Source organism: Lactuca sativa, chromosome 8 (genome assembly GCF_002870075.4).
Source record: "Lactuca sativa cultivar Salinas chromosome 8, Lsat_Salinas_v11, whole genome shotgun sequence".
NCBI classification, from domain to species: Eukaryota; Viridiplantae; Streptophyta; class Magnoliopsida; order Asterales; family Asteraceae; genus Lactuca; species Lactuca sativa.
The window spans coordinates 110,259,297-110,319,189 of record NC_056630.2 but is presented as its reverse complement, the minus strand read 5'-3'; the positions used below and the strand labels follow the sequence as shown (position 1 = coordinate 110,319,189).

General features: G+C 34.1%; 5 protein-coding genes and 1 pseudogene across 7 annotated transcripts; 3 read left to right on the top strand and 3 right to left on the bottom strand.

The window, feature by feature from the left end:
• The first annotated feature begins 9,996 nt into the window (after nt 1-9,996).
• LOC111893207 (phosphoinositide phospholipase C 4) lies at nt 9,997-13,048 on the top strand. The gene is made up of 7 exons (XM_023889277.3): nt 9,997-10,714; nt 10,849-11,045; nt 11,129-11,662; nt 11,830-11,947; nt 12,306-12,458; nt 12,551-12,637; nt 12,753-13,048. Exons 1-7 carry the CDS (start codon nt 10,406-10,408, stop codon nt 13,044-13,046), a joined length of 1,692 nt encoding a protein of 563 aa, XP_023745045.1. The 5' UTR covers nt 9,997-10,405; the 3' UTR covers nt 13,047-13,048.
• Nucleotides 13,049-31,016: 17,968 nt separating this feature from the next.
• Nucleotides 31,017-36,217, top strand: LOC111893156 (phosphoinositide phospholipase C 4). Of its 2 annotated transcripts, XM_042897874.2 has the most exons (10): nt 31,017-31,568; nt 31,870-32,202; nt 32,294-32,551; nt 32,640-32,854; nt 33,388-33,505; nt 33,611-33,763; nt 33,843-33,929; nt 34,047-34,257; nt 35,906-35,961; nt 36,136-36,217. In XM_042897874.2, exons 1-9 carry the CDS (start codon nt 31,245-31,247, stop codon nt 35,956-35,958), a joined length of 1,752 nt encoding a protein of 583 aa, XP_042753808.1. In that variant the 5' UTR covers nt 31,017-31,244; the 3' UTR covers nt 35,959-35,961; nt 36,136-36,217. The 2 variants fall into 2 exon arrangements, with proteins under 2 accessions (XP_042753808.1, XP_023744988.1); XM_023889220.3 differs by lacking the exons at nt 35,906-35,961; nt 36,136-36,217 and having other exon boundaries at nt 31,018-31,568; nt 34,047-34,521.
• On the top strand, nt 36,139-38,890 carry LOC111893157 (phosphoinositide phospholipase C 2). The gene is made up of 9 exons (XM_023889221.3): nt 36,139-36,408; nt 36,503-36,702; nt 36,785-36,920; nt 37,011-37,175; nt 37,250-37,500; nt 37,616-37,733; nt 37,808-37,942; nt 38,045-38,131; nt 38,205-38,890. Exons 1-9 carry the CDS (start codon nt 36,139-36,141, stop codon nt 38,523-38,525), a joined length of 1,683 nt encoding a protein of 560 aa, XP_023744989.1. The 3' UTR covers nt 38,526-38,890.
• Nucleotides 38,891-39,943: 1,053 nt separating this feature from the next.
• Nucleotides 39,944-41,211, bottom strand: LOC111893205 (uncharacterized). The gene is made up of 2 exons (XM_023889275.3): nt 40,478-41,211; nt 39,944-40,395 (listed from the first exon to the last, which is right to left on the bottom strand). The coding sequence occupies exons 1-2, from the start codon at nt 41,157-41,159 to the stop codon at nt 40,055-40,057; spliced, it is 1,023 nt and encodes a 340-aa protein (XP_023745043.1). The 5' UTR covers nt 41,160-41,211; the 3' UTR covers nt 39,944-40,054.
• A 178-nt stretch (nt 41,212-41,389) lies between these two features.
• LOC111893204 (omega-3 fatty acid desaturase, endoplasmic reticulum) lies at nt 41,390-49,341 on the bottom strand. 2 transcript variants are annotated; one of them, XM_052767109.1, is made up of 9 exons: nt 48,816-49,341; nt 48,398-48,487; nt 48,241-48,307; nt 48,030-48,122; nt 47,664-47,849; nt 46,958-47,038; nt 46,726-46,863; nt 46,479-46,636; nt 41,390-41,485 (listed from the first exon to the last, which is right to left on the bottom strand). In XM_052767109.1, exons 1-9 carry the CDS (start codon nt 49,157-49,159, stop codon nt 41,434-41,436), a joined length of 1,209 nt encoding a protein of 402 aa, XP_052623069.1. In that variant the 5' UTR covers nt 49,160-49,341; the 3' UTR covers nt 41,390-41,433. The 2 variants fall into 2 exon arrangements, with proteins under 2 accessions (XP_052623069.1, XP_023745042.1); XM_023889274.3 differs by lacking the exon at nt 41,390-41,485 and having other exon boundaries at nt 46,243-46,636.
• LOC122195394 (leucine-rich repeat receptor-like serine/threonine-protein kinase BAM1) lies at nt 42,792-43,755 on the bottom strand (annotated as a pseudogene).
• Nucleotides 49,342-59,893: the final 10,552 nt, after the last annotated feature.

The following is a 59,893-nucleotide window of genomic DNA, read 5'->3' as shown; positions in this document are numbered from 1 at the left end:
AATCCAGTGATTCCTGAGTCCAGAGACTTTATTTGAGGTAACCATTCGTTCCTTTCTCAACCCTTGGTGTAAATCTTAGAGTTAGGGCTTCTTTGTGGAATGATTCATGGAGTAATTGGCCTTTTTTGTGTTGATGCTTTAGATTTGGACCCAAAGAGGTCCAAAGACTCTTTTCCCTCAAGCTTTATGAGTGTTAATGGAGGCCATGAGCTTAGAATAGCATTCTAGGGACCATATCATCAAATAAAGCCTTTGGACCTTTGCATGAGCACCAAGATTGTAACTTTACGTGATAAATGTGCTTGGAAGGACTGGATCTATGAGTTACTAGAATGGATCTGACCTCAGGAGTGAGTTTGAGTTCATGCATGGCTTAGACTCGCCGAGTCCGAAGAACAGACTCGACGAGTAGCATGAAGATTGTCCATAACCACTCAGTGAGTAGTCTTACCGAGTTAAGGGTTGACTCAGTGAGTCAGGGAGAGTCAGAGAGGGTTGACAGGTGGACTGAGTCAAGCTGGAACTCGCCGAGTTGTTCTTGAGACTCGGCGAGTCGAGTCGTGGTGGCCCCGCGATTCATGCCAGGTGGAACTCGTCGAGTCAGGGAAGTACTCGACGTGTCAAGAGAGGATCCTAGGGAGTCAGTGAACACGTATAGACTCGCCGAGTCGCTCTAGTGCACTCGCCGAGTCCGGTCAAAGTTGACCGTTGACCAGTGTTGACTTGATAGGGGTAGTCAACCTTAGTTGTGAAAATGTTAATTAGAGATATATTGTGTTATAGGAGGATTATATCTCGGAGGATCGAGCGCGAGTGATTTCCGGGATTTGCGAGTTATCGAGATACGCGAGGTGAGTCTTCTCACTATACTTTACCTTGAGTAGGTAACCAAAGTTATGTGACAGAGTATTTGTATGCTATGTGTTGTACTGCATTATTTCTATGTGATTTATGTTGTGCATGTTTACAGAGTTAGAACCGGAAGGTTCCCAGAGTTAGAACCAGAGGGTTCATAGAGTAGGGTCCACGAACCCACAGAGTTATAGCATTGAGTGGCTAATATGTGTATGTGTGGTATTTTGGGGAACTCACTAAGCTTCGTGCTTACAGTGTTTTGTGTTATGTGTTTCAGGTTTCTCTCAGGATCACGAGACGGCACCGGCTCGATTGTACACACCAGAGAAAGAGTCATGTTTTGAGGATCCTGGTTTATTATGCAAGTGAAAATGGAGTTACGTTTTGTAATTCGATTATGAATGAGATTTTAAGCAAAGTATTTTAAGTATTAAACGATTGTTTTTAAATGAAAATTGTTTTGAAATTTTCGGCGTTACACATGTGTGTGTGTGTTTTTTTTTTTTGTAACGCAATGTACTGTTTTTTTTTTTTATTTTCAAGTAATGAAGAATTATGTTTTTTTTTTATTAAAATAGAAGTTATATTAAATTAAAATAGTTAAAAAAAAAGTTTTATTATATTAAAATACTTAAAAAAAACAAAAAAATAAAAGAAATGAAAAGTGTGGCATACCCTTGGTATGGCAAGAAACCACACTTGAGTGGTAAAAAATGACATGGCGTTGATGTGGCGGGGGAGGGAGTGCGGTTTCGGTGGCACCACTCCCTCCAGCCTTAGACAACCCAAAAATCTTCGTGTGGTCAATACTGTTGTTAGATATGTCATGTGTCAAGGTAGATGAAAGTATGTCAGGACTCGTTAGGGGATACCAAATGGTGAGTAAAACTCATGCTTATGTTGACTTGGAAGCCTAAGATGTTTGTTTTTTCGAAACAAAAACGTATGAAGTCTGCGAACCACATCTGCAACCCTCTGCAACATAAGAGATGAACCAAACGGCTGCAACCTGTAATAAGAAGTTTGTTTGTTTCGTAATGTCTGCAAGTTTCTGTAATAAACTGAAATTTAAATAAACTGATTTTATAAACTTAAAATAGTTTAATATTACAATAATTGTGCTAAGAATACACATCCTAGACCATATATTACAAATGAATTTTTTTGTTAAACATATTATATTTATTCTAGTTAAATTATATTTAATTTTGTGGTCGTTAACCAAATTGTTCTTTAACATATAAGATATGTCACGCATTTAGAGCAAATATAGAAGTCACTTTACTGATACTATTTATCTACACAACATCGAATAAAACCGATTCAGATGTTTCTTAATTGAATTTTTAATTTTCAATCATTGACTTTTAAATCTGATACCAAAATAAAATTCGATTAAAAATATTCTTTTGTTAAAAATAATTCTAAATCAAAATTTTATTTAGTTTTAATCATATGTAAATCGAATATAAAGATCGTTATGATGATATGATTACTAAAAACATTCATATAAAATAATTAAATATAAGAATTGCTAAATAATAACAAATAAAATTGTTAATTTAGCAAACAATATATTTATTTTGTTAAATTTTCCAATGGGATAGTTATTTTTTCTATTAGCTTCAATAGATTTAGTAATTTTAGTGATTAACTTTATAATTTTTTAATATTTGATTATAGATAATATAACATAAAAATATATTTATATGAAATTTACCAAAATGTTTTGAAATTATGTTAAAATATTATTGAAATGATATTCGACTGATATGGCTAGCTCTTATGTATGATAAGTTGAAGATACACTCTCTATAGCCTTACAGCGTGATTTCTTTTCAATGTTTATTCTTTTTATCGGGTATGAAAATTTTGAATTTTTGTTAACTTTTTTTTATCAGTGGTACTAACACTTTTAATAAGGTATATTAAATAATTAATATATATGCATAATTATTATATTATGAGTGTTGATGAGACATATATAATGTTATTTCTAATATTTTTTTCTTATCTTTTTATGTTAAATATGGACATTATATTTGGACAAAACTTCAAAAATGGTCCCTATGGTTTCCGAAAATATCAAGTTTAATCTCTAAGTTCAAAAAACCTCACGGATCGTCCCTGTGGTTTCAAAACTTTTAACAAATGGTCCTTTTCGCTAACTCCGTTAGTGTTTGGCCGTTAAGTGAAGGGTATTTCTGTCTTTTCATTACCACGGGGACCATTTATGAAGTTTTGCCTTATTTAAAAAAAATATATATTATTTAATATTAAAGGTCTCTCTCTCTCTCTCTCTCTCTCTCTCTCTCTCTCTCTCTCTCTCTCTCTCTCTCTCTCTCTCTCTCTCTCTCTCTCTCTCCAAACCCTAATTCTTCATTCAATTTTTAAATCAATTTCTTGATTTTCCATTTCAACCTTTCTCCCCTATATATCACATCCACCTCAACCCTTCTTTCCTTTCTTCTTCGTCATCCTCTGCTTTTCTTCCGTCTTTTTTTTTGCTTTTTCTAATTACCCAGGCCACAGGATCCCCTGTTTCAACGTCCCAGTTCTTGAGAGGGATTCACATAGATTTCCTTCAATTTCTTCTTTTTCTGTTTAAAAGTGTTTCAGATATAGGGTTTTGTTAGTTTGATCTATGGGGATGTTGTGGGTTTCTAAGTTTTTTTGACTGGTTTTTTCGGAACTGAAGGCTACCGATCTTAGTGTAATTTTTTTTGTTGGAAATGGTTTGAAGTGGATAGCTTGGCTTTTACAATTGATTATATCAGAAAATTTGTTTTATTTTATGTCTGATAAATTTGATTACATATAATAAGCACAAACTCATATTTCAAGGAAGGCAGCGATTCACAGTACCTTCTTGAAATCGAGATACCCACTGGTGTTCGTCGTCGTTTCAAGCGGTGTTCTTTAGATTATGATTTTTTGACCAAGTTTTCGTTTCAGATATACCCTTTGACTTCTGGTTTTTGGTTTCTTTTTAAAACTGAGACTAAGAACAAGATGGGTATTTTGCAAAGAACCTACTTGTCCTTGATAATGATGATGAAGACGAGCTCTTAGCATTCTTAATATTGTATCTGAAGCAATCTGTAAGTGCATTTTTGGGGATAGTCTCTGCAAATCAAAACCTACAACTTTTTAGCGAAACTGAGAGATTTATAGTTACTTTTTAATACCTCAAAAACTTGCAGAGGATCAAGAGATTCTCCATGGTTATGGAGAAGCCGAACGGTAGCTTTGAACATGGGTTTCTTGTCATCTTTTGGGTTTAGATAAATATCAAGCAACCTGAAATCATAAATCCAGAAAAAAAAATATAAAAATGAAAGTTTTTCAACTTAAGAGAGAGACCTTTAATATTAAATAATATATTTTTTTTTAAATAAGGCAAAACTTCATAAATGGTCCCAATGATAGTGAAAAGACAGAAATACCCTTCACTTAACGGCAAACACTAACGGAGTTAGCGAAAATGACCATTTGTTAAAAGTTTTGAAACCACAAGGACGATCCGTGAGGTTTTTTGAACTTAGGGACTAAACTTGATATTTTCGGAAACCACAGGGACCATTTTTGAAGTTTTGTCTTATATTTGAAAAATGTATATATACAAAAAAAAAATATATGTGTATAAATATGTATTAAAAGTATATTTTTAAATAAACATAAAGGTGTTAATGAAATCTTTCGGTGATGTACGAATAAATGGAATTATTTTAATCGGGACAATTTAAAAGTCAAAATATGTTACATATGGTAGTAATCGTGTACATTGAGAACTAACAAATGAAAGGGTGTTAATTAAAATGAAAGGGAGAATTCGGCTTGACAATTGTGTCGTGTTCAGGTTGACGTGTCGCGGGTTGGTGGGTCAAATATGCCAACCTAAACACGACCCATTTAAATATAGAACTCACGGGTTGGCATATATGACCCAGTAACCCATTTATTTATACGGGTTCATAGGTTGACGGGTTCATGGGTCAGATTTGGGTTTGTGGGTCAGATTCCATAATAAAATTGACAATTAAACATGAATAAATTCTTGATGGTTGATGCAAACATATCCGAATTTTAAACACTTAAGTCTTAAGCATCCAAATGAAAATTAAAAACATTTATAGAAACATGTTCAAACTAAGCATTAACACAAACATAGATAATTCAAGTGCTAAAGTAATAGCCACAATTTCTATTTTTTTTCTCTCAAAAAAACAAAATCAATTCTCCAACACCATTTCGATACCTGATCTTGATTTCGATCACAGAGTAATAGAGGGGAGAGTAGGACTGTGGGAGACCGGGAGACTGGAAGAGGAAGATACGCTCATACACGATTTGATTTTGAGATTATTATTTAGGGCAAATGGGCAAAATGGTTACAGACTTAGCCTTACAGGTTACGACTTACGACCTTAGGTCATCTACCACGAGTCAAAATGTCAAAACAGTCAAATGGTCTATGAATCAATGGTATATATTATATAATACTTGTTAAATATTAGTATTTTATACATAAATACATTTAAAAATAAAATATTTTTTTTATTAAAAATATAAACGGGTTGGTGGCTTGGCAGGTTAGCGGGTTGGCGGGTTGAAAAACTCAACTCAAACCCATTTATTTCGTGTCGTGTCGAGAATTGTCAGCCCTAGTGGGAATCGTAATTTACAAAAAAAAAAAAAAAAAAAAAAAAAAAAAGGCGCTTTAACTTATTCATTGTGAGTTCAACATCATGAAGTTTAATAAATAGATATACCTACTTAATGTTTTATTGTGTAAAAATGATAAAAGCAGTATAGCATGAAGTGTCTGAACCCAAAATCCGACTGAACATGTCGGAAATATTTTTTATGGTGTCTAGAGAACGTATATTCATCATATATCTAACGATAAGGTAAATAAACTTAATGAGACAAAAATAGATTCCAATAAAGTGTCATAAAAGAATGTCATTTTAAAAAAATTGGTGATAACCAAAAAGCATAAATTACATGAATGGTCCTTATGGTTTAGGATAATTTATATGTTTGATTCCTAACTTATTTTTTTAACCTGGAAGGTCCTTACTGTTTGTTTTTGTTACACACTTGATCTCTATCTTACCTAAAAAGTCTATTTTACAATTGATTTTTTAATTTATTTAAAATAAACACACCCCCAACCCCACCATTCTCGCCTTACCTTACCTACCCCACTATTTTTCACTATTTAAATAATAGTTTTTTTTGGTAATAGAGAGACCAAACACGTAACAAAAACAAACAGTATGGACCACACGCGTAAAAAAACAAACGATAAAGACTTTCAGAGTTAAAAAAATAAATTAGGGACCAAATGTACAAATTATACCAAACCATAAGGACCATTCATGTAATTTACTGTAAATGAAATTCAAAGTTATTGAAACAAATCAAAGATTTTCACTTGATATGCATAGTTGGTGTCAGTTTTAGATTTAAGGGTTATTACAGTAAATCAAAAAATGTTAGTGTTAACAATAATTATCAAAGAAAATGCAATCATTTAGGTTATGTTTGTAAGATTATCTGAAAAAATAACTGGTAACTGATAAAAATAATATTTAATAAAAACTTGTTGAAAAATATAAAATGACATAAAATGATTTATAAAAAATGATTCAATATTATAAAACAAATCATATAACATTTTATAAAATTAAAGTTATTACTAAAATCCAATTTCTTTGCTGCATCTATTGTCATATTTGTAAGATGTCTATGCCCCAAAGTCAGATGGTCGTCGAAAGAGGGAAGGGTATTTGATAAATTCAGGAGGCTCTAATAGTTATTTGATATATTTCTTACTAACATATAATTTATTGATATGTGTTAAAACCGTGGTCGTACACGATTTAAACAAATAAAAATATAAAATAAACTGTTTTATTGCACTAACAGGTAGTACAGGTAAGCAGGGTCGGATCCTCAGGGACACGTCCTAATGTCTACACCTCTTTACGTAAGGTGTGATCCAATTCTTGATGAATACAATAAACATAAAAAGGGGGAGATTTATTTCTGAAAATTAAACTAATAGAAATTGAAGATGACAAGGAAATGACTAAAATTAAAGTGATGAAAATTCAATTAAGAGAAAGCAATTCCAGTTTCGCGGTAACTCCCCTAATCATATAATTAAACTTCAACATAATATTTGACTATGCACTTGTTTAAACTGGTACTAAGGTTCATTAACAAGCTCTAATGACCTTTATTACAAAAATCATTTAATCAAAATAAGTTCTCTGAATTAAATCTAACTTTTTACTAAATTAACCAAACAAACTCTTGACTAATAAAGAAAAGTTGCATTAGACACAGTGTAATTCCCAGTAAAGTTCAATACCTCTCATAAGCTCGGACGCGTTAAAACTTGTTTGATCATTTCATATTAGAGTTAACCCTAAACTCATAATTAATCTAATATATGTCACTTTTTACTAATTAATCTAGACAATTACGGATATAAACAATTAGATGACTAGAATGATTCACAAACAATTTAAGTGGCCAACAAAAATTGAAATCAAAATCAAACACTCAATTTAACACATAATTGATCAAACTAAACAGTAATCATAGTCAAACATAGTGCCTAATGATTAATCATACGAAAAAGGTTACGTCTTGCGAAACTGAACTCTGAGTTTTTAGCCTAACATGGCTAAAAACGGATTACAAACAGTGGAAATAGAATATATACAATAAATCTTACTAAACTATGAATTGGATTCGAATCGTCTCCTTTAGATCTGCGTTCTTCACTTGAAAACCTCTGAAAATAGCCTCTGAATCGCCAATTAGGGTTACTGGAAGAGTATGGGGCTGTATTTATACGTCTAGCTGTCAAAACGCCGTACCTGCGATCGCAAAGGGACAACCTGCGATCGCATGTATCATACAAAACGAGTCACGGGACTTTTAATGAAGTACGTTGCCATTTAGACACAAATTGACCAACCTGTGATCGCATGTTTTTTTCTAAGCTGATGAATTTTTTGGCTCGACAAAACCTCGAAAGCAACCTGCGATTGCAAAAGGGGAACCTGCGATCGCAAGGAGACAAGATACGATCGCATGTTAGTTTTTTTGGCTCTTTTAATCGTCGTTCCTCCTTCCAAGCAGTTTTTGATCATTTCCCGACATCCCTCCTTGATCTAGACTCCAGTTAAGCTCCAAAGCATCTACAAACGCATCCCGAACTTGCGCAATCATCAATGTGCTCCAAATGGTCCTGAAAAGTCATAACAAACGGGCATTCTTCAAAATAATCATGAAACACGAAATACATAAAAATAATCGGGAACTAGTTAGCTTTCTATAATGAAATACGCAGGAAATTATGCTAAAAGATGCATATAAAATGCATCTAACAATATGGTAATATATAAAGAAACCAAACCAAAATAAACCGTAAAGCTATGTTGTATGCCTAAACTAATCAAAATAATAAGCATATATACAATTATACACAATAATAAAAAGATATATTTTAATCGTTTTGTATTGTTATAAAAAGATTAGAATATATTTAAAAATTTATTGTAGGTTTATCTTATTTTATCATCTACTTGCTGAAACCATAAAATAATCATATTGTTTGTTTTTTTCTAGCCATCTAGAAAACAAAAATATAATATAGTATCTTATTTGTTGAATTGTTGTTGAAGTCATAAAATATGATCATTACTTAAGTACTTAACTAACGTCCCTTGTAGAACATAAATGTCTAAGTATTTTATTTATGATTTTAAAAATACGAACTAACATAAGAATAATAATCAAAGGGTTTCTAGCCCAGCGGTATCAGACGGTGTCTTCCTTTTTTGAGGTTGAGGGTGCAAGTCCCCTAGTGGACATAGGTAGAATTAAGTGTTAGTTTATGAGTAGATTATAATATTTGTATTTATCGATATATATATATATATATATATATATATATATATATATATATATATATATATATATATATATATATGTTCAGGTTCATTTGAGATCATTCTAATTTTGTGAGACTGTGAGATCAAATCTAAAAATAATTTTAAAATGCAAAATAAATGGAAAAATTCAAAAAAAAAAATTTTAAATATTATTTTCGGAACTTAAATTAACTAAAATAAATAAAATAATAAAATAAATCCGTTTTTTTTAAAAATACGTGAAATATTCTAATAGAATATGACACTGACATATTCTAAAAAATTATTTTAAAATGCAGAATAAATGAAAAAATCTAAAAATTCTTTTTTAAATATTATTTTTGGAACTTGAATTAACTAAAAATAAATAAAAATAAAATAAAAATAAATTCCATTTTTTTTGAAAAATACGTGAAATATTCTAATAGAATATTACACTGACATATTCTAAAAAATAATTTTAAAATGCAGAATAAATGGAAAAATCTAAAAATTCTTTTTTTAAATATTATTTTCGGAACTTGAATTAACTAAAAATAAATAAAAATAAAATAAAAATAAATTCCATTTTTTTTGAAAAATACGTGAAATATTCTAATAGAATATTACACTGACATATTCTAAAAAATAATTTTAAAATGCAGAATAAATGGAAAAATCTAAAAATTCTTTTTTTAAATATTATTTTCGGAACTTGAATTAACTAAAAAAAATAAATAAATAAAAATAAATTCCATTTTTTTTTAAAAAATACGTGAAATATTCTAATAGAATATTACACTGTACATATTCTAAAAAATAATTTTAAAATGCAAAATAAATGGAAAAAATCAAAAATTCTTTTTTTAAATATTATTTGCGGAACTTGAATTAATTAAAAAAAATAAATAAAAAATAAAAAAATACGTCTCACGGTCTCACAAAATATAGATGGTCTCAAATGAACCTAACCCTATATATATATATATATATATATATATATATATATATATATATATATATATATATATATATATATATATATATATATATATATATATATATATAGGGTTAGGTTCATTTGAGACCATCTATATTTTTGAGACCATATATATATATATATATATATATATATATATATATATATATATATATATATATATATATATATATATATATATATATATATATATATATATAATCGGATAGTTTTTCAAAGAAGCAACTAACATTACAAGAGTTTCATTTTGCAAGACATGAACCAGTCTCCTTATTTATTAGACGGATAATATTTAAATAAGGCGGGAAGCGAATACTTCAACCATTCCATTTGACTGATTGATTCTGTGTGTTCGTATGACGATCGACGACACCAAATCAAGCAGAAGATCAACATTCCTCACACACAAACACACTCTCTCTCTCTCATCGCTCCATTTGGGAATCTACAAAGAGAAGCACATCGCGGAAAGTCAGTTTGTGTTGCGTAATCCTCAATCGCCCATCACCTTTAGCCACACTCTATATATACTTACTCGCCCAAATTCCAAATTCCCATCACCCACATTTCTTACCCTAAATAGCCGGAGAGAATCTACACACAGAGTGAAAGGGTAATGGGGAATTACAGTGTATGCTGGTGTTTTACTAGGAAGTTTAAGAGATCGGAGGCAGAGCCACCCACTGACGTCAAAGAAGCATTCAAGAAATACTCCGGAGATGGGATCCACATGACGGCAGATCAGTTCCGGCGGTTTTTGGAGGAATACCAGGCCGACGATGGACAGGAAGCTGAGCGTATAGTGGAGCAGATACTTCACAAGCGGCATCATCTTGCCAAGTTTGTAAACAGGAAGTCTCTTTCTCTAGAGGATTTCCATCACTTTCTCTTCAACACCGACCTTAATCCCCCAATTAGATCACAGGTATCTTCGATTTGATCCAATATTCATTCTATTTCTTCCGTTAATTGAGAATTCTAACAAGTCCATACTGGATTTGATTCGTATAAGTACTATTTCATTGATGAGAATGGTTGCTTATTTCGCCCAAATTTTAGGTTCACCAAGACATGACTGCTCCCTTATCCCATTACTTCATATACACTGGCCACAACTCGTACTTGACTGGGAACCAGTTAAGCAGCAATTGCAGTGAAGTTCCAATCATCAAAGCACTCAAACGAGGTGTAAGAGCCATAGAACTTGATCTATGGCCAAACTCATCAAAAACTAATGTGCATGTTCTTCATGGAAGGTATGCAATTAACTTACTTCCATACTTGAAACCAATCAAAGAGTATGCCATCATATTCACAGGCATCATCATGCTGCATGCAGGACCCTGACGAGTCCTGTAGAACTCATGAGGTGTTTGAAAGCAATCAAAGAGTACGCCTTCACAGCTTCTCCTTATCCAGTCATCATAACACTTGAAGACCACCTTACCCCTGATCTTCAAGCAAAAGTAGCTCAAATGGTAACTGAAACATTTGGGTCAATGCTATTTTTCCCTGAATCAGAGAAGTTGAAAGAACTTCTAACACCTGAGAGCTTAAAGTATCGAATCTTGATTTCAACCAAACCTCCAAAAGAGTACCTTACAGCTGAAGATGACAAGCAAAGTAGGTCAAGAAAGTGCCAGGTTTCTGATGATGATGGTGTGTGTTATATGTTGCAGTCAGAAAATGACATTGAAGGAAAAACATCACCTTCATCTCCTGTTTACAAGCAGCTAATTGCAATTCATGCTGGCAAACCTAAAGGTGGATTGAAGCATGCATTGAAAGTTGAAAATGATGAAGTTAGACGCCTAAGTTTGGTTGAACAAGCACTCGAAAAGGCTGTAGAAAATCATGGCCATGATGTAGTAAGGTATAAATTATATAAAGTTTGATAACAAAACATTCCATTAATTTGATACATAGGTTACTTTGCTTGTCTATAACTTATGGTTTAAGGTGTTACAGATTAATAATACGAATTTTATGATCATATCTGTATTTCTTATATGTATTGTGAATGTTTTTTTTTTTTGCCAGGTTCAGCCAGAAGAATATTCTTAGGATTTATCCAAAAGGAACTCGTATTACCTCTTCCAATTACAAACCATTAATTGGTTGGCTGCATGGAGCTCAAATGGTTGCATTTAATATGCAGGTTAGCTACTTTTCTATACCTATAACTTCTTAAACAACAAAAAATATTAATGCTAAATAACAAAGTATGGTTTAATGGTAAATAACAAAGTATTAAGAGCATCCACAATGCATGGTTTAATAAGGTGAAATGCTTAGTTGGCTTTCAATGGATTAAACCCATGCCAAGCTGGCATTCAATGGGTTTGGAACTCACTGGAAAAAAAAAAAAGTTTTTTTCTTTTAAAATATGTTGGAGTTCAATGCATTGTATGCAATAAATGGTAAAGGTGTATGTAAAGTGGAGTTCCTTAAACTTTATAGAGTTGGATGTCTTAGTAACCAATTAATGTCTATAATTAATATTATATTTAATGCAGGGATATGGTAGATCACTGTGGTTAATGCATGGAATGTTCAGATCTAATGGAGGTTGTGGTTATGTGAAAAAACCAGATTTTTTAATGGGATATGGGCCCAAGAATGAGGTGCTTAATCTTAAAGCAAAGATTCCAGCTAAAACATCTTTAAAGGTCAATTAATAGTTAATACCCTTATTAGCAAAATATTCTAGCTGCTTAAACTAGGAATAATTCTTCTTACATTGTGATATTTTATTTAACAGGTGAATATTTATATGGGAGATGGATGGCATTTGGATTTTAAGAAAACTCATTTCGATAAATACTCCCCACCAGATTTCTACACCAGGGTAATTAACTATCTTTACTCTCTCAGCTTAACAATCAAAGTTGTACTATTAAAATATATATGTTTAAATGAAATGGTAATTAAATAGTATATGAAATGGTGGATTAATGAGACAGGTGGGTATAGCTGGAGCACCTGTTGATAAGAAAATGAAAAAGACAAAGATCAAAGAGGACAACTGGACACCTGTTTGGAATGAAGAGTTTACATTTCCATTAGCAGTTCCTGAATTAGCTTTACTTCGTATTGAAGTACATGGTTACAACATGTCAGAAAAAGATAATTTTGCTGGACAAATTTGTTTGCCTGTTTCTGAGTTGAGGCCAGGGATTCGTGCAATCCCACTATGTAACCGTAAAGGAGATCAATATACATCCGCCAGGTTACTCATGCGGTTCGAGTTCATCTAAAATATGGACCAACCATCTCATTTTCTAGTTTATGTTAACTTAGATTAGCTTATTTTTCAATTTTAGAGGTGGGCTTGGCATGCTAGTTCGTGTCTATCGTTTTCTTTTGTAGAGATTGTGTCATTTGTTGTAGGAAAGAGTTGTTGTCTTTCAATATTGAAATAAAACCTTGTATACATGTTTATGAAAGGAAAAGCTATTACTAACCTTTTGAAAAAATTGAACTTGTCGCTTGAAGACTTGGTGATTTCGATCTCCTTGTTGCTCTTGGAAAGTTTAGCACCCAAAGTAGAATACCTCTAATGGGTCACACCCAAAAGAGTAAAAACCCTAGAACTTTAAGATTTGAATCAATTAAATAATCAAATTTAATCATGATTTAAATCTTTTCCTTATCTATTATCTAGATTGATTCTAGAAGTTGTCTGTAAGCTACTCAAAACCATCCACTTGCAGGGAATTCCAAAATATTGATGTCGCTCAACTATTAAACAATTACTATTCACCCAATGTACCTTTAGATTAAATGTAACTAATTCCAAATTAATTCTAATTAATTTATTGACCTGTAATAAATTAATAAACTATTTATCTCAATCTCTCTAATTAGTTGTAGCTATTTTAGCTCTTGAGGGCAACATAAAAGAGACTTTGCTATTATTTTCAACGTTATACCAATTAGTTATGATATTAGAAACCTATTTCCAACACGATCTTCCTTTCTCGTTATCCCCTCTACTTTATTTCTAATTCCTTTCTTTTGTACTCAACGAAATGCTAGAACATTCCCCTTGCAGATATCCTCATCTAGGATCAAATCGTGAATGCCTTCAAATGTAAGGTTAGTAGTTCTTGATGAACTGCTATTGTACCTGTTCCAGAACAACTCTCGAAAAATGAATATAATAACACTAACGCGTGGATTTTATCATCAAATTTAATTTCAACTGATACTAACCTAGATAGTATCGAATTAAACTGTATGTGAGCTGTCATCGGAATTCCTTCCTTCATCTTCATATTCACTAAGTATCTAATTAAGAAAACATTATTCCCAACCGTTGTTTTATCATACATGTTAGATAATGCCTAGAATTAACCTAACAAATGTCATCTTGTTGACAATTGCATACACGTCATTCTATGAGAATGAGAATTTGACAACTCCAAGAGGCCACCAATTCAACATGGTTCAATCCTCCTGATTCGTCGCTTCAAGTATCTTTCGAGACAATGGGTACATGTAATTTATTCCAATAGAGATAATCTACGATCGACATCTTCCAAAAGTCAAAGACCTTCAAATTTATTGATCTTAACCTCCATGTCTTCAGCCATAACTCTGATACAAGTGTTATGATTAAAGATGTGATAAACACACAAAACAAAGATGCGAAGTAAAAAACAAGAAAACAAGGATTTACGTGGTTCGCACAGTCACAGTAAGCATGCTAATCTACCATTGAACTATAAGGAGATTTTATTATATTGTAGAATGTACAACCATCACAAATGTTTTCAGCTTTTTGTTACAAATATACATGGATATTTATTTGTAATGAAAAATGTTAACCTAGGACAGCTTGTGAGTCGGGGCCTAAAATCCCAAGACATCACCATTAAGCACCACAACTTTGGTACTCGGAATTGTAGCTTCTTAGAACTGAGCATCACATACCGTATAACAACGGGAAAATGAATTATAAGCCCAACTAAGTTTTCAAACCGTTCAAAAAACCCAATTATGTTTTTTCGATTCAAGAAAACCCAACGAATTTAACCTTTTGTCTAAAAAAGCCCAACTAACTTACACTTTCGTTCACTTCTCATTTAGGGTCAACCGGCTAATGAAAGTCAACGAATGACATGACTTATGACGTGTAATTAAATATCAGAAAATGACTTGTAAGACCAACGAAGTTTCAAAACCGTTCAAAAAACCCCAATCATGTTTTGTTCGTTGAAAAAAACCTAACGAACTTACGCTTTTGTTCAATTCTCATTAAATGCAACCAGATTCATCACGTATACAACTAGTTGAAAATAACATGACATTATATTTAATGAAATGGAATAAACAGATTAGAATTGTCCTTTATATATCGATTTAGGGCTTGGAGAAGAGAACAACGAACGACGTCTGTGTTCGATCTCTTGTAATAGCTACTTCTTATTCTTCCTCTCAATCGTTGATGTCCGACTCAAGATCCACAAAGAAAATATTTGATGATGAAAACCCTTGTGGATGTGGACGCCCTTCTTGGATTTGGACATTTAGAACGGAGGATCATCCAGAGAAAAAAGTTCAAGGCTTGTTCAAACGGTAGCTATTACAAGAGATCAAACACTGACGTTGTTCATTTTTCTCTTCTCCAAGCCCTAAATCAATATAAAGGGCAATTCTAATTTGTTTATTCCATTTCATTAAATATAATTTCATGTCATTTCCAACTAGTTGTATACCTAATGAATCTGGTTGCCTCTAATGAGGATTGAACAAAAGCGTAAGTTCGTTGGATTTTTTTCAACAAACAAAACATGATCGGGGCTTTTGTGAACAGTTTAGAAACTTCGTTGGTCTTACAAGTCATTTTCCGATATTTAATTACACGTCATAAGCCATGTCATTCGTTGACTTTCATTAGCCGATTGACCCTAAATGAGAACTGTAAGTTAGTTGGGCTTTTTTAGACAAAATGTTAAGTTCGTTGGATTTTCTTGAATAGACAAAACATAATTGGGGTTTTTTGAACGGTTTGAAAACTTCGTTGGACTTATAATTCATTTCCCCTGTAACAACTACTACCATCAACCACAACACACCACAACTGCGATGTAAGCTACATCGCAACTCTCTTAGTCAAATATCATATTAGTCTCCACAAGTCAACATACGATTGACCTCGGGTTTTCAGTAATGCTTCTTCAAAGCAATTGATGGATCCAAATCCTTTGACACTAATCAACACCTCGTTTGAATTTACATAACATCATTGCAAGACTTGAATTATTGTAACTTGTTGGAGAAGGGTGTGAAAGTACAAATAGTTTACTAGCTAGAGGGGAATATTGACAAGAAGATGTCATGGAGTGGGTATGGGAGTGGTTGGTATCATAGCTTTATGGAAAAAGTCACACTCTTAAACAATATCTTGCACAATAGATATCCTCCATAGTTAGAGATTTTCCTTAAAATATGATTAAAATATGAATATATGGGGTCTTATATGTCAAAATATGAGTTTGGGTGAAAATCTCACATTAAAATCATGAAAAACGGGCCTAAAACACAAAACTACTTGAAAACCGGAAGTGAGGATCGAACATGTGAGGGTTCGGTTCATGAAGCTGAGGACCGAAAGTGGGTTCTGTCTGAGGGATCTCGCAAGCGAAGTTGGCCAAGGAGGAAACCGAATGCGAAATGGACCGAACCGAAGTGATGGACCGAATCGAAGTGCAAAGAACCGAAGTGCAAGGAACCGAACTGAAGGTGGATTCAGTCTTTAATAGTAGTTTCGGTTCTAATGGAGAGGCTTCGGTTCTATAAGAGGTTTCGGTTCTATAAGAGGCTTCGGTCCTTTAAGGCTGTTTTTAAAATAAACTTCCCGATTCGAGTGGTTTTTGACTAAGTTAAGGGTCAGGATGACCCGAGTGACTATAAAAAGTTGAAAGAGGTTTTGAGAGAGAATTGGGAGAGAGAGAGAGAGAGAGATTTGGGAGAGAGAGAGAGATGGAGTGAGAGAGATTGAGAGAGACTTTGTTTGCGACCTTTTTGAGTGTTTAGCTTCGAAATGCAAGGTTTATAAACCCCATTAAGCCTCGTTATGAGTGTTATACGTCCCCGGAGGGTATGTAAAAATGTTTTATCGAGTAGTTCCATCACTTACCCTGATTAGGGTTTAGATTTTCTGAACACATGAGAACTCTAAGTGATACTTTGCATTAAGATGGTGTGTTGTACAATAGTAAGCATAATTTAAACCCTAATATACAAGGGTTAATTGAGTTAACCGATTTGACTTGTTGACTTTATTTGACTTTGACTTAACCAGAAAGTGACGGTTGTCACAGATAAATATGCCTAAAAGACTAGGAATTATAGATAATGATTTGAAATCAATTAATTAAAAGTATAGTTAACGATAACTTGTTTAAATCATATAATTTTAAACTGTTTAAACTTAACCTTACATATAATTATAAAATATTATAAAAGAATATGTAAAGACTAAAAAAATTATATATGTAATACAATTACTATATTGTAACATCCCAAAAATCATAGAAATTTAAAATTTTCAAAACAACTCATTTCATCCATAAAGTGTTTACAAATCCGTTGTTTCAAAAGTATTATTCAAAATCGAAGTTTTACCAAGACCCAATACCATAAAAACAGGAAGATGTGCACGATTACGCTTTCGCCTTGCCATAGTCATCTGAAATACCTGAAACAATAAATTGAAATTGTAAGCCAAAGCTTAGCGAGTTCCCCTAAAGTACCAGCACACAAACATATAACAACATATGTTGGGTCCATATCTAACATACTGGATTACTCCTGAGCCCACAATATGAGTATAGCTTACCCTTCAGGCCCATAGCTCATATCTGGCTTGCTCCCGAACCTACAACATAAGTCTAGCTTGACCTACAGGCCCACAACTTATGTTTGGCTTGCTCCCAGGTTTGTTGGCTACCGCACAAAGCAATACTTCCTCATCCCAACCATACTATGTCGACATATACATAACATATAACTTGATAGATCTTGAAGTAGACTTTGAGTCAATGGTGAATCTAGACTAATAATTAGTGGCAATAAATATTAGACTAAGACTTAGTGATAACTGTTGGGTTTTGAGCATTTTAACACTCTTATTGTGTACATGCAACCCTATAAACCTTGGATCTATGTTTTCTCTAAAATACATGCAAATAAGAAATTCCAAGGTTTACATCCTAACTAGCATGGCATGGGGAACTTGAATCATAAAAGTACTAGTAGAATGACATACCTTTTAGTAGTGGTTGATTCCTTGGAGTTTGAGAGCCTAGCACCAATAGTGTGGATGCCTCAAATGGAAATCACAAATCACCAAAAATTTTGGAAAACTCTTGAGAGAATAATGTACACTCTTGAATTTGGCCACCACTCTTGTACACACACAACTAGTCCCAAATCAAGTGCCAAGGACTCCTTTATATAGTGTGGAGGATTAGGGTTACATCCATGTAAACCCTAATACCCATGACTCTTCCTTTCAAAGGATCCATGGGTTAAAAGCTCCATGGACCATCCATGGACTCCCATGCAAGCCTAGCCCATTCCAAATGAGTATTAGCCCACACTATATAAATACAAGAGCCCATATTTAATTAGTCACCCTTTTTATCACTAAATTAATTCTAAATTAATTTATGATCAATACTAATTAAATAATATGATTTCATATTAATATATTATAACTTATAATATATTAACAAATCATAAACATATTATTCTCAAAAGGTTATCCAAATCGTTTGGGTGAAGTGCAACCCAAATGGATCATGCCGGGTCGGGTCAAGTGCATCTCAAATACTGTTATGGACTTAGACACCTTATCAAATATTGTCAGGGCAGCTTTGATTCCAGTGTCCCTTTCCTATGCAATAAAAACACACAGGCTCATCTGAGCCAGCACTTAGAGCAGTCTCAGAAAATGGCCTTTCTATTATGATCATCACTTTTGACCATGGCCAATTCCTTCCCTTTATGAGAAGGAATCATTTCTGGGATGTCCATGTCAGCTTGGGAGGCAGACCTTCCAATCAAATTTGCTTGACCATTGCGCCAAATCATTGCTGATTCAGCAGCAATTAGCATATAGGTAAGATCTATTAGGGTCATGTCGAGACCTGTTACATAGTAGTCTTTAACAAACTCACTATATGACTAAGGAAGTGACTGAAGAACCCAGTCAATAGCCAACTTCATTGGGAACCCGACACCCATCATCCTTAGTCTGTCAATGTGTGCCTTCATCTTCAAGACATGTGCACACACTGGCTTTCCATCCTTGTGTTTACTATCCAATAGGACTTGAGTGAGTTTGAACTTTTCAAGTCTTTGAGCTTGTGGGTCGGGAAGAATAATTGGAGGAGGTGGAGGAAGTGAAGCATGATGTTGTGGGACATCACCTTCAAGAGATTTGGGAAGATCATACTTGTCTGAACCAGACATCTACAATGGGAGAGATTCAAGTCAGTTGATTTAAAAAAATCCTTAATATAACACCCAATATGAAATATTAAGGCTAGGACCCAACACAATATTTTATAACTTGGAAGAGGGATGTCGTAATCCAAGCTATAGAATATTTAAAGGTATGTGAATGACGATTCACCAATTTCCACCATGAAAAACAAAATAAAATTAGGTTTTAATTGAATTTGAAACTCCTAGATCTTTTGAGATTCATTGAAATTTTCAATGACATGTTTCAATATCGATTGTGCCCTTCAGATTTTGTGACTGGGATGCCGAGGATCACAAAACAATGTGTGAATAACCATGCAAATTCACGCGGTACCCTTAATAATATCACCTAATCGATGTGCCGGTTAACCACACGCGCTACACCGATCTATGATAAACATTAAGTCACCCTTTGCCATCCTTACTAGTCCAAGTTAGTGTGTCGGTTAACCACACATGCTCCACCAACGACTTGGTAAGGTGCAAAGTGTAAATTTCATGGGTTGGCACCAAATTCACATTTTCCTAAAGTAACTAAGATTGGGATTTATAAAAGATTTAGTTACTTTATTTCATCATTATACTTTTAATGAGAATTATAGTCCTTGTCCTACCCGTTCGGCTAACGACCCTCCACAGTCAAGGGAGTAGTGGGTGAGAGTAGACACCCATTAAGTTGCCATTTTATACGTAACAACCTTATACCCCCTTATAGACTGGCTTCGTGAAGGAGGCCTACTAGCGGCAAGACTGACTTGCTCTTATACATATATATATTCTTAACCTATAATACTATAAAGTATAAGGGTTGAATTTTAACTTTTAAAACTCTAAGAGTTGGAACTAAAGTGTGTGTGAGACTTTACAAATTCCAAAACATGAGGGCAAGTTTTGAACAATTCAAAAACTTTTGGATTTTCATAACTTATGAGTTTAATGAAGGTTTAAAGAAATTTTAATGAAGAGCCTCTTGGACATCCATAACTTGAGGACAAGTTATGGAGTCCATAAAACTATTTATGATGAAAAGACTCTTCAACTTGTGTAACCTATGGTTTTTAATGGGATTTAAAGAAAAGACTTTTGGTAATCCATAACTTAAGGACAAATTATGGATTCCATTAAAACACATCAAGATCAAGAATTAACTAACAAACAATTTGCAAATAATTCCTATGATCTAACAAAACTCATAAGTTCATGAACATCAATATCAACAATTTCAAAAATTATATGAACACATACAAAACTTGAAATTTTGATAATAGCCTTTGAAATTGGATTAGCATAATCATTACAACATCAAAAACAAGTTTTATAAGTCCAAAACAGTTTAGTGTAATGATTATAGTCCAATTCAGCTTAAAAACTCAAAAAACTGCACTCTTGGCCTCCTACTCGTCGAGTGCATGAACCTACTCGACAAGTAGGATGAAGATGTACATGGACTCGTCGAGTTCCCCCATGGACTTGGCGAGTTCACTGTCCAGTGGGCAGAAAATCGACTTTTTTCAGCATTTTGCATTAAGTATTCAAGAAAACAATCCTAGACTCTGATACCATTGTTGGGTTTTGAGCATTCTAACACTCATATTGTGTACATGCAACCCTATGAACCTTGAATCTATGTTTTCTCTAAAATACATGCAAATAAGAAATTCCAAGGTTTACATGCTAACTAGCATGACATGGGGAACTTGAATCATAAAAGTACTAGTAGAAATTTTAGTAGTGGTTGATTCTTTGGAGTTTGAGAGCCTAGCACCAATAGTGTGGATGCCTCAAATGGAAATCACAAATCACCACAAACTTTGGAAAACTCTTGAGAGAATAATGCACACTCTTGAATTTGGCCACCACTCTTGTACACACACAACTAATCCCAAATCAAGTGTCAAGGACTCCTTTATATAGTGTGGAGGATTAGGGTTACATCCATGTAAACCCTAATACCCATGACTCTTCCTTTCCAAGGATCCATGGGTTAAAAGCTCCATGGACCATCCATGGACTCCCATGCAAGCCTAGCCCATTCCAAATGAGTATTAGCTCACACTATATAAATACAAGAGCTCATATTTAATTAGTCACCTTTTTTATCACTAAATTAATTTAGGATCAATACTAATTAAATAATATGATTTCATATTAATAAATTATAACTTATAATATATTAACAAATCATAAACATATTATTCTCAAAAGGTTATCCAAATCGTTCGGGTGAAGTGCAACCCAAATGGACCATGCCGGGCCGGGTCAAGTGCATCTCAAATATTGTTATGGACTTAGACACCTTATCTAACAATAATGACACTAAATTACATCAAAGGAAAAGACAGTTGCTAGAAGCGAAACACTGCCCGGATTTTGAGTCGTCACTTTAACAAGTAAGTGCATAGTGTGACAACCCAAGTTGTTCCGTTACATTTCCCCGTTACCGTTAACGAAATATTCCAGTTTATAAAGTTCCGTTAATTAGAGGTCGTCAATTTAATAAACATTCCATTTGTTTACATTTAATATGCCGTTAAGTCGTGATAAAAAGAAATAAAAACACATAACACACACTTCCATTTATTTGGAAAAGTTAGTTTTTATTATTACGACCACTAAATCGGGTGCGACCAAAAGCCCCGTTTAACGGCAGTATCGGGTAAAATTCCACTGAGCCCCGACTCGGAACCCTATATAATGGTGAGTGGAGTCAATTGGAGACTTTTTACACTCTCTCTCTATACTCTCTCTGTAGACTCGTTTTCGCCCCGAATCCGCAACCAAACGCTTCCAAATCGTAAGTCCACTTACCCTAGCTTACTCTAAACATTATGATTCATGATTATAGCTTAAAATTGGACCATTTAAGTTGTTGAAAAGGAGTTCACGACCTAAGCTCCTCCTTAGGCCGTAAACACCCAAAATGTGGCCAAAATGACCCAAGTTTGTCCCTTTAAGCCTAGGAACCAATTAAGGAACTCGTCTAGGAGTGTTTAATCATAAAAACACAATGATTTGAGGCATAAAAGAGAGTTTACGGCCCAAGCACATGCTTAGGCTGTAAACACCTCTAAACCTTGCAAAAGTGCCCCAAAAACACTCCTAAATCACCCTTAGGCTTCATACATAATTTAGGGACTTAGTATTTTGGGTTTAGCACAATTAAACACAATGAAATGAAGGCACAAAAGGATTTTACAGCCCAGACATGTGTCAAGGCCGTAAACCCCCTCAAACATGCCTAAATGTTGGTTTTAATTCCCCCAAATGGCCTCACACTTCATTGTAAATTACTAGCAAGGTATTAGGGGCTTGAAACTTCACAAAACTCAAGGAATGAGAGTTTACGGCCGTAAACTCCCTTAGGAGTTGTCCTTGGGCCGTAAACTCCCTAATGAAGCCCTTAAAGACCTTAAACTCACTCATGCCTTTTGGATTTGGACTTAGAAAAATTCCACTAACAAGATAGAGCCTTAAAACACCAAAAGAAGGTGTGTATAGGAGCTTACGGCCGTAAGATCCCTTGCTTAGGGCCGTAAACTCCTCAAAGGGGCCATTTAATGCCTTAAACCCATTCACACATTTGATATTTGAGCCTAGCATAAATCTACAATTGATATGAGACACTTTAGCACACTAGAACCCTTCACCATGAGTTTACGGCCGTAAAATCATGGTGAGTAGTCCATGGGCCGTAAACTAAGTAATAAGGGGTTACTCTCGGAGAGTAAACTCCATTCCTAAGCCATACACACCTTTAGATGCTACCCGGGACACCCAAACACTTAACCAAAGTGTTTTTCGCTCCTTTGAGTGCGTATACTTGTTTAATTAGTATTGAATATACTAATTGTATGTGAACATATGTTATCATATGTTAATTAGGTCATTGAGTGTGTTCGAGTCCTTACGTGACACCGAACGCCCAAATGGCACCTTCGTCGGACCTACTTACGCCAGGTGAGTTCATACCCCTGAATGAACCTTTTAATGTTTTTACATGTTTTATAGGGGGGAATACAAGTTAAACATGCCAATTATCATATCAATCACATGTGATTGATAACCCGCATGCACAAGATTTTACCACACTTTACACTGTTTTACCGAGTAGGATACTATAATGGTTTTCAATTGTTTCAAAACTCTTACTGATACTGTTTTATCTAAATTCATTTTAAACTGGTTTATAAAGGTTCCAAAGATTTTAAAGGCTTTCAAACTTATTTTACCAAGAACACCAAATGCGATTTTCCTAAATATAAAGGTTTCCAAGGTTTTCATCAAAGTTCCTTTCACGATGTATACTTTTACTTGTTTGTTACTGCTGCTTCGCTTTTACTTATTTAAAAATCCTACTTGATAACGCATTTCCTTCGTGATACGCTTATACCAGTTATTGTCTCTATTTCACTTATACTTGTAGTCGCTTATACCTGATAGACGCTCTTATTTCACTTATTGTCGTCTCTACTTCGTGATACGCTTATACTTGTTCGACACTCCTACTTCACTTGCGACCGCTCTTACTTCACTTGTTCGACACTCCTACTTCACTTGCGACCGCTCCTACTTCACTTGTTAGACACTCCTACTTCACAAGAATCACTTCTACTTGATACACACTCAGTCGTAGTTAGATGTATGTTTGTGCTTATATAGGTACATATAAGTAATGATTGAAAGACTTAGGAAGGCTCGTCCGCCCTATTTCCTTTTCTTCGTTGAGATGTGGTCTGGTGGGATCGGATGGCTGTCCGAAGGTCGTTTGATTCATTAGTTATATATTATGTATATGAGTATGGGCATACATGAATTCTCTAGTCAATACAGTTAAGGGTCTCTACCTCTAGTCTACACTTACATTAGAAACACACTACCCACTATTTGGAAGTCTCTACCTCTAGTTCAGCACTTACACACTACCCACTATTTGGAAGTCTCTACCCACTATTTGAGATGCATCTTCAAGACACGACCTTCTCCGTCGTCTAGTTGGTAACCAGAATCTCCTGTAGGGAGAGCAGACATTGTGTGTATAGATCTATACGGGATTGACAACCCCGCACCCAGACTGCTAGCTACAGTCTCGGCCTACCAAGCCAACGGGTGACAAATGTCATATTTTAGACGCTCGTAGGGCGTCTGGTACTCTAGTCAGTATGGTTACGAGTATCCCGGGTTACCTTATAATTCATTGGCTTTAAGGTAACGGTATTTCACCGGCAATTTACACTGTATGTTGGTAATTCATTTTCAGAGTCACACTGTTTTGACCTTACAAGACGTATCTTTAATTTGATACTGTCTGGGGTCTGTTTTCTCTGTTTTGACCTTACAAGACGTATCTTTCATTTGATACTGTCTGGGGTCTGTTTTCTCTATTTTGACCTTACAAGACGTATCTTTCATTTGATACTGTATGGGGTCTGTTTTTCACTGTTTTAGACCTTACTAGTTGTACATTTCATTTGGTACCTTATGGGGTCTGAGTCTCTACTTGTTAAACCGAACCAGGCTTGTCGTTAGTTCGATACTCTCCTGGAGTCTATGATTCCTTTGCCTTAGTCAGCAGTCCTCACTGTTGAGGCATATGTTATTTCCCTGTTGTCTCTTGCTTTCTTTAATAATCAAATTTAGTATTTTGATAATGATAGCAATTAAGGAAAAACCACTTTTTACCACAAAACACTGACCAGTCTTAGTAGAAGGCTGCTTTTATTAAAGAAAATATAGGATTTTCTGGAAAGAACTCTAATGTACTGTAAACACTTAAACTATTACTTTATAAAGCTATTTGAATGAAATGTCACTAAATACTTATGAACTCACCAGCATTTGTAAAAATGCTGATACTCGCTTTTTAAATAACTTGTATTCTCAGGTCAGAAATTAGACAGGTACATCCTAGGAGCTGTTGATGAAGATAGCTTAGTACCTTGTTGTACTTATTACATTTGTCTGTATTACTTTGATGTATTGTAATGTAACCATGTAAAAACTATTACTATTAATGCAATGTTTTGTTGTACTTTGATTACTATAATGCATGTGTTGTGATACTTGACATGACGTCATCCACCCCAAAACGTTTCCGCCGTTCCGGTTTTGGGGTGTGACACATAGTTACTTTAGTCTTACACACAGATATGAAGTATTTAATATAAATTACATGCTATATGTTCCTATTATTTTTTTCCCAGTATCTATGTTGGATGAACGATTTATACATGTTTTTACTTGATTTAAACTGTATATGTGTTTTATACCTATAAATATGTTGGGTAAAAATGGGTAGATGAAAGATGAGATAAATGATGAGAGTCCTTGAATTTAAAGTTGATCCAGTCGTTTAGCGGAGTATAGATGACGACCACAAACTATTATATACAGTCCAGTGGAACGCTGGCAGACTCGCAACATGTAGGTGTTTTTGAACTACGTGTTCACCAGGTGTACTCCATCCCCCTCATGGTTTCCTTACTGACATATATTGCTAAAGAATCCCCTAAGCATTATTGTCAATCCTGAAGATAATCCCTAGGCTAGGTACCTTAATTAGATGTTTTATGGACATAAAGTGAGGATAACGGGAACGGGCAATCGGGTTGAATGATTTGATGAAAGTAAAAGAATTTAATTATTGTGGGTTGAAAACCCTATGTGCTCACCAGACTCCCAAGCCTGACCCACTCAATTTCTTGTATTACAGGTAATGGCACAAGAGCACCAGTGTGACGAACAGATGAGAGAATTATGGATTATAGGCCAGTAGAATAATAAATGTTGTAAGGCTTATGTTATTTTCCGTTTATGCTTATGTATTGTATTGATGATGACATCCCAATGTTTTTAATATAATTAATATGCATTTCTTCGGAAATGATTTGATAGTATCTTTATCATATTTTGGGAACAAATTCCGCAATATCATTTTTCAAAAAGATACTCTGATTTTTATATAAAGCATAAACAAATCGGTCTTTTCTGGCCGTGAAATTGGAGATGTCATAGTTGTGATTGTTCAAAAGTTGAACAAAAGAGAGATTCTGAAATGTTCCTATGGTGGCCGAAATTAGGGAGCCTCCTAGGGTTTCTAGAATGCTCCATATAGATAATAAGGAAACTAGATAAAGTCAGATTTAAAATAATATTATTTTATTTCAAATTAGGGTTATCTAGGGTTTGCCGATCAATTATAAATAAGATCCTCTAAATTCCCTATTTTCGTCTAAGCATACCTAAAGCAAGAAGAGTCAAATTTCTGCTGCCCTGTCATCTCTCATTTCAAGTCTTCCATTGGTATAGTTTGGGTACAAACCATTAGAGACATCAAGCTTTTGGTGTTAACTTTCCAAGAGACTTAAAGAGGGGAATTGTTTGGTTTTTACAATAATAATCAAAAGGTGTGTAAACCCCAATCCTTTTTATTTTTTATAATATTAGGATAGGCTGGGGTTCTTTGATGTTCATACATTATAGCTATCAGTAGAGAAAACCTAGATCCAAATAGGTTGCATGTGAACTTAAAGGTTAAGTTATTTCGCCTCATGCATTGAATTATAACCTATAAAACCTATAAGATTAGGGGTGCACGCAGGAACACATACTAGGTGTTTCTGATGTTGAAGTAGGTGTTGTCAATGCAGAAAAAAATAGGTAAAAAAATCGAAAATTTGTCCACTAGGTAAAAAGTAGGTGTTGTCGGTGCAACACCGGGCACCCTACAAGAACCACCACTAAAAATGATGATGATGAGATTTTCTTGTTAGAATAATGCACCAAAAACTTCTTCTTCTCATTCAAAGGACCAAAAACCACCACAAAAGCTCACAAGATCAGCAATAGAGACTAGGGTTTTCTCTAGGTCGAAAGGGAGGTGAGGGAAGCTGAGGGTGTACAAACCCTAGCCATCACATCCCTTAAATAAGGCACAAAACTCGTAAAATTTCGGTTTTGCATGTTGGCGCTCGCCACTTCATGGCCAATACTATGCCATGTCGTGGCCCAGACTGATGTTGCACGCTTCTTTTGATCATGACCACGTCGTGGTGCATCCTTCACCACGTCGTGGCCACCATAAAACCCACAGCTAAAATTCTCAAAATGCCATAAACATAAATGAACTATTTACCTGAAACATGTGTTACATCCTAGGAGTTTGGGTGTGACGCATTAGAGGCTACCACACAGTTGGAGCTAGTTTTCAAGGAGATCTTCAAAGAGTCTGATTAGTTTCATTCAGTTTAAGAAAATGCATGTTTTATATCTATGATTTTCGATCATCATAGGGTTTTAATTTTTTTTCATAAAGTATGTTGCAATTAATATTGAAAAGTCATAATATATTTTAGGTTGCATATACTCATAAGTGTTATGTGAAATTTCATAAGTACATTGTTATTGTAACCTAAAATCTCCAATAATATATATATATATATATATATATATATATATATATATATATATATATATATATATATATATATATATATATAATGATTCAAGTTATTATGTAATTTAAAAAATTTGTTATTAAACAAGCTTTTGTTAAAACATATATTATATTCTTTTGAGACCCTTAGACATATGGAAGTAGATGACAACAGGAGTCTTCATCTGATAAGATGATTACATTTCACAGTTACCTATAAATTTATAATTGTTGTCTACATGGTTGAATTTTACGTTGAGAACGAACAAATATTTAATATTAGCTGGGAAAAGATATGTCTCACGAACCATTTTCAAGGTTTATTAGGTGACAACCTTCAATATATTATAAATACCTCAATAAATAATATATTAAAACCATAAAATTAAATTAAAGTTTCTTTTTCAAGACTAAACATAAATACAAGTTCGGGTTTTCTATGTTCCGCCTTCTTGGGGAGTTGCTTTAGGGAATAACTATTTTAAAGTATAAATGTATAATTATTTTGAGGGCTAATGTCACTATAGTCCAACAAACTTATCGGTTTGATTTAAATGGTCGTTTGTGATTTTTTTTTTTTTTTTTTTTTTTTTTTTGCATTTTAGGTTTTAAAATGTCATTATGAAAAATATGAAGGGGTCACCCGGTGAACCCCTTCGTACTCGGCAGGTACCATTTAACAAATCATTAAAGTAATGTCACCTCACTTGCCACTTGTCTGAATATTTGACACGTCACCGGCGACTTGTTTGACTCAAAGACCTAAATAATGTTTCCTTTAGAAGCTGAAGAACATATGCATTCTCACTTTCGTGTTGGTTCTGTGAATCAAACTTCATCTCTAAAATCCATCTCAAGTTCTGATCGGAGGGTGTAAAAGTTTTTTGATTGTTCTTGAAAGCTCCGGGTTAACCCACGAAAGTCGAGTGCTTGACTTATCCTCTTATAAGAACCCTACAACATGTTTTCTGAGATCTGGGGAGGAACACATGTCGGACCTTCAAAATGTTAACCCCAAAAATCAGTTTTGGTTGTTACCCCTTGCATACTCGAATCAAAATAACAGGTTGATTGTCGGACTAGGTATTAAATAATTGCTCTTTTTTTGTTGGATTTCTAGTGTTTCTCGGAATCAAGAAAATTTGGAAGAACCTTTAAATAAGATGAATCAGTAATCAAAAGAAAATCAATAATTAAATTTTGAAATTGAAACCCATATCGAAATCGAAACATCATAGTTAAAAAGAACCTTTGAACCCTTAGAACAAATTCCAAATTGAAACATGGATCTTTAAAAGGAATCTTTGAACCCGTACGAACAAACTCTATTATCTCAATTAGTCAACAGATCTGGAAACCATGAGATTTGCATTTCAAAATTTCCCAAAAATTTGTATAACAACGCATTTGAGCAGATTAACATGCGACAAAAGAGTAATATTGACAAAGAAGTAAGGAACATATTAACATGTGACAATGCAAGGCAAATCATTATCCTACACTCTGGCGTCTTTCGTCTTGCGATTCCAGTTATCATTGTTCAAAGACCCATCTCCTCAAATGGAGAATTTAACCTTTAATTAATTTAAAAAATAATTAATTAATTCCAAGTCAAACCCAAAACTCGATGTTGGCTGTTATTGTGTTTATATTCTTGAGGGTGTAAAAGTTTTTTGATGTTACCCAGAAAGCAATGACTTTTACTAAAGCATTGGCATATGTATTGAGTAGAAAGACACGTTAGACAACAAGACAACATGTGGCCTCCATAATCTCACATAGACATGACTTAACAATGGAAACTGGTTAAAACAAGTCTAAGTCCCAAATAAACAGGTTAAAATAGACTTCATACCTCTATAATGCAAAAAAAAAAAAAAAAAAAGATCATTTAAACCAAAAATGATAAGTAGAGGTATGTATGAGGCGGTTTGGTTCGGTTATTGAACAAAATCGGACCATAACCATTACTATTGGTTAATGCGTTTTGGTATCTAATGGTTATGGTTAATGGTTTTGATTAATGGTTAATATTGGTTAACCATAATGTTAAAAAATGATTCAAAATGAAAGTATATTGGTATAAAAAATGAAAACGAATACAAAAAATATTGGACCAACAATTTTTGTAAGCTTTTGAAATCTTATAATAATAAACTAAAACATATAACTTTTGTATTTGAATCCGGCCTCCAATCAACTCTGCTAAACTTTTAGAAATTGTAGAATTAAGAATTACCAAATTAATCAATTGTCTTAGCACAATGCATGATTGCTTATTGCATGTGTTTGTGTGTGTGCAACCGTAGATGGTTTCATTCCTCAATCATGTCTACTGATAAGTGAGCATTAATGACTTTTTTTTTTAAAATTAATTGCACTTGAATAAGTTGAACTATATTATTTTATATATAATGTAATATATATATATATATATATATATATATATATATATATATATATATATATATATATAAATATATAGTTATCGTTTCGGTTAATAATGGTTCGGTTAATCTATAAAACCATAACCGAACCGTGAGTCATCGGTTAGGAAAAAATACAAACTGAACCATCGATTTTAAAAATGGTTCAGGTTTATCGGTTAATTGGGTTTTGATTAAGTTTTTTGGTCATTATGCTCACTCTTATAGATAAGTTTGTTAGGCTACCATGACAATAATCATATTCCTCCTTTCTAATAAATGAAAGTTTTTTTTTTTTGTCTCATGTCTTTTTCTCATTCATTTTGTCACATAACATTTTCTAGAATTTTTGAAATTTCTATTTTCCACTTGTCATTTTATTGTATTTTTCATTTTATTAAAGTAAAAATCCACATTTAATATGTAATGTAATATATATATAAAGTATTTATTAGAAAATGTTTATATATTTAATATATTCAATGTATTAAAGTCTCATTAATTTTAATAATTCAAAATTTTTCTTATTTTTATTATAAATTCAAACTTCTCAAATTATTTAAATTTAATATATATATATATATATATATATATATATATATATATATATATATATATATATATATATTTACATAAACTCACCTAATATATGAGTTTCACACCTAATAAACTATCAAAATAAAAATTAGAAATGAATTTTCTAACTACCAAACATTACAAAACTATGATCATCATTAATCAGATTTGCAACATGAATAGTCATATTATTTGTTGGACGGATAATATTTAAATAAGGCGGGAAGGGAATACTTTAATAATTCCAATCGACTGATGCTTTGTCAGTGGTGTGCGTGTTCATATGGCAATCAACGACACGAAATCAATCAGAAGGATCGACATTTCACACACACACATATTCTCTCTCATCGCTCCATCTGTGAAGAATCTACTACAACGAGAAGCGTGTGCTTCACCATCGCGTAAAGTCAGTATGTTCTATATATACGCACTCGCACAAATTCCGGATTTCCCATTACCCACATTTGTATTTGGTTACCCTAAAAAGCTGGAGAGAATCTTACAGGCCGAGTGAAAGGGTAATGGGGAATTACAGGGTTTGCTGGTGTTTTACTAGGAAGTTCAAGATATCGGAAGCAGAGCCGCCGACTGACGTCAAAGAAGCATTCAAGAAGTACTCCGACGATGGGATCCACATGACGGCAGATCAGCTCCGGCGGTTTTTGGAGGATTACCAGGGCGACAATGAACACGATTCTTCGATTTCTGAAGCTGAGCGTATAGTTGAGCAGATACTTCACAAGCGGCATCATCTTGCCAAGTTTATTAATAGGAAGGCTCTTTCTCTAGAGGATTTCCATCACTTCCTCTTCAGCGTCGACCTTAATCCCCCAATTAGATCACAGGTATCTTCGATTTGATCAACTGCTGTTTCTGTTATTTTGTTAGTAGGGATTTTAACAAGTCCATATACGTTTTGGTTCGTGTGAGTACTAAGTTTGATCTAAAAAACCAGATCGGAACTTCGATTTTTAGCTTAAATCCATAACTAGTGTTGGCCTTTTCTCGGTCAATCAAGGGCGATTCATATGTTCTTGGCACTACTTTCATCCAACAATTCGCATTTTCTTGGCTGAAACTGCAGAGAAAGTGAACTCGTAACACATTCAATCGTTCTTAACAAAAAACCATGGATTTCAATTTTAGGTTCACCAAGATATGACTGCTCCCTTATCCCATTACTTCATATACACCGGCCACAACTCTTACTTGACTGGGAACCAGTTAAGCAGCAAGTGCAGTGAAGTTCCAATCATCAAAGCACTCAAACGAGGTGTAAGAGTCATAGAACTTGATCTATGGCCAAACTCATCAAAAAAGCATGTGCATGTTCTTCATGGAAGGACCCTGACGAGCCCTGTAGAACTCTTGAGGTGTTTGAAAGCAATCAAAGAGTATGCCTTCGTGGCTTCTCCCTATCCAGTCATCATAACACTCGAAGACCACCTTACACCTGATCTTCAAGCAAAAGTAGCTCAGGTGAATATTTTTCTATTCTGTGAAATGTAATCATCTAATCACATCACCATGTTGTTCATATCGTTCATATCCCTGTTTTCTGTTATTGTAGATGGTCACTGAAACATTTGGGCCAATGCTATATTTCCCTGAATCAGAAAAATTGGAAGAATTTCCAACACCCGAGAGCTTAAAGTATAGGATCTTGATTTCAACCAAACCCCCAAAAGAGTACCTTGAAGCCGAAGATGACAAGCAAGGTAGCTCAAGAAAGAGCCGCCTTTCTTCTTCTTCTTCCTCTTCTGATGATGATGATTCTTGGAGTGAAGAGCCTTCAAGAAATGGATCATATGAAGAAAAATGTTTTAAGGTTTGTCCCACAATGATAACTGAGTCTTATCAATCAGTTTTACCATGTGGGTGTTTGCTAAATGAATTTGTGTGTTTATATGTTGCAGTCTGGAAGTGATAGGAGTGACCATGATGTTGACAATGAGGGCAAAATATCACCTTTATCTCCTATTTACAAGAGGCTAATTGCAATTCATGCTGGCAAACCAAAAGGTGGATTGAAGGATGCATTGAAAGTTGAAAAGGACAAAGTTAGGCGCCTGAGTTTGGCTGAACAAGCACTTGAAAAGGCTGTAGAAAATCATAGACATGATGTAGTAAGGTATAAATTATTTAGATAAAAAACTAAACTGCTCCATCTGTACATTCAACTTATATTGCTAGTATCCAAATAGTATTCACCAGTTTACCATTACTCCTCACTATTCTAAGCTTTATTGCGTGTATCTGTTTTTTCTTTAGTTACACACACCATTGTTTATTTTTTCATTATGGGCTGGTGTCTCATATGCAGGAGATATAGTGTGATCTTGCAATTTAATTTTTTTGCTTCTTATGCTGAAGGTCATCTATGGAAGCAGTCTCCCTACCCTCAGGTAGAGGCTGCCTATAACTCCCCCACCACATTGTTATGGAACTTGGGTGTTCCCTATTGTTGTTGCTGTTGAGTGAGAAGGAATTTAAGAGAGAAAGTTTATAACAACTCATTCCAAATGGATAGAAAGTGAAAAGTTTGATACAACGTTTATTGGGCTAGTCTATAGCTTAGGGTTTAGGGTGTTACAGATTAATAATACGAATTTTATGGTATCAATTCTATATTAATTATTTGTATTGTGAATATTTGGTTTTTAGGTTCAGCCAAAAGAATATTCTAAGGATCTATCCCAAGGGAACACGCATAACCTCCACCAATTACAAGCCACTAATCGGTTGGCTACATGGAGCTCAGATGGTTGCATTTAATATGCAGGTTAGGACTTAGGACACAGTTTCTTAAACAACAAGTTCTTTGATATTATGTCCCTTACAATGTTATTATTAGTAACTAATGTGTTAACTTTGATATTTAATTCAGGGATATGGTAGATCACTGTGGTTAATGCATGGAATGTTTAGAGCTAATGGAGGTTGTGGTTATGTGAAAAAACCAGAGTTTTTAATGAGACAAGGGCCCACGAATGAGGTGTTTAATCGTAAAGCAAAGCTTCCACCCCAAACATCTTTAAAGGTTTAAATTAAGACCCTTTTAGCTAAACATACAAAACATGGAATAACTCTTCTCACAATGTGATCATGTTAATTAACAGGTGAAAATCTATATGGGAGATGGATGGCGTTTTGATTTTAAAAAAACTCATTTTGATAAATACTCCCCACCAGATTTCTACACCAGGGTAATTAATTATCTTTACTCTCTTAACTTAACAATCAAAGCTGTACTATTAAAATATATATATGTTTAAATGAAATGGTAACTAAATAGTATATGAAATGGTGGATTAATGAGACAGGTGGGTATAGCTGGAGCACCTGTTGATAAGAAAATGAAAAAAACAAAGATCAAAGAGGACAACTGGACACCTGTTTGGAATGAAGAGTTTACATTTCCATTAGCAGTTCCTGAATTAGCTTTTCTTCGAATTGAAGTACATGATTACAACATGTCAGAAAAAGATGATTTTGCTGGCCAAATTTGTCTGCCTGTATCAGAATTGAGGCCAGGTATTCGTGCAATCCCTCTTTGTAATCGTAAAGGAGATCAATATACATCTGCAAGGTTACTTGTGCGCTTCGAATTCATGTAAATTAGGTATCACATGTCTTGTTTTCTAGTGTATATTATGCACTTAGATTAGCTCATCATTCATTCTTAGAGTTGGGTTTGACTTGCTCTAAATATTCTTGCAATGAGATTGTGTTGTTTGTTGTAGGAAAGAGTTGTAATCTTTTAGTTTTGAAATAAAACCTCTGTATATCTTGTTGGAACTTGTCCCACATAGGAACACTAAAGGCCTTATATCGGTTGATTGATGAATTGAATAAAGTATTGACTAAGGCATTTGGGAAATTAATATCTATGGGGATGAGTTTAGATGTTATAAACCAACCCAAGAAAATGTTACATTCCTCCTTCCACATGAAAGACACATGAAAGACATGGGAGTAGTTGGTGTAATTTTGAATCATATACTCCCACTCAATCCTATTATATAGAAAAGGTCCTTAGAAAACTTGGAGATTATGATGACAATCATTCCGCCATTTCAGCACCTGTGCAAAGGATAGTGGAAGATAATCGGCATGCACTATTCAAGAGTACATACATACCCAAAAGACACAATGAACTAACTTTGGGTTACTTTATACTATATATATATATATATATATATATATATATATATATATATATATATCCTCTAGTCTTAGAATTATCTTGTGATGATGATATGTGATGCTAACTACAAATTATTCTTGATTGGCATTCCCTATATGAGATTGATGCGTGATCGCGTCTTTGAGGACAAAGATATGTTTGCTCTCTAAAACTCACATGAACTAGGAAACCATAAGAATTGAATTATGCATAGATTTAGTTCACAACCCACAAAGTAAATCCAAATAGCGATGTAAGAAATGTTCAAGTTTCTTAACACTTTTTCTTATGCTTATCATATTGAGCCTCCATGATAGAAAATATTATAGTTGCTCTAGATTACCTTATTTTCCATTCAAACATGGGATATTGTTGGTGTTTGAACTTTGAATAGAAAATATTTGTATGTAGAATGAGAAAACACTAAAGGCCTTATAAGTCCTTGGTTGATTGAAAAGTTCAATAAACTAGGGATTGAGGCCTTTTGACTAAGGAAATGGGCTGAGCTAACCAAGATTATATAAAAATGTATGAAGATTTAATTGTCAAAGATATGACCATGGCCCTCAGGGTTCTTAGGCTTTCTTGACAATCCCATATTTGTTTATAACTTTAAGATACAAAATTAATTTCTATTTTTAATACTAATTTCGTTTATTAACTGTCAGTTTGACAGTTAATTCGTTTGGCCAATTTATGTTACTACACTTAAATTGATTGTTGTGTCCTCTATCTGATTTGGAATCTTCATCACGTGTTGATCATCATTCAAGTATGTATTTTGGATTGTAGTCAACATTGTATCTGTTGTTAATTTATATAAAATCACGTTTGCAAGTACTATATTGTGTGTATTTTTCACTTTTATGTTGATTTACATATGTAACTCTTATTTGTTTGTTAATCATATGTGTATGAAATAAAAGGCTATTCATTTTTTTGCAATAATCTCACAAAAATATGCGAGTGATGATGGAAAACATGTATCTTATGCAGAAGATATTCCAGGAATAGAAAGAGAAGCAAAAGAATGGAATTTGGAATATTAGCTGGTAAGAATAATTCTCACTTTCATATGGGGCAATATTAATGAAGCTAGAATCTTTAAAGTTTTTATTTCCCCTTTTTGATACCCCATTCCTTTTCAATCATTGGAAGCAATCACTTTCACATCTTCTGTTCCACATATATATATAATAATTCACCTCTCTTTCCATCTTCTGTAGATAATGCAATCTTTTGAGGTATTCGGTTGCTTCTTGAGGCATTTCAGGCCAAAAGGAGATGCACTTCCAGAAGATCTTAAACAAGTGGTTTCAAACTACTCAGAGGATGGTATAATGAGTGTTCAAAATCTTCATGATTTCTTGACAGAATATCAAGAACAAACTGATGCTGATGCCCAAGCCATTTTCAACAGAGCAAAACATCACAATCTTCAACACAAAGGCCTGCATCTCTTGCAATATTTATACAGCGACCTCAACTATCCTCTTCAAGTAATTTTTCTATAAATTTTACCCTTATGATGATCTTTTTTAAATGAGTTCTGAAGCATGAAATCTCACAAGAACATATCTTTGATCCTTTCAGACGATTCTTGATGACATGAAATCTCCACTTTCTCATTATTATATATACACAAGTCACAATACTTATTTAACTGGTAACCAGTTTACAAGTGACAGTAGTGTTAGACCTATCATAAGGGCCCTACAGAAAGGTGTAAGAGGTATTGAATTGGATCTTTGGCCAAATTCGACAAATACCGATATAAATGTTTGTCATGGAAGGTATCTATCAAGTTGATTATTTTGCTTCATGTTAGAAGGGTAATAATGTAATATCACTAATACGATTCTTCTTTCTGTAAAGGACTCTAACCTCATCTGTAAAACTGAGGAAATGTTTGAGAGTTATCAAGGATTACGCCTTCCATGCTTCCGAATATCCAGTTGTTATCACTTTTGAAGATCATCTCAACAAAAAACTACGCGATAAAGTGGCACTTGTGAGTAAAAATAAAACCTTTCTGTTTCTTGAATCTTGATTATTCTTCCCCATTACTGAAAGAAAACTTACAAAACTGTTAATTTTGTAGATGGTGAAAAGCACGTTTCAGGACATGCTGCTTCTCCCAGACAAAGATCATAAATTGACTAAACTACCCTCACCTGAGGAACTAAAGAAGAAGATCATCATCTCAACAAAACCACCAAATGAGTCTTTGGAGCCAGAGACTGTGGATGATAAGAAAATGACTAATGTAATTTGATTTCTTGATTTATTATTATTATTATTGTATGATTGGTGTAACATAAGATATTCTTTTTGCAACAGAATATAAAATCAGGGACCATTTTTGACTGCTTGAAAAGCAAAGAAGGTTCAGATGAAGAAAGTAGGCATCCTGAGGAAGATCTACAGGGTGAAGTCCCTGAGTACAAGGACTTGATCTTTATCCATGCTGTAAAGCATAAAGGAAACCTGCTTGATTCTCTACATGTTGACCCAAATAAATACAAACGTCTTAGCTTGAGTGAACAGGCCCTTGTAGAAGCTTGCCAAGAACATGGGCAACAAATCGTGAGGTACAAATACAATACCCTTTAAAAAGTTTTGATTTTGAGGCGAAATCCAAACCTTTCTTGAATCAAATAAACTGAAATCCAAATCTTTCTTGATTGATATTTGATATGGATCTAGATTCACAGAGAGGAATATACTGAGGGTGTACCCTAAAGGGACGCGTCTTGATTCGTCTAATTACAGTCCATTTCATGGTTGGAAGCATGGAGCTCAAATGGTTGCATTCAACATGCAGGTATGCATGTATGTATATATATATATATTTTTTTTCAACTATATATTTACAAAAAGAATCTCCATTTTTTTCAGGGATATGGAAAGAATCTGTGGTTGATGCAAGGAATGTTCCGAGCCAATGGTGGTCGTGGATACGTGAAGAAACCAAAGTTTTTATGTGATGGGGACCTGAGCTTTCGTCCCAATGAAGTCAAGAAAATTTTGAAGGTTGATTGGAAATCTAACAAAAAGGCAGCAATTCTAAGTTGTCATTCACATGATCATATATTAATTAATTAATTAATCATCTCCCTTTATGTTGTTGAAAAGGTAAAAATTTACATGGGAGAAGGATGGCATTCGGAGTTTCATCATGCTCACTTCGATTACTGTTCTCCACCTGACTTCTATGCAAAAGTGAGTTGGATCGAATTTTCCCTATCTTTGTTTATTTTACCATTGTTTGAAGATATGGTGAAATCATTGGTAGGTGGGAGTATATGGATATGAGGATGCTGATGATGATAAATCTCCAAGAATGTATAAAACCAAGACAATTGAGGATGATTGGTGGCCACTTTGGAATGAGGAGTTTGAATTTCCGATTAAGGTCCCGGAATTGGCATTGTTAAGAATTGTGGTTAAAGATAATGACACCACCAAGAAAAATGAGTTTGGAGGCCAAACTTGCTTACCTGTTTCAGAGTTGAGAACAGGCATACGTTGTGTCCCATTGTATAACAAAAAAGGCGAAAAATATAGGTTCATAAAGCTTCTCATGCGTTTTGAACTTGTGATTCCCATAAGTTAGATTATTTCCTACATTCCATTGGATTCAAAGGATCTTTGGTTATATTACTGATTATATCCAACCCTTTAAAGAGTCAAGGAGGCTACTTGTACATGAATAAATGAACCGGGTTATCGAGCGTTTCTTAGTGGTAGTTGCATTTGTAATCTCGAAAACAACTGAGACAATGTGAAAGAGCATAAAATCCTAATACGAGTTTCAGTTACTTGATGTGACAAGTCATTGTGAGTATTCATATAGGTTATGATTATTATCGTTTCCTTGTGTATCTTGTATTTATCTTTCTCTCTGAAGACCATAATTAGATTATTTGTTTTCTTTATTTTTAACCTAAACATTCAATCTATAAAAGAATTTATATATCATTTATAAACTCTAACATGGTTTACCTTTGTCGTCCAAGAATCTATATATTATTTAAGATGTTGGGTGTGTTGTGGAGTTTTGAGAGACCTTTTTTGTGCTTCAATGAACATATTGTGATGTGGGGATTATGTGGTTAGGTGTGTGATCTAGGTAGGTTATTGGAGACATGAGTATATGATGATTATGAGTTTGTAAAGATGGGGCTCATTATCTTTGATCATGTTTATGTTAGGAAGTAGGTACGGGTCCTTGGAGTAATAGACAGTTTCATTGGATCTTTTAATTCGTGTTGGATTTAGAGTATCAATTATGTGTTGATCAATATAGAGGTGTGAGTTGTGACTGATGTGGACGTGTTGAGAATAGTATGACCATATTGTGAGTCAAGTTGAAGACAAGGTGGTCCTTAAGGGAACTGGCATACGATTATGGGTAGAGTGCCATGGAGTTGTTGGTATTTGAGCGACTATGTTGCTAGTGAGGGGACTAGAGTGTTTATAAAGAGTATCCTTAGTATGAGGTGTTGGGTGTGTAGGCTTATGAATGAGTTATGGCCTTAGGTGAGACATCCATATAAAGCATGATTCACACCAACTATGGGATAACAGTGAGATGTGTGATGTGATCTAGGTCAACTAATTGTTGAAAATGTGAAATATTACGGAAGAAACGAAAACGACATGCAAAATGTTGAAAATGTGAAATAAGATTGTCTCATAGCATGAGAGGGGTGTTTCATATAGGTTTAGGATTATTATCGTTTCCTTGTATATTCTTTGTTTATCTTTATGATAATTTATGTGCATGTATTTTTTAACTTAAACATTTAATTTGTACTAGAATAGACATTTTCTCTCCAAGTTAAGATAATATCTATAAGACACATAAAAAGGAAATAACATGATATAAATGAGTGAAACGTCAAATTCTTGTTATGCAAAGTAGTACAACAAAAACACTTTGTACCTTGTACTTGAAGTTTTGAAGGGTGGGCATCTTCAAGTCGTTCGAGTCAATTCAAATCTAACATGGTTTACAAATCAAGAGAGATATGTCTACAAAAGGCTCTTAGAAGTTAACTTATACAGTTATATGTATCCATAAAGAAAACAATTAAGTGTGATAGTAATTAGTAAGTATTTTACAAATCAAATTAGCTACTTTCATGTGATGGTGAATAGTTCAAGTATTAGTTGATCAAGAATTTGCAACTCAAAACTGACACCAATCTCTTCATAATCTTCACCTTTCCATCTTTCTCTCTTCACCATACTTGAATCCATTATATCTCTTTCTGCTATTTTGCAAATTTCTTTCCACATTTTCCCAATCATAGCATTATTCTTCTTTAATCCAATGCATATCTTACCTTTTCTGCTTGATTCAACACCTTCATCCGTTGAATTGCAGCTGCTTCTTGGAGATGGAGATGGTGCATTCTGGTCAAGTTCCTCTCTCAATTTTCTCCTTGAATTCGAAGGTTTGAACTTCAATTCTTCTTTTACTGCAAATTATTAATACCCAGATCATTAAAAATTACAAAAACTGAATTTTACTACTAAAACCCATTATTTCAGGGATCAAACCTGAATGTGAAGCTTCTTGATCTTCTTTGAATTCAAGAACAGAAACGGGGCTTGAATTTTCAGAGTCAGACTCAATTTCAACTTTCTCAAGGTTATTATTCCTTGATCTCCGTCTTTTAGCACACTCTGTATCACATGATTTCTTGGAATTCTGGTTGAAATCCAACAATTCACATGAGTACTTCAAAACTTCTCCACCATTCACTGGACTTTGACAAATCGACATTTCTTGATTCTTCCTGTTCCTTGTTTTCTCCTGGAATTCAGGTAAACACTTTCGAGTTTTCGGAGATTTTAACTTCAATTCCGTGTCTTTACCACCTCCTTCAAAGCTAAGAATGATGAACTTCTCGTTTTCAAGCTCTACAAAGCTCGGTGCTTCACGAACATAATCGCTTCTTTTCTGCAACCCCAATTTGCTCCATTGATTTATCGAATTCCCTATTGGGATCGAATCCAACCCCATAAGTTTTGCCACAATCCCAGGACTACCTTTAAGCTTATTATCACAATAAAGCTCATCGAACTCATTATCTTCAAAGGATTCTTCGATGTGATGATCAAAAGGGAGTGCGGGAAGACTGTGGAAGCAGAGCAGGCGGCGGAGGGCGGCGGGGATACAGCTGGTGGTGGGGAATTCGGAGGTGGAGGAAGATGATGAAGGAGAATGAAGGAATTTCATGGTGGTTAGATGATGATGAGTGGGAACAATGGGAATTTTGAGGTGGGTTGTCGTTAAAGATTTGAAATTTGTGAGCAGAAAAGGGTAAAAGTAAAGAGAACAGGGTAAAGTGGTGGCGGGACATGGATTTGAATGTTAAAGAACGTACGGTTGAGAAAAAAAGACACTGGAGGTGCTTCCCACACGCGTCCAAGTGTCAATATTCTCCTGTTTTAGTTCCAGAAGTTATTTTATTTTATGTTTTTCTATTTCTATTTTCTTCTCAAATCCCTTTCTAATTAACACTTAAGTGCTGTTTGTTTTTTCTGAAGCAAAATATATGTAGTCTGCGGACCATATCTGTAGACCTCTGTAATAAAAGAGGTGAATCAAACATCTCAGTCTGAAAAAAGAAGAATGTTTTTTTTTTCATCTACGGGCTATTAAAATAAACTGAAATATAAATAAACTGGTTTTTTTAAACTTCAAAGTGATTTTTTTAATATTTTTATAAATTTGTTATAAATAATTAACGAATCTAAATCAACTTTTTTGTATTATTGTATAAAAAATAAAAATAAAAATTATATGAATTAACGTATATATTTGATAAAAAGTAACAACTTTGGTTGCAAAGTTATAACTAAACATTATAATTAGGGATCAAAGAATTTGATACATAAATAGATGGAAATAAACTTCGATTTTTTCAATTAAATCCATTACAAACGTACCATAAGATAGACACTTATTAAAATTATATAATCTTGATGAGAAAAATTGAATATAACTATCGATTTATTTATATTTTTAACACTTGGTATGATTAATTAATTTTAGATAATCATTTTTTATAACAAAAATCATCTTAATGGACTCTGTCTACAAACTTATCTATAGATTGAACATTAATAAATTACATATCATATTTGATTTAATGTTATTTTTAGCTATTGTTATAATTATCTAATTTAATAATAAATTATTTGCCAACATTTTATTTTCAATGATTATTTCAACTATTAAAAATTGTTTTTATTTTAAATTAATAATATTGTTTTTAATTTAATGTTACATTTGACGATTATCTTTATTTGTATTTTAAGATACTTTTTTGGAAATTAACCAAATGATTTCTAGCCTAGCGGTATCAAGTGGTGGTTTCTCTTTTTGAGGTTGAGGGTTCAAGTCCTGTTGCAGACATAGGTAATATTAGGTGTTAAGTTAAGAGTAAATTAGATTTGCCGGTTAATAAAAACAAAAATCATTAATTCTTTGTTTACTGAGACTATCTCTTTCAAAAAAAAATAAAGATACTTCTTTGAAAATTGTTCATAATTATAAAAAATAATTATTGGATTATACTTTTAGTTAATTTGACATTACAATTTACGTTTAGCATTTAACATTATGTTTATTGTCACTGTAGCCCAACAAACTTTAGTATATTGGTTTAAATGGTCCATCGTGACTTTTTTGGTAGTTTAGGGGCATAAAGTCTATTTTTACCTGCTATAAAGGCCAAAGACTTGTTATTATCGGTATTCTTGATGACATGACTTTTTTCACAAGTTATAAGAATTAAGTGCATACATTGACTTGACTTTTTCAAAAATGGTGACTAGATCTTCAACATTGTGTCCATCAACTGGACTAATATAGTATAACCCAAGCAATGGCAGACATACATTTTGAGGTGTCGGAATCCTACAAGAACTTCAAGACCAAAATGAGCCACGTGGGCTTCAAAATTGGAATCCAAAAGTATATTGTTTGATTTGACATCACGATGGAGGATTAATGGTGAGCAATCACGGTGGAGATAGCAAAGACCCTTTGCAGCTTCAATAGCGATTTTATATCTTGTGTCCCAAAGCAAATGTCCCCCTTTATTCCCATAAAGCATTTCACCCAAACTCCCATTTGGCATATACTCGTACACCAATAAATTAGTTTCCTGGTTGGAGCAAAACCCTAATAATCTCACGATATGTCGATATTTGATTCTTCCTAGGGTTTGAATCTTGGCATTGAATCCATGGTCGTGAGAAAACCCACGACTCATGGCTGGCAATCTTTTCACTACAACAAATTCATTGTTGGGGATGGCGCCTTTGTAAACAATCTTGGCTCCTCCATTTCCAATGATGTTATCTTCCTTTAAAGAATCGAGAACATCATCGCAAGTGAAATCTAGGCATTGGAAAGCAGTAAGCTTCCATGATCGAGCTTTGCAAGTTTTCTTGATAGATCAAGCTTTGATGATTGTTGCAATGGTGAAGGCGATAGAACAGAGGAGTAGGCCAAGAACGATAAGAAGTTGTATAGAGGTGGAGAGTGGTGATTTTGAATGTGGTTGATGAGTGACGTTTGCAATTCCTTCTTTACAAGGTCCATTGAGTAAAAGCTTCTGCACACCGGAAAATTGGCTAATGATGGCCGGCAGCGGACCGGTTAACCGATTGTTGGACAAAATAACTTGACTGATATTCGCTGACACATAATCGGTCACCGGGAATTCACCGGAGAGAAGATTGTTCTGAAGTTCAACCTGTGAGAGATGAGGCAAACTGAAAAGCCCTTTTGGAATCGAACCATTGAGGAAATTTTCTCCCATTCAAATTCGATTCGGCGATTGGCATTCATCAAGAGACTCCAGAATTGGACCAACTAAAAAGTTTCCCTAAGTGATTATCGTTTTGAGTTTGTTTCCATTGCATAGATTGGGAGGAAGCGAACCTGTTAATTTGTTGGAAGACAGATCAAGGATCTATAGCTTTCCGTTCTTGCCAAGGCCTTGAGGAATCCTTCTGATGAAGTTGTTTTCCCAGAGTTGTAATACCTCTAACTCCGGCAGTTCGCTAACGAAATCAGGAATCGATCCGTGGAGTTTGTTTCGGAACAAATTGAGTAAGGGGAGATTGTTGAATTTAGGGAAGAATGAGGATAGTAGGAAGATGTGATCAAGGAAGCAACGAGAAAGAACAAAGGCTTTCACCACCGACATAGTTTTAATAGGAAAAATCCACATGGATGACATATGGGCGCCACATGGACCATTTCAGTTGACCAAATGTCATGTGGCATATCAAAATTGATGAGTAGGAAGGAGTTAACCGGGTGACCCCTTCATATTTTTTATAATGACCTTTTAAAACGGTAAAACACAAATACGTACCCTTGAAAGGCAAAAAAAAAGTCACGATTGACCATTTAAACCAATATACTAAAGTTTGTTAGGTTACAGTAACAATAACCCTTAACTTTATACTTAAAATTTTAAACTATTAAAAAACAGTCTTTCGTATTTTCTTGTGAGTGTAGTTGAGATTTTGATTTAAAATTTTCATTTCAGAGTGTTTAAATAGCAAATCAAGTATATTATATCAATATTTTAAAATTGTGACATTAAAACGTATTATTTTAAATAGAAGAATATATTTAAATTAACAAACTATGTATATTATGTTAATAATAAAATCATTAGCTTTAAAATATAATAATAATAAATTAATATATTAAAAATACAAAATACAGTTTAAGATAAATTATTTATATGTAAATAAATAAATAAATAACTTCTATATCTTTTTTCTCAAGAAACAATAAATATAGGAAATAAAAATACATCAAACTCATATTTACTCACATTTAACATCTTCATGCATGTTTCTCCATGCAACAAAAAGAATATACATTCATTGAACTCAAAGTCATTATCATGTTTTTAAGAATATGAACATAATAAAAACTATTAGCAAATGATTTGACTTATTCAAATTGACATCTTCGCGTCTACATCTTTCTCGTTCAACATCAATATATGGCCACAAAAGAATTTTATGTGTTCTTAAATCATCATTTCTCTCTATATTATTCTTTACGTCTTAGTAATATGATCTAAATGCACGCGTATATATATATATATATATATATATATATATATATATATATATATATATATATATATATATATATATATATATATATATATATATATATATATATATATATATATATATATATATATATCCAATTATGCATTATTAATGAGTTAAAAAAAAACTTTAAAGTGGTAGTAATTTATTTAGTTAAAAGGTGAAAATATTTTTTAATGCAATTAAGTGAACGAGCATTTTGAATTGTGGTATTTTACAATAATTTTTAATCAACTAATTAGGAATAATATAAGTGAAAGAACTTCTCCAATTGTAGTAAATAAATAAGGTGGCCGTTTCAAATGAATATGCTTCAAGATAAAATAGTTATTTTGAAACATATTCATTTGGATTACCTTTATTATAAGAGTTACTAGACATATATTCATGTGTTGCACATGACTAATTATATGGTAAATATACTGCATATCACATGAACTTCAAAACTTTATATCTAATCTAAAAATGAAAAACTAAAACTTTCAACCAAAACTCGAATAAAATAACATAACTGCGCTTTTAAAGTCATTTATATAGAGAGAGCAAACACTTGGTCAAAATACGGCATTTCGAAATATGAATTATTCGAGAATTTTAAGATAAAAAAGTTTTAATGTTATGATATAATTATAAAAGAGTCTATCTTTTGTATTACTTTCTAAATTTACAAAAATTTCACAAGACAATAATATTTGAGCTTAGAAGATTGGACTTAAAAGTATTTTGCAATTTAATGAATTTCACAATTCAAACGAAATCGATTTGTATGTGAAAAAACTACCTTTCTAATTCGTGAAGCTTTTTTCATAGATTTGGTGGTCAGTCTGTGGAAGATGTGGACACATGGTCATTTCATGGTGTTACCTGTCCTTTTTTTTTTTGACATTTAATGATTTAGTTTTTATTTTATATCTACATCAATGTATTTATATTCTCTTATCTATATATAATAGCAATATAGTTACATTTTTCTAGAGAATATCATAATAGCAATAAGTAAACCCATAATAACAATGTACATATTTTTTTTACATATAGTAGCTAGTAACACACTTACAATTCGTTATATACTCATAATATCATACTTCAATATTTTTTTATCGATAATATCAATATATAACATGAAACCTGTCACCATTAACATGTTCTATATATTACTATAATGATTATAAACTACAAGTTCATTACGGGTAAGAAATACTATGTTGTTATACTGTGCAATGTGACCACCTACTAAAGATTAATATAAAACATACAACAAAATGTTGTTCCAAAATTTTATTTTATTTTTAAGAAGTTTGCTAAAGAGAAAAAGACTACGCTATATAAATCACTAATACGCCGTGAGGAAACTTAAACTTACAAAAATGAAGGTTTTCATCATTTCCTTTTTCCAGTCAACTCATCATCTGTTTGATAATAAACTATATCACCAACGTCACTAACAAAATGATCTTGTTGAATGCTTCTCATCAAGTTCTGTATCAAATGTATTGGTATCAATCCAGACTTTTTAGGTTCTCGATAGTACTCCCCAAGCACTGGCTTAGCTGCCTTTGTCTGCATAAAACATATATAAGTACTACTTATAACGTCAATTGTGGAAGAAACCTATATAATATATGTATATATATTAAACATATACTTACAGCTTCGATTAAATGATAATGTGGGATTTGAGGGAAGAGGTGATGGATGACATGAGTGCCAATATCATGATGAATGTTGTTAAATAATCCATAATCACGATCTACAGTTGTAAGCCCTCCTCTTAGATAACTCCATTCCTATTCAATATCGTTAAATACATAAAAAAAGTTATACATAGTTGTTCTTTATATACAACTTACGTAGTATAACTAACAATTACAAAAACAATACCTTGCCACGATACCAAGGAAGTTTCTTCTCATAACCATGGTGATGCAAATACGTTACTATATCCAACCATGCCACAAAGATCTGTAAACGAAAATATTGCAAAAGAACACTTCAATTTATCTTAAATCATTTGACTATAAACAGTTTAGTCTTAAATGGTACTTCAAAAGTTAAACATACAATGACGAGTCTAAGGCTGTGTTTGGCGCGCCACAGCTAGCTGATAAACTAGCTTATTTTTCGAGCTTTTTTATGTTGTCGTGTTTGGTAAACCAAAAAGTAGCTTATAAGCTAGCTTTTTGAAAAGCTACTTAGACTAGCTTTTTAGGAGCTTTTTTTAAATTTTCCAAATACACCCCTTAATTAATTATAGAAACGCATACTCTTACATCCTTTTATGTAATTTGAGATATTTCAGGTAGCTTTTCAGCTAGTTTTACCAAACGTTATTTTTTATCAGCTAGCTTTTCAGCTATCAGCTAGCTTTTCAGCTAGTACGCCAAACATAGCCTAAATAGAATCTGTATAACTATGTATAAAGAAGATGTAATTAAGATTCTTGCATGCACTTTGAATAAGTATCTAGATGCTTTCTTATATATAAACATCTTCAAATTTACATAAAATCTCTTAAAGAAAAACAATCCCAATGCAATGAAAGATGAATTTTGTTTAACAAAAAAAATAATTAGAAAAAAAAACTTACCAAATAAGGGATGCCATAGAGGTTGAACATAAGCATTGAGCCAATCTCATTGGCTAAGTAGAAAAGCAAACAAACCATAACTCCCCAACATATGGTAGAGGTCACTATGTAATGCCTCTCATTTGGTGAAAATATTTCACTATATGGGTTGAAATGGGACCCACTTTTCCCTGGGCTCCGCTTCAACTACATACATATGCAAAATAATTTTTAAAAATGACAAGCATTTAGTTTAGTTGTATAATACAAGTTAACAATATTGTTATAGTCAGCATAAAAGAGATAATCATAATGATACTAGGTTCATTTTACTTCTAAGACAACGATGAAAAGTTATTCAATTTGAAAAAAAAATCATGTTCTCACCAGGTATAGTGGATATGCGAACATCGGAAAAGGGATTTTGAATCTGAAGAATTTTGTACTGGCATCTAAACTCTTGTACGTTTTCTCTGGTATCTGAAAATTAATAATACTTTTGTAAAATATTAAATCGGTTTTATCCTACTTAGATTTTCATGATTATTAAACATACTATATATAATAATATCTTGTTATAAACAAGAAAAATAATTACCGGAACCCATGACTCATCATTCTCAACATGCCCATGATTCTGGTGGTGAGTTCTATGACTAATCCTCCTATAAAAAGTTGTACATTATTCATTAAAGATTGTACATTGTACCACAACAATAAGAAGAGAAGGGCAACAATGTAATTTTAGAACTTACCAGCCATGATAGGGTACAAGAATTGCAGAATGCAAAATATGGCCCACAATGCTATTAAGGGTAGCACTGTCCGAAAAGCTTCCATGCCCACTGTGGAAGAAGTTAAAAAAACTAAAATTAAACAAAACTAGCCCCTTAACTTTCATAGTTTTTCCTTTTTGCACCTTGAGGAAAGACAAGTCTTTTAACAATTACATTGTAGTTATGCTATTTAAAACATTAATTTTGTCATCTGATTACAACTTACAAAAAAAAATACATACATGTTTAACTTCTCTCCATCTTCCCCGTCTCATCACATTTTAAGGAATTTTTTGTGATTATAATATTATTAATTGATAATTAATACAAAATTGTTGTATTAATCGGTTTTAAATATTAAAAAAGTAGAAGGGGTAAAAAGGGAAAGAAAGTGTACCAATCATGACCAAGAACAAAGATTGCCCAAAACATTGTGCCCTGAGCAACCCAATAGAGTGGCCAGAAAACCAAAGTAATGTGCTTTAGGTAGACAGCCATGGTAACCAAAGATGAAATGACCAAAATATCCCTGATGACATATGCCATTGATCTCCATGGATTCTTAACCCAACAATGCTTAGGAATGGCCGATCTGATTTCAGCCACCCTGAAAGGAGGAGGGGCAGAAGGGTCAAAGTACACATCATCACCCTCACCTCCATTCACAACAGCCCCTTCTTGAAGCTTTCCCCCGTTTCCAGATATTACAGCCATTGCTTTGCTTTGGGGCTCTGTTTTCATTCAAGGGTATTTTAGGAAACAAAAAAACTTGAATGGGGGTTGATGGTATATATATTAAAGATTGAATTCTATCATTAAATTCATCATAACTTTCTTGATCAGAAAAGATATGTTTGATGATAAATTTAGTGATATTGATATCGATAATAAAGGAAACGGTAAGTAGTAATTGTAATGAGATCCTACAAAAGCGTGATTAATCTTCTTGATGTTTATGAGAGTGAATACGAATTTTATTACAATTAAAAGGAATTTTCATAAAAGATCAGATTTTTATGGAAAAGAATAAGGCGAAATGTTATCAAAATCATTGTATTGGTCAATCTCATTTATCACATGACCATTACATTAGTTTTCTTTGTGATAATTAATGTCAAAATAATTCACATGTCTAGAAAAGAGAAAAAATTATAAAATGTTTTTGATTTCTTGGTATATTTTGTGAAGGGATTAAAACATTTTAAAATTAAATTGTTTGAATATGTTCAGGAAAAATGTGAACCCTAACACAGTTTTCTTCTCACTATAGAGTTACAAAGAATGTTTGATTATACAAGATAGCACTAGGATATATTTTGACTAATGGAATAAAATATTAAATACAAGTATAACAAATGAATAGTTATTTTTAGGAGATACAATTGATAATCAAAAGAGAAAATACAAATTAGTCACTTTTAGGTGAGATTTTACAAAATAAACAACTTTTAGGTTTTTTAATACATAACCACCAATTTCGCAATAAATTTGTGTGAAATTACTATTTGCTACTAATTTTACTTTTTGTTTGCTCCCACCAAAATAATACTTAGTAAATAACTAAAAAAAATTCTTCTTGTACTATGAAATTGTTCTTTATATACTACAAATAAAATTGTTCATAACATTGCAAAAATCATAAATTTTTTATAAAAAAAAAATGAATTTATGTTTTTGTTTTGCAAATGTTCAAAAATCATTTCACAGCAAAAGTAAGTTGCTGCAAAATGAGGTTTTAGGTTGAAAGAGATTTTCGGAAAAAAATGTAAAAAATAAAGACAAAAAATGCCTGGAGGGAGAGGATTTGTAGCAAATAGTGATTCATCGATGGACTTTATCAAATTGTTGGTTATATATAGAAAAACAAACAAAAAATAGTTATTTTGTAAAATATCACCTTTAGAAGTTATTAGTGTTTTTTTTCTTCTGTGCTCAGAAACACAAAGAGAGAGGTTGAAAACTACCTTGCTTTATAGCTTGTTGAAGTGGAAACTAATACGTTGCTAAAAGAGCAACATGGTTATGCCTAAATGAAATTTTAAAAAAAAAATAGTGAGCGATTGTAAAAGAATATGAAGAAAAATAATCACTTACACCCTTACCTTAGAGAAAGATGTAGAGAGGCATGTTGAAATCAGATGTAAATAAGAAAAACATTAACAAAACCGGATGAAATCAGATGAAAGCAAACATTTATAAATTCACGATGAAAAGAGGAGATAAAAATGTATTTAAAGGGGTATAATTGTTTTTCGGAGATCGAACTAATTTCAAGGAGAGGTTATAAACTTTGGAAATGGTAAAACATGACCAGTGAGAAGCGAAAATTGATGGCCTTTTCTAAAGGTGTATTATTTATATTTTATAATTTACTAAATTCTTTAAGAAAACCCTAACCAAAAAGTGAGTGAGTCGTTGAGTAGATGCTAAAATTAAAAAAGATCTTCCTGTGAGAATAATTTATACTTTCACTTGAATCCATGTGGGGGATTTTTTATTTTGAATGTTAATTTTTGATTTGTCCTTTAACATTTTTTATAATATTAAAATTCAAAGTGTCACCGATGTCACGGATTATACTTTCACTTGAATTCATATCGGGGATTTTTTATTTTGAATGTTAATTTGTGATTTGTCCTGTAACATTTTTTATAATATTAAAATCCAAAGTGTGACCGATGTGACGGATTCTAGGCTATCTTTGCATTTAGATTTGAACTGAAACTGAATATAGTAAAAGAATTGGACCCCTTAAAAAATAGGTCATATGTACATGCTCACATTGCTCTTGCTCATCACCGGCCCAGATCCAAAGTATAAACATAAACACGCTTATGCAACCATGTTAGAACATGGGTTCAATAACCTCACCTTAAAAGAAATTCCCTCTCTTGATCAGTATTGTCCATGACTCGATGATTGGGTTCATCGACTCATGCATCAATGTTGATAGCTATATTATCGAATAATGCATCGTCCTCCAACTTGTCTGAGACTTCATATCGAGTTTGACATTGTCATCACTTTCATCAACTAAAACTTATCGATATATGGCACTGCACAAAATATGTTCTAGCATTTAGAGCAACGTTTTACACGCTACAACTGTCAACCACTCATCCATATTTTTCCTTACACCAAAATCCATTGATTTTGAAGGCCTTATACAAAAAGTAAATATTAACCATTTAGATATAATTTTCTATATATAAGCAAAATAAAATTGAGGATGAATTCGAGGGAAACTAAAAGTAAATTAAATTAATTAAAAAGGGACAAATGCAAATTTATAAACATTAAGAGCATAAATATGTTTTTTTTTATTATTATTATGTAACTTTGGAAAAATGAATGATACGATGGATTGTGAAAGATAGAGCATAAATGAGTGGTTGAAAGTGTAAATAAGAGTAAAACTCAATCATGCATAGTCTAACTAAATTGTACAGCCTAATTTTTTTTAATAAACATGAATTGTGTTGGAGATATGCCTACTGCACAACATCGTAATAACACAAATTAGTTTACATGTATAAGTTATACATTTGACCTAAATAGCAAGCAATAACAAATGAATAAAAAAAGAAACTAGTTTCTTATTTATTGAGTATCAATAAATAATTAGAAATTAATTATGTTAATTTGTTCTTTATTAAGACCTAATAAATGATTAGAAATTAATTGAATAATCATTTATTAAGAGCTAATAAATAATTAGGTGCAATTCGTTGTGCCTAAAAGAATTATATAATTATTTGAAATAATTAATAGATAATTATAAAAGGATAATTGCATGGTGATATAATATTATTATCAATAGATTTAAATTATGAAATGATTATAAAAGGAAGAGCCATAAGAGTTAAAGAATACCAAAAACCCTAAATTCCAGCCTTTATAGATCTGTCCCCTCTTCTTCTCCTCTTTTGATCGTCGATCCTAAGAAACTCATAGTTTTCTTTTGATCAAAATTATTCTGCTCTATAACTGGGGTTCTTGCTTGCTTGGTCAGTCAATGAGTGTGATATTGTTAGATAGGCTCTAGGTCCCCCAACCCTAAGGACCATAAAAATCAAAGCTTTACAGTCATGCATGTCCAATGCATGACTTGAACACCAACTAGGTCAATAAGAAGATAATGGGATCAAGACTCATGCTTGGAGTCAAAAACCAACACTAAACTTCATATATGAACTTCTACTAAAAGGTAATGCCTCAACAACTTTAGGGATCCCATGTATGCTACCCAACCCATCTATGAAAAAGAAAGCATAAATCTTAGATCTAGCATGCATTAGAGATCAAGGCAGGAGCTTTATAACTTACAAAGGTCCAAAAGCACAGCAAGAGGATGAAGTAGGAGCTTAATTGCCAAAAGGATTCACCCAATGAGTCTTCTTCTTCTTCTAAGGGCCAAAAACCACCAAATAAGCTCTTTAAGGTCACTAATGGAGGTTAAGAACGTTTTGAGCAGGAATGAGGTAATGAAGGCTGAGGGTATGCAAACCCTGGCCTCCCACTTCACTTAAATAGGGAGCAAAACAAGGGATTAGGGTTAGCCTGATATCTCGACGTGAACACCTATGTGTCACTTCGTGAGCCTTAAAATGGACATGTATCTCCGCCTAAAGTCACGTCACGAGGCACTATCTCTCACTTCGTGACTCTCTTACATTTGGGTTTTTCATTCTTAATTAGTTCAAACATTGAAAGCTCAAGTACCTGCAATAAATGTTACAAGATCGATCCTGAACTCTACTTGCCTCTCGGGAGGCACATCGGGTTGTTCCTTAGGGAAAACATCAGGAAACTCTCTCGTAATCAGAACATCGGAAACTGACTTCTCCTTCTCAACCCGTGTATCGACCATATATGTAAGATACCCCATACATCCATGTTGGATACACCGCCTCCCCTGGCGGCAAAACAGAAGGCAGATCCAACCCTAGTACCCTCACCATAAATGGTCAGCACTCCCCCACTAGGATCATGAATCGTCACTAACTGATTCTCATAGTCAATCAATGCCCCAAACCGAATCAGCCAATCCATACCCTCAATCACGCAGACATCTCCTATCGTAATAGGACTAAGATTAATCGGAAATCCAACACTAAAAATCTCCAATATACAGTCTTGGTATACCTTGAAAAGTGAAACCGTACGATCAGCAGCTATCCCAACCTTCAAAGGTCGATCCAGGGCTCCACAAGCAATACTGAAAACTCTACAGAAAGATGTAGACACAAAAGACCAACTCGTACCCGAGTCAAATAACACCAAGGCAAGTACATAATTCATAAGAAAAGTACCTAATAGAATTACATCATAAGCATAAACAATAAAATAATTCAGCTGGAATTTAAATCAGATACATACCAGCGACGACATTGGGTGCTGCTCTGGTCTCCCCCGCAGTCAACTAGAAAGCTCGACCCCTGGCCTTCGTGGCCTCAACCTTCCCCTGATGCCTACCAGTGATGTGCATGGTCGTAGGAGTAGGAGTCTGAGCCGGCTTTGTTGCAATAAGCGGACATTCGACCTTTACATGGCATGCCTGGTTGCAGCTGAAACAAACTTGCAAATCCTTTGTGAACTCCTTCGCAAAGTGCCCTTCCTTGCCACGTAAGTAGCATACCGATCTCGATGGTCAGGGACCCTTATGACCCTTACCGCACTGACTGCAAGTGCGACTCCTATGACCTCCTGGTCTTCAATCAGTGGGCTTTACCCGCTTAGTTGTCGGTTGCGACTGGACAAAGGGGGTATGATGCGTGTAATCGGCCGAGCTCAAGTAAGTGATTCCAGAATATCCATACATGTTTGTTATGATTATATGTTATAAGAATGGCATGCTAGGATGAGGCTAGGGATACTTTCAGGAATTGCATGATAAATTGGTCTGATATGTGATGCCTTGTAGCCTAGGGAGCATTGGATGTTATGCTAGATGGGAATATGTATTGGTATCAGTAATTGCTAAGTGTATGCTTTAAAAATTGTATACGGTTAGGATCATATAGACCTAGAATGATTGATTTGGCCTTATTTCCCGTTCTTCGTTTGGTTGTGGTCCTAGGGTAGAGTCTTTTATTCGACAGTCTATTTGATCTTGTATTGTGTATAATTTGCATGCATAAGGCAACCGGTAGTGAGAGTGGAAGTTCCTAGAATGAGTTGTAGTATGTGAGTTTGAATGTTCTTTGGTTATTCTTGTTGGATTAGTGTCTAAGTTCATAACTATTTTGATATGTACTTGACCCGATGGTGCATGGTCCTTTTGGGTTGCCTTCACCAAAACAACTTGATAGGATGAATTATGGAGAGAGATGATTAATTATAATTTATTAATATATTATGAGAATAATATATTAAAGGAGAAATCATATTTTTTTAATTAATATTAGTCAATAATTAATTAAGAACTAATTTTATGGCTAAAAGAGATTAATTAAACTTATGGGACTAGAACTATCAATTGTGTGATAGTTGAATATTGGGCTAATGGACTCCATATTAGAGGATTGGACGAATTCTATGGGGAAACCCATTAGAAATCGTCCAATGCCTCTAAGGAGGGAGTCCATGGGCTGCTTAGAGCCTAAGCAGTCAAATTAGGGTTTCCTTGTTAGATAACCCTAATAGCCTCACATATTTAAGGACCCCTAGGTCTCCAAAAACGTGGCTAACTGATTCCTTAGGGTTTCTAGAAGTTTTTGGGTGCCTCTCGTCTTCTCCTTCTTCATCCTCTTGCTCTTGGTGTTTGTGAGCCATTAGAGGTGTGACATTTATGACACTAAGTTTTCAGAAGCCAATTACAAGGAAGAAGAGATTGCTATTACTACATAACAATCAAAGGTAAGATCTAAACCCTATTCTTATGTTAATATCGATTATCACATGCTAGATCTAGATTTTAAAGTCTTGGATGAATGCATGTACAATAGAGAAACCTAAATCCAAGCATTAGAGTTTGCATGAGCACATAAGATGTTCTTATAGCCAAAACCCATCAATTATATGGATTGGAGTGCTAGTGCACGAATGTTGCTTGCTTTGTGGTTTGTAGAAATATTAGGTAATGTGAGTTAGCTATTAAGTGAATACGCTAAGTCACATGTGACAAAGGTTGAATAATCTCATAGTGATGGATTTGACTCTATTGCATAGCTCTCGTTTAAGTCCAACCGTTATCGGGATGATTCTTTTACTCAAAGGATTATCTGAGCTTGTTGCATGTGATTATATTCATAAGGTAATTAACTGACATTATGGGGAGTTCTTCAGCAGCTGATGGCAAGGTGAGGTCGGAAACCTAAGAAAGCCTAGGAAATGATTAGTGGGTTTTGTTGTGTTATTTAGCGAGTGCTTGGAGTATCAGTTTGAGAAGTTCACTTGGAGGATTCAGGATGATTCTTGAGGAAAGTATGGATAGGTGTGGAAGGTAGTATTGGGCCCGTACTACTGAAAGCATAAGGTCCATACTCGTATCGAGGAGAGTCTTGGAGAATTTAGGAAGCCTGTGGGATGAGGATTCTTGGGTATGTTCTGATCACTTGCATGTTGTTTTTTAGTATGGTGATGAGCACTCAGGAAGGAGGTTCTGGTTCTGGTTCCGACTTAGGTGCAGGTACTAAGCCGATTGACGAGCGGATGCGGGAGTTCATCTCGTCGGAGATTACACACGGTATTTTTGAGCAGAATCTTGTGATCTTTGGTACGGTAAAGGATGGGATTTTAGAGATTTTGGATGAGCTTCTGGGCGCATTCCGCGTTGAGGTTATTCTTATTGTTGAAGCTTGCACTCTTTCTTTCCGCGAGTTCCGTGCTTGTGGAGCTCCCACGCTCTTTGGGGAGAAGGACCCCGTTGCCAGTAGGAGATGGTTAGCAGATATGGCTAACTCATTCATGACGAGTTTCTACCTCAAGGGGTCGAAGGTCAGATTTGTCTCATGTCTTTTGAAGGACAGAACCCAAGATTGGTGGGAGGATGTAGAATTTGCTTTGAGAGGCGAATCCCTGGAGACGATGACTTGGGATGAGTTTGTAACCCAGTTTAGATTTGAGTTTGCACCAACTATTGAGGTGCATCAGTTAGCGAGGGAGTTTCAGGACCTTCGCCAGACGACTGAGACTATGGCAGAGATCACTGCCAAGTTCCGGGAGAGAGCTTTGTTAGTTCTACAGTATGTTGCGGACGAGGAGGCGAAGAAAGTGAGATATCAAGACATGTTGAGAGATGATATCAGGAAGTTTATGAGTTTATCAGGGTGCGATACCCTAAATGATATGATTTCTAGAACCCAAGAGTGTGAGATTGATTTGGAGCATCTCGGGAAGAGGAAGCCAAAGCAGACTCAGATTTTAGTGGGCTAGGTGAAGAGGCCCATGACTCAGGATTCTCGTTTGGGAGGCCATCAGGGTCGGGGATGTTGTGCTCAGTGTGGAAGGAATCATGAGGGAGGATGTCGCGAGATAGACCGAGGATGTTTTAGTTATGGTCAGATGGGTCATTTTAGTCGGGATAGCCCCCGTGGGTTGGATCCGATGTGTTTTTACTGCAATCAAGTGGGCCATAGGAAGGCTGATTGTCCGATGTTGGAAGTAGAGCAATGAGTGCACCTGCTCCAGTTACTTTGAGGATCACTGACGGTCGTGAGGGTAGGGCAGGAGCCCCAACAACAAGGAGTCGGGCATTGCAATGTTAGTCAGGGGAGGACAGGGTTTCATCAGGTGCTATTTCGGGTATGTAATCTTTGATTTCTTCTTGGTTATTATCAGTATCTATATTGCTTTGGAATCTTTAATTTATTTGGGTAAGCATTATTTTTGGTTTAGTTCTCTATTATTTCCTGGGTTATATCATCAAGAATTGTTACAGGCCATTTTACATGCCAGGAGTCATTAGTGGGTCGTATATTGCCGAGCAAGATTCAGTTTGTTCAGTTGTTATTCTGGTTCTTTGATGGGGTCAATTCAGGGGTATCATTTGGAAGGTTTATGGTCTGATTACCTGGTTAGTTCTCCAATGAAGTCAGATTTCAGTCATGATCAACATTTGATCTGGCATGATCGACAGTCGTCTATGGAAGAACCTTTGGGTTCAATCTCTACCGTTGCTAGGGAATGAGCGGTAGCAAGAAGACGGTGGTGGAAGTCACATGAGTTGTTTGGTCACTGGAAGCGCTAGGGGAATTTTATAATCAAAAGGTTTGAAGATGGTTATAATTCAAAGATCCTTCTGAGGATGGGAAGTTGGAGTAAAGATTCACCAATTCAGATCAATGGTTAGGATATCTGTCACCAGCATGAAGGACTTAAGGAGGTAAGATGGTTTGGGAATCCATCAAATTTTGTGGGTTGGGAGAGCTTCGACAAATCCAGGTGGGGGAGAATCGTTCAGATTTCTGGAAGTTGGATCAGGTGTGAAACTAGGGTGAGTTTCACATCCCAATTGGGAGGTAAGACGACTCAAGTGTCCATCTGGATTGAAGATTACATGATTTGGGAGTTTAGGTAACTTCCAACAGCTAGTTGGAATCTTCTTTGTGATGGATAGCAAGCATGTGGATGGAACCAGGTTGAGGTTTGTGTTAGAGCCTCACTACCTGTTCTTGTTTGATGAAGGCTTTGGGGTTCGAAGCATGACCTAAACACCTGATTGGGATTCAATCGGATGTGGGTTCGACTCAGGATGATGGTGATTGTTATGGTAGAGGTGTGGTAAGACCATGGGTGATGACCATGGCGGGATAGACGTGTTGTAAGACTATGGGGTGGCCGTAGCATTCATTGGATTGACAGATAATATGGAAGTGTTGTAAGTATGCGATGGGATCTTAGTGTTCACCAGATTGAGGTTGATCATCGTTGGGGTGGTCCGTTGCAGTTTCCGGACTTCGGTCTGATGCAGTGGGCAAGGCCCAATATGTGTTTATATGTTGTTGTATGGTATGTGGTAGTTTGGGGGAGCTCACTAAGCTTCGTGCTTACAGATTCAGTTTTGGTTTCAGGTACTTCCGCTAGCAAAGGGAAGAGTTCGGGTTGATGGCATCGCACCCACCACAACTTCAGTTTTATCCTGGGAGTTTTATTCAGATATTTTGTTATGATTGATACAATTTTGTTTTGACACAATTACTATGAATTTTGAGTACTCATTCCATGGTTCTTATTATATATGACATTGGATGATGTGATTTTTAGTAATATTAAAACAAAAATTTTTGGGTTGTTACACCATATTTGGCCTTGGATGATTATTTTGGAATTTGGGCTTTTTGGACAATTGGGTTGGGCATTAGCCTTGGGCCAATTTAGTGAAAGGGTAAAAAGGTCTTCTACCCTAGATTGGACTCTTAGTGTGAGTCGGGATCCAATTATTAATTGGATGTTATTTTGTGATTTATAGTGCAAGGATTTTAGTGGGCCAACAGCCAGAGATTTATCTGTGAGATTCAACAGTTTGAGGTGAGTATCCTCACTGTACTCGTGGGTCGAAGGCACCAATGTCGGCCCATTAGGTTTTTTTATGCTAGTTGTCTTTATGACTCTTGCATGGTATATTAGGAGATGCCCATTTATATGTTGGGCTAGGCCCATTGTATAACGACTAGGCCTATTTGTATGTTGGGCTAGGCCCATGGAACAAGAAGGGCTAGGTCCATTGTATCTTATGTAGGTGCTAACTGTCTTTGTGACTTTTATATTTGTATGATCAGGCTAGGCCAAATGGTTTGGCACGGATAGGCCCATTATGGTGGGTTGGGCTCAATATATCAGTTAGGCCCAATGGTATGTGGTATTTTGGGGAACTCACTAAGCTTTGTGCTTACGGTTTTATGGTTATGGTTTTAGGTACTTCTGGTTCGAAAGGGAAAAGTCCGGCTTGATCGCAACGCATCCACCCATGTTTCCGCATCATGATGATTTTGGGATTATACTCTGATAATTGTTTTCTTATGAAAGTATTTTTGATTATTTGGATTAGCAGATGTGACATCCCCAAATTCACGGCCAGAAAAGACCAATTTTTTTATGCTTTGTTTTATAAAATCAGAGTAATCCTTTGATTAAAAGTGTTGCGGAATTTGTTCCCAGAAAACATGATAAATTCTTTATCAAAGCATTTCCGAAGAAATGCAATTTATTCATTTTAAAACATTTGGGATGTCGTGGTCAATACAGACACATAAGCATTAAAAAAATTACATTATTTTACACGAATGATTTACATCTCCTTTAATCTCTCAGTGAAATGTATCTTCGTATCGATATATGTGATACAAAGAAAACTGAGTGGGTCGGGCTAGGGAGGCTGGTGAGCATATAGGGTTTTCAACCCACAATGTTATATCATATATGTATATATATTAGAACTCACAAACTTATACAATTTCACCATATAAAAACAACTCTTATCCCACCCCGTCGGTCCTCACAATGACACGATCTAAACTCTCGTATCAAAATTTT

Excerpts from the sequence above, each read along its gene's own strand:
- LOC111893207 (XM_023889277.3), top strand. The coding sequence starts at position 10,406 with ATGGGGAATTACAGTGTATGCTGGTGTTTTACTAGGAAGTTTAAGAGA. Across the intron at positions 11,046-11,128 it reads GTGCATGTTCTTCATGGAAG|GACCCTGACGAGTCCTGTAG; the intron begins GTATGCAATTAA and ends TGCTGCATGCAG. Across the intron at positions 12,459-12,550 it reads CAGCTAAAACATCTTTAAAG|GTGAATATTTATATGGGAGA; the intron begins GTCAATTAATAG and ends TTTATTTAACAG.
- LOC111893156 (XM_023889220.3), top strand. The coding sequence starts at position 31,245 with ATGGGGAATTACAGGGTTTGCTGGTGTTTTACTAGGAAGTTCAAGATA. Across the intron at positions 32,203-32,293 it reads TTCAAGCAAAAGTAGCTCAG|ATGGTCACTGAAACATTTGG; the intron begins GTGAATATTTTT and ends CTGTTATTGTAG. Across the intron at positions 32,552-32,639 it reads ATGAAGAAAAATGTTTTAAG|TCTGGAAGTGATAGGAGTGA; the intron begins GTTTGTCCCACA and ends TATATGTTGCAG.
- LOC111893157 (XM_023889221.3), top strand. The coding sequence starts at position 36,139 with ATGCAATCTTTTGAGGTATTCGGTTGCTTCTTGAGGCATTTCAGGCCA. Across the intron at positions 36,921-37,010 it reads TACGCGATAAAGTGGCACTT|ATGGTGAAAAGCACGTTTCA; the intron begins GTGAGTAAAAAT and ends TTAATTTTGTAG. Across the intron at positions 38,132-38,204 it reads CACCTGACTTCTATGCAAAA|GTGGGAGTATATGGATATGA; the intron begins GTGAGTTGGATC and ends AATCATTGGTAG.
- LOC111893205 (XM_023889275.3), bottom strand. The coding sequence starts at position 41,159 with ATGAAATTCCTTCATTCTCCTTCATCATCTTCCTCCACCTCCGAATTC. Across the intron at positions 40,396-40,477 it reads TCAAGAAGCTTCACATTCAG|TAAAAGAAGAATTGAAGTTC; the intron begins GTTTGATCCCTG and ends AATAATTTGCAG.
- LOC111893204 (XM_052767109.1), bottom strand. The coding sequence starts at position 49,159 with ATGAAAACAGAGCCCCAAAGCAAAGCAATGGCTGTAATATCTGGAAAC. Across the intron at positions 48,308-48,397 it reads CTTGTACCCTATCATGGCTG|GAGGATTAGTCATAGAACTC; the intron begins GTAAGTTCTAAA and ends AACTTTTTATAG. Across the intron at positions 48,123-48,240 it reads ATGATGAGTCATGGGTTCCG|ATACCAGAGAAAACGTACAA; the intron begins GTAATTATTTTT and ends ATTAATTTTCAG.